This window comes from Coregonus lavaretus (genome assembly GCF_964263955.1).
Source record: "Coregonus lavaretus genome assembly, chromosome: 19".
Classification (NCBI taxonomy): Eukaryota; Metazoa; Chordata; class Actinopteri; order Salmoniformes; family Salmonidae; genus Coregonus; species Coregonus lavaretus.
In genome coordinates, this window is record NC_140006.1 from 35752551 (window position 1) to 35823568 (window position 71018).

The 71018-nt window shown below is 44.5% G+C and overlaps 4 protein-coding genes and 1 pseudogene across 6 annotated transcripts in view; 2 read left to right on the forward strand and 3 right to left on the reverse strand.

The window, feature by feature from the left end:
* Positions 1-15542: 15542 nt before the first annotated feature.
* On the reverse strand, positions 15543-23768 carry LOC311146191 (thioredoxin reductase-like selenoprotein T1a; annotated as a pseudogene). The gene is made up of 6 exons (XR_014615616.1): positions 23472-23768; positions 20325-20435; positions 19526-19652; positions 18035-18122; positions 17721-17889; positions 15543-17435 (listed from the first exon to the last, which is right to left on the reverse strand). The product of XR_014615616.1 is annotated as a thioredoxin reductase-like selenoprotein T1a (transcript).
* A 1405-nt stretch (positions 23769-25173) lies between these two features.
* LOC311146390 (stress-associated endoplasmic reticulum protein 1) lies at positions 25174-27987 on the forward strand. Its single transcript, XM_084182889.1, has 3 exons — positions 25174-25402; positions 25801-25876; positions 26635-27987. Exons 1-3 carry the CDS (start codon positions 25319-25321, stop codon positions 26673-26675), a joined length of 201 nt encoding a protein of 66 aa, XP_084039015.1. The 5' UTR covers positions 25174-25318; the 3' UTR covers positions 26676-27987.
* Positions 27988-28410: 423 nt separating this feature from the next.
* LOC311146843 (choline-phosphate cytidylyltransferase A-like) lies at positions 28411-35895 on the forward strand. The gene is made up of 9 exons (XM_084183445.1): positions 28411-28779; positions 31516-31635; positions 31885-31984; positions 32178-32294; positions 32499-32650; positions 32826-32904; positions 32995-33137; positions 33856-34044; positions 34253-35895. The coding sequence occupies exons 2-9, from the start codon at positions 31522-31524 to the stop codon at positions 34445-34447; spliced, it is 1089 nt and encodes a 362-aa protein (XP_084039571.1). The 5' UTR covers positions 28411-28779; positions 31516-31521; the 3' UTR covers positions 34448-35895.
* A 1193-nt stretch (positions 35896-37088) lies between these two features.
* Positions 37089-51084, reverse strand: LOC311146842 (AP-2 complex subunit mu-A). 2 transcript variants are annotated; one of them, XM_084183443.1, is made up of 12 exons: positions 50950-51084; positions 49776-49901; positions 41240-41505; positions 41056-41138; positions 40629-40764; positions 40199-40343; positions 39807-39827; positions 39141-39266; positions 38805-38940; positions 38487-38584; positions 38274-38385; positions 37089-38142 (listed from the first exon to the last, which is right to left on the reverse strand). In XM_084183443.1, exons 2-12 carry the CDS (start codon positions 49847-49849, stop codon positions 38008-38010), a joined length of 1332 nt encoding a protein of 443 aa, XP_084039569.1. In that variant the 5' UTR covers positions 49850-49901; positions 50950-51084; the 3' UTR covers positions 37089-38007. The 2 variants fall into 2 exon arrangements, with proteins under 2 accessions (XP_084039569.1, XP_084039570.1); XM_084183444.1 differs by lacking the exon at positions 39807-39827 and having other exon boundaries at positions 50950-51077.
* A 12482-nt stretch (positions 51085-63566) lies between these two features.
* LOC311147260 (segment polarity protein dishevelled homolog DVL-3-like) overlaps positions 63567-71018 on the reverse strand; it is a 13775-nt gene continuing 6323 nt past the window's right edge. The window contains exons 4-15 of the mRNA XM_084183930.1: positions 68863-68975; positions 68436-68568; positions 68230-68320; positions 68065-68134; positions 67737-67876; positions 67471-67547; positions 67116-67183; positions 66814-66963; positions 66384-66515; positions 65978-66145; positions 65646-65867; positions 63567-65148 (exon numbers count right to left, since the gene is read on the reverse strand). Of these exons, the coding sequence (XP_084040056.1) occupies positions 64778-65148; positions 65646-65867; positions 65978-66145; positions 66384-66515; positions 66814-66963; positions 67116-67183; positions 67471-67547; positions 67737-67876; positions 68065-68134; positions 68230-68320; positions 68436-68568; positions 68863-68975 (1735 nt within the window). The 3' untranslated portion in view covers positions 63567-64777. The remainder of the gene's footprint in view (positions 65149-65645; positions 65868-65977; positions 66146-66383; positions 66516-66813; positions 66964-67115; positions 67184-67470; positions 67548-67736; positions 67877-68064; positions 68135-68229; positions 68321-68435; positions 68569-68862; positions 68976-71018) is intronic.

Genomic DNA, 71018 nt, shown 5'->3' on the forward strand with positions numbered 1-71018 from the left:
AGGAAAGATTAAGAAACATGAGCTGTCAAAGACCCACATGGATAGCTGTTTGAGATTGTCTGCTTTGGGGAGAGTGAACATTCCCACTCAACTGGATGAGGGATACAGGCTAGCTGTCCGCCGCCACAACGATGAGGTTAGTGTTGATAATCACAAGTTTACTGGAGAACTGAAACTGACAAGGCTGACAAGATAGGACCCTTTTGTCCATTGTTATTGGATAGGAACAGAACTTATAACCAGCTCCTGACCTAAATAGATCTTAGCACAACATTTTACTCAACATATCATATTCCATATTCACTATAACAAATATATTTACTACGACATTAGCAAGAACCGCCACATCCTCAGCCGGCTAATCCAGTGTGTGAAGTTTTGCGGAGTGTTTGAGTTAGCTTTGCGAGGCAAAGATGAAACTGAGGGCTCCACCAACCCTGGTAAGCCAACACTTTTGAGATCAGTCAATAAATGCTTCTGGTATTGACTTATATGCTGCCTCTGTCTTCATGTTGTTGCTGGACATATCTTTTTTTAAATGTGTGTAGGTCACAGTGGCGGCTCCTGAAAAAATTCTCAGGGGGGGCAATTTTTCTGATGATTTAGGTGACCTACACACATTTTAAAAAATATATGTCCAGCAACAACATGAAGACAGGGGCAGCATATAAGTCAATACCAGAAGCATTTATTGACTGATCTCAAAAGTGTTGGCTTACCAGGGTTGGTGGAGCCCTCAGTTTCATCTTTGCCTCGCAAAGCTAACTCAAACACTCCGCAAAACTTCACACACTGGATTAGCCGGCTGAGGATGTGGCGGTTCTTGCTAATGTCGTAGTAAATATATTTGTTATAGTGAATATGGAATATGATATGTTGAGTAAAATGTTGTGCTAAGATCTATTTAGGTCAGGAGCTGGTTATAAGTTCTGTTCCTATCCAATAACAATGGACAAAAGGGTCCTATCTTGTCAGCCTTGTCAGTTTCAGTTCTCCAGTAAACTTGTGATTATCAACACTAACCTCATCGTTGTGGCGGCGGACAGCTAGCCTGTATCCCTCATCCAGTTGAGTGGGAATGTTCACTCTCCCCAAAGCAGACAATCTCAAACAGCTATCCATGTGGGTATTTGACAGCTCATGTTTCTTAATCTTTCCTGAAAGATGGTGCATGTCCGTTACACACCAGTCGCTGTCCAAGCGGTGCTGTCTGCCGTGCCGCCTTCAGGGTGAAAGAGTAAGCAGGGGGTAGCAGAAGACTGCATTAGCTACATCGTAGCCTGCTAGCCAGGTTTTTCGTTCGTACCAATTTTTGGAAAATCCTCGGGTGTAGGACTTCCCCCCTTTAGTAGAAACCTGTTGAATTATTACATTTGGTCTGGGAGGTCCTAATTGTTTCGTTGCCAATTTATCTTCATTTGTTCGCCGACAAAAAGGAACTTCTTTCAAAGACACAATCGAGTTGCACTGAAGCCTAGCCATTTTGATAGTAGTAGTGAATTGATTGACGCTCACGCTGCTACCCGCTCTTTTCTTAGTTACGTTCATGGTTATGTTACGTATGACGAAAGCGCGTAAGTGCAAGCCCTCAGAAACCCATAGAGATTGTATTGAAAGCTCTGATATTTGAAAAAAATAGATTTTACATGGGAGTCTATGACAGACTTCTGGGCGATTTTCAACCTGACTGAAATCGCCCCAAAAGGGGGGGGGGCCATTTGAAGCACGACTTTAGCCTGATTGGACATTTAGTGGCACTGTGGCAGATCAGACGTCTAGATTACAACACTGATAACTACTGTTGCCGTGATATAATTGATTAGAAAAAAAATCCCTTCCTTTTCCCGTTTGGCAGTGCGTCGCCCATATCGCCCTATTGAACACACCGCCCCTGGCTGTAAGACAACAATGTGGAAAAAGTCCAGGGGTGTGAATACTTCCTGAAGGCACTGTACTTGTACAAACTTCCATCCCATTATGACATCACACAACACCCCCATCATCCTTATTAAACGATCAGCTCATGATGACCTCACACAGCACCACTTGCATCATGCCACATGCAGTGAACACTCAGCTCATTGTGACATCATAGTGCCATATGACTGTGCCTACTGTGTAAAACTGAGGATTGACCTTTTTTTATTACAGTTGGGTCTGATACTTTTGAGGCCTCTGCAATGTGTAATTGTGAGAAGCTTGATTTAATTTTTAAACATGAAATTAATTATGTGAAACTACTCAAGTGTCACAATAACTTAACTTAATTTCAAACTTAATTTCTGACTTTCAATACATATCTATTTTATATGATTTTAATGTAATATTTTTTTCTAGATTCATCAGTGTGTATCAAATGTACTACATCAAATAATTGGAAATGTTATTATTTGTAGCAACATACAATAAACACTACTGGAGTTGGTAGCACGTTAATTGGGGAGGACGGGCTCGTGGTAATGGCAGCCATCATTATGAGCCGTCCTCCCCTCAGCAGCCTCCTGTAATAAACACCTATGAGCAGGGTCAATAGTAAAGTAGTCTTGAATTGTGCCATGTGTCAATCGTTGTAACAGTAATGGCTGGAACGGCGTAAATGGAATGGCATCAAACACATGGAAACCATGTGTTTGATGTATTTGATACCCTCCACCTATTCCGCTCCAGTCATTAACACAAGCCCCTCCTCCCCAATTAAGGTGCCACCAACCTCCTGTGGTTGTAACACTGATAGCGAGGCAAGTAGGTTGCACTATCTCTTTCACTGTGGATTAAAGAGTCTGGTGTAATCCAAGATGGGAGGGTCTCTGCATTAAGAGACTCAACCGGAACTGTTCCAGTCCAGATGAGACTCTGCTTAAGCTCATGATAAACCCCTTAATGATTTAACCTAATTGGAAGATATGCTCTTGTAGACATGCTTCTCTACACGAGTATAGGTAGCATTTTAGACAGTTATGATTGCGATATTCTTTAGGTAGCAATATACTCCTATTAAGTGGCATGTCAAGAAATGGCGGTACACTGAACAAAAATATAAATGCAACATGTAAAGTGTTGTTTCCATGTTTCATGAGCTGATATAAATGATCCCAGAAATTATCCATATGCATAAAAAGCTTATTTCTCTAAAATCTTGTACACAAATTTGTTTACAACCTGGTTAGTGAACATTTCTCTTTTGCCAAGATAATCCATCCACCTGACAGTGTGGCATATACTTTGCATTCGGAAAGTATTCAGACCCATTGACTTTTTCCACATTTTACGTTACGTTACAGCCTTATTCTAAAAATGGATTTAAAAATAAATAATCCCTCATCAATCTACACACAATACCCCATAATGTCACGAATTCCGCCGAGGCTGCTCCTCCTCCTTGTTCGGGCAGGCTTTGGCGTTCGTCGTCCCCGGAGTACTAGCTTCCACCGTTTGATGTTATCTATGTTTGTTTGGTTTTGTCTGTTTAGTGCACATGTTCCACATCACGTCTTAATTATGTCACCTATAAGTTTCCTCTGGTTTTTGTTTGTAGTTGTGTGTCGTTGTTCTCCTGTCGGGTTGGTTTAGTGTATGAGTTTACTATTTGTTAGTGCCGTGCGCACTTTACGCACTGTTTTGCGTATTCGCCTGATGTATTTTGAATTTTGCTCCGGTGACTATTAAAAGTTGGATCAACTAAGCTTCTGTGTCCTGCGCCTGATTCCAACACCGCATCCACATCAGCCTTGTGACAGAACGACACACCTTACATGGAGTCAGCAGGAGCAGCGGCGGCGACCGAGTCGCTGGAGGATCGGGTCAGCTGCCAGGACGCCATGATCCAGCAACTCGGCACCACCATGCAGGAGGTTATGGACACTCTGCGTCGATGGGAGAGGGGAGGCCTGCCCACACCCCCTCCTACATTACCACCACCATCGGTCAGCCCCACCAGACCAGCTCCGGAATCCAGCGGGATTCGGCTCTCGCTCCCGAGGTCGTATGACGGCACCGCAGCCGGGTGTCAGGGGTTCCTCCTTCAGGTGGAACTCTACTTGGCCACCATACACCCGGCGCCCTCGGGATACGAGAGCGTTTCCGCCCTCATCTCCTGTCTCTCCGGCAAGGCGTTGGAGTGGGCCAACGCCGAATGGAGGGGAATAGACGCCGCCACTATCAGCTACGCGGAGTTCCCCCGCCGCTTCAGGGCAGTTTTCGATCACCCTCCAGAGGGTAAAGCGGCGGGGGAGCGTCTGTTCCACCTCCGACGGGGTGGGGAGCGCACAGGAGTTCGCCCTGGATTTCCGGACGCTAGCGGCGGATGCGGGGTGGAATGAGAGGGCCCTCATCGATCACTATCGGTGTAGCCTGCGTGAGGACGTTCGTCGAGAGCTGGCCTGCAGGGACACCAATCTGTCCTTCGACCAGCTAGTGGACATGTCCATCCGTTTGGATACCCTGCTGGCCACCCGCGGACGTCCCGAGATGGAGCCGTTCATTCCATCCCCCAGCACCTCCGAGCCGAGCCCAATGGAGCTCGGGGGTGCTGGCGCCAGAGAGAGTAGGAGAGAGAACCCGAGGAGGGTCGTCCCCTGAACCAGCTGTGGCCGTGGAGGACACACTGCGGCTAGGTGCTGGGGAGGGTCTCAGAGGAATCGAGGCAACAGGTCGCACACTGGGGAGTCATTTCAGGTGAGTAGGCACTCCACTCACCCAGAGCTCTCTGTTGTTCACTTTTGTATACCTGTGGTATTTCCTCAGGTTGCATCTCATTCCCAGCATAAGGCGCTAGTCGATTCAGGCGCAGCTGGGAATTTTATTGACCAGCAATTTTGTTCTAAGTTAGGGATTCCCCTCCTGCCCGTTGATGCACCCTTTCCTATCCATGCCCTAGATAGCCGCCCGTTGGGATCTGGGTTGATTAGGGAGGTCACAGCGCCACTAAAGATGAAGACGCAGGGGGGTCATGAGGAGATTATCCAGTTGTACCTCATTGACTCTTCTGCGTATCCCGTGGTGCTGGGGCTTCCTTGGTTAGTCACCCATGACCCCACTATTTCGTGGCAACAGAGGGCTCTCAAGGAATGGTCTGGCCAGTGTGTTGGGCGATGTTTAGTTGTTTCCGTTGGGGCGACCACGGTGGAGAGTCCGAACCAAGTGCCCGCAATGCACATTCCCCCTGAGTATGAGGATTTGGCACTCGTGTTCAGTAAGACGAGGGTGACGCGATTGCCACCTCATAGACAGGGAGATTGTGCGATAAACCTCCAGACAGGTGCGGCACTTCCGCGGAGCCATGTGTATCCTCTGTCTCAAGAGGAGACGGCGGCTATGGAAACATACATAGCTGAGTCCCTGAGACAAGGATACATACGGCCTTCCACTTCCCCTGCGTCCTCAAGTTTCTTTTTTGTGAAGAAGAAGGACGGAGGTTTGCGCCCGTGTATTGATTATCGTAGTCTCAATCAGATTACGGTGAAGTACAGTTACCCTCTACCTCTGATTGCGAGTATGACTGAATCATTACGCGGAGCGCGTTTCTTCACAAAACTGGATCTCAGGAGCGCTTATAACTTGGTGCGCATTAGGGAGGGGGATGAATGGAAGACGGCATTTAGTACTACCTCAGGTCATTATGAGTATCTTGTCATGCCATACGGGTTAATGAATGCTCCTTCAGTCTTCCAATCATTTGTGGACGAGATCTTCCGGGACCTGCATGAGCAGGGAGTGGTAGTGTACATTGACGACATCCTAGTGTACTCTGCTACACGAGCCGAGCATGTAGCCCTAGTGCGTCGAGTGTTGGGTAGGCTGTTGGAGCATGACTTGTATGTCAAGGCAGAGAAATGTCTGTTTTTCCAGGAGTCCATCTCCTTTTTGGGTCATCGGTTGTCCGTGTCAGGGGTGAAGATGGAGATTGACCGTGTGTCCGCCGTACGTAACTGGCAAATCCCAACCACTGTGAAAGAGGTGCAGCAGTTTTTGGGTTTTGCCAATTACTACCGGAGGTTTATCCGGGGTTTTGGACAGGTAGCAGCTCCCATTACTTCCCTGCTGAAGGGGGGCCCGGTGCGTTTGCAGTGGTCGGCTGAGGCGGACAGGGCGTTTTGTAAACTGAAGGACCTGTTCACCTCGGCTCCGGTGCTGGCGCACCCGGACCCCGCTTTAGCGTTCCAGGTAGAGGTGGACGCGTCAGAGGCCGGTATTGGGGCAGTACTGTCGCAACGCTCAGGCACGCCACCTAAGCTCCGTCCCTGCGCTTTTTACTCTAAGAAGCTCAGCCCGGCGGAGCGTAATTATGACGTAGGGGACAGGGAGCTGTTAGCCGTGGTTCAAGCCCTAAAGGTGTGGAGGCATTGGCTTGAGGGGGCTCAACACCCTTTTCTCATTCTGACCGACCATCGTAACCTGGAGTACATCCGGGCAGCTAGGAGATTGAACCCTCGTCAGGCTAGGTGGAACATGTTCCTGACCCGGTTTGTTTTTAAGATCACGTACATCCCAGGGTCCCAGAACGGTAAGGCAGACGCCCTGTCCCGGCGGTATGACACAGAGGAGAGGTCCATTGAGCCCACTCCCATACTGCTGGAGTCTTGTCTGGTGGCACCGGTGGTGTGGGAGGTCGATGCGGAAATCGAGCGGGCGTTATGCACCGACCCTACTCCCCCAGAGTGTCCAGTGGGTCGGACGTACGTGCCGCTCGAGGTCCGTGATCGACTCATTTATTGGGCTCATATGTCACCCTCCTCTGGACATCCAGGTATTGGCCGGACAGTGCACTGCCTTAGTGTTAAATACTGGTGGCCAACATTGGCTAAGGACGTGAGGGTTTATGTCTCCTCCTGCTCAGTGTGCACCCAGTGTAAGGTGCCTAGACACCTGCCCAGAGGGAAGTTACAACCCCTGCCCGTTCCACAACGGCCGTGGTCTCACCTCTCGGTGGACTTTGTCACGGACCTTCCCCCCTCCCAGGGGAACACCACTATTCTGGTCGTTGTGGATCGGTTCTCTAAGGCCTGTCGTCTCATTCCTATGCCGGGTCTCCCTACTGCCCTATAGACCGCTGAGGCTTTGTTCACTCATGTCTTCCGGCACTACGGGGTTCCCGAGGATATAGTGTCTGATCGGGGTCCCCAGTTCACCTCTAGAGTCTGGAGGGCGTTCATGGAACGCTTGGGGGTCTCGGTTAGCCTTACCTCGGGTTACCACCCGGAGAGTAATGGGCAGGTGGAGAGAGTAAACCAGGATGTAGGTAGGTTTCTGAGATCCTATTGCCAGGGCCAGCCGGAGGAGTGGTCGGGGTATATCCCCTGGGCAGAGATGGCTCAGAACTCTCTCCGCCACTCCTCTACTAACCTGACCCCTTTTCAGTGTGTGTTAGGTTATCAGCCGGTTCTGGCACCATGGCATCAGAGCCAGATCGAGGCTCCTGCGGTGGATGAGTGGTTTCGGCGCTCGGAGGAGACGTGGAACGCTTCCCACGTCCATCTGCAGCGGGCCATCCGCAGGCAGAAGGCGAGCGCCGACCTCCACCGCAGTGAGGGCCCAGTCTACGCCCCGGGAGATCGAGTCTGGCTCTCGACTCGAAACCTGCCACTTCGCCTGCCCTGCCGGAAGCTTGGTCTGCGGTTTGTAGGGCCATTTAAAGTCCTGAGGAGATTGAATGAGGTGTGTTACAGGTTGCAACTGCCTAATGACTATCGCGTTAACCCCTCATTCCATGTGTCTCTCCTCAGGCCGGTGGTAGCTGGTCCACTCCAGGAGAGTGAGATAAGTGAGACCCCTCCGCCCGCACTGGACATCGAGGGGGCCCCGGCGTACTCAGTCCGGTCCATCATGGATTCGAGACGTCGGATGGGGGGTCTACAATATCTCGTGGAGTGGGAGGGGTACGGTCCGGAGGAATGGTGCTGGGTGCCTAGGAGGGACATTCTAGATCCATCCCTCCTGACGCAGTTCCATCGTAGTCATCCTACGCGCCCTGCTCCACGTCCTCCTGGCCGTCCCCGGGCCCCGGCGTACTCAGTCCAGTCCATCATGGATTCGAGACGTCGGATGGGGGGTCTACAATATCTCATGGAGTGGGAGGGGTACGGTCCGGAGGAATGGTGCTGGGTGCCTAGGAGGGACATTCTAGATCCATCCCTCCTGACGGAGTTCCGTCGTAGTCATCCTACGCGCCCTGCTCCACGTCCTCCTGGCCGTCCCCGAGGCCGGGGTCGGCGCACGGCTGGAGCCGCATGTCAAGGGGGGGGTACTGTCACGAATTCCGCCGAGGCTGCTCCTCCTCCTTGTTCGGGCAGGCTTCAGCGTTCGTCGTCCCCGGAGTACTAGCTTCCACCGTTTGATGTTATCTATGTTTGTTTGGTTTTGTCTGTTTAGTGCACCTGTTCCACATCACGTCTTAATTATGTCACCTATAAGTTTCCTCTGGTTTTTGTTTGTAGTTGTGTGTCGCTGTTCTCCTGTCGGGTTGGTTTAGTGTATGAGTTTACTATTTGTTAGTGCCGTGCGCACTTTACGCACTGTTTTGCGTGTTCGCCTGATGTATTTTGAATTTTGCTCCGGTGACTATTAAAAGTCGGATCAACTAAGCTTCTGTGTCCTGCGCCTGACTCCAACACCGCATCCACATCAGCCTTGTGACACATAATGACAAAGCGAAAACCGTTTTTTAGAAATTGTAACAGATGTATTAAAAATAAAAAACTGAAATACCTTATTTCCGTAAGTATTCAGACCCTTTGCTATGAGACTCGAAATTGAGCTCAGGTGCATCCTGTTTCCATTGATCATCCTTGAGATGTTTCTAAAACTTGATTGGAGGCCACCTGTGGTAAATTCAATTGATTGGACATTAATTTGAAAGGCACACACCTGTCTATATAAGGTCCCACAGTTGACAGTGCATGTCAGAGCAAAAACCAAGCCATGAGGTCAAAGGAATTGTCCGTAGAGCTCAGAGACAGGATTGTGTCGAGGCACAGATATGGGGAAGGGTATCAAAACATTTCTGCAGCATCGAAGGTCCACAAGAACACAGTGGCCTCCATCATTCTTAAATGGAAGAAGTTTGGAACCACCAAGACTCTTCCTAGAGCTTGTCCCCCGGCCAAACTGATCAATCGGGGAAGAAGGGCCTTGGTCAGGGAGGTGACCAAGAACCCGATGATCATTCTGACAGAGCTCCAGAGTTCCTCTGTGGAGATGGGAGAACCTTCCAGAAGGACTACCATCTCTGCAGCACTCCACCAATCAGGCCTTTATGGTAGAGTGGCCAGACGGAAGCCACTCCTCAGTAAAAGGCACATGACAGCCCGCTTGGAGTTTGCCAAAAGGCACCTAAACGACTCTCAGACCATGAGAAACAAGATTCTCTGGTCTGATGAAACCAAGATTGAACTCTTTGGCCTGAATGCCAAGCGTCACGTCTGGAGGAATCCTGGCACCATCCCTACGGTGAAGCATGGTGGTGGCAGCATAATGCTGTGGGGATGTTTTTCAGCGGCAGGGACTGGGAGACTAGTCAGGATCGAGGGAAAGACGAACAGAGTAAGTACAGAGAGATCCTTGATAAAAACCTGCTCCAGAGTGCTCAGGTCCTCAGACTGGGGCGAAGGTTCACTCTCCAACAGGACAACGACCCTAAGCACACAGCCAAGACATCGCATGAGTGGCTTCGGGACAAGTCTCTGAATGTCCTTGAGTAGCCCAGCCAGAGCCCGGTCTTGAACCCGATCGAACATCTCTAGAGAGACGAATGGGAGAAACTCCCCAAATACAGGTGTGCTAAGCTTGTAGCGTCATACCCAAGAACACTCAAGGCTGTAATCGCTGCCAAAGATGCTTCAACAAAGTACTGAGTAAAGGGTCTGAAGACTTATGTAAATGTGATATTTCAATTATTTTTTATTTTTTTATAAATTTGCAAACATTTCTACAAACAGGTTTTTGTTTTGTCATTATGGGGTATTGTATGTAGATTGATGAGGGGGGGGGGAAACCATTTTATCCATTTTAGAATAAGGCTGTAACGTAACAAAATGTGGAAAAAGTAAACGGGTCTGAATGCTTTCCGAATGCACTGTAAAGAAGCTGATTAAACAGCATTATCATTACACAGGTGCAACTTGTGCTGGGGATAATAAAAAACCACTCTAAAATGTGCAGTATTCGTACACAACACAACGCCACAAGTTTTGAGGGAGCGTGCAATTGGCATGCTGACTGCAGGAATGTCCACCAGAGCTGTAATGTTAATTTCTTTACCATAAGCCGTTTTAGATAATTTGGCAGTACGTCCAACCAGCCTCACGTTCATTTATTTTTCTTTATTTAACTAGGCAAGTCAGTTAAGAACAAATTCTTATTTACAATGACGGCCGACACTGGGCCAATTGTGCGCCGCCCTATGTGACTCCCAATCACGGCTGGTTGTGATACAGCCTGGAATCGAACCAGGGGGTCTGTAGTGACACCACAAGCAGTGTCTTAGACCACTGCGCCACTCGGGAGCCCAACATGTATGGCGTTGTGTGGGCGAACGGTTTGCTGATGTCAGCGTAGTGAACAGAGTGCCCCATGGTGGCGGTGGGTTATGGTATGGGCAGGCATAAGCTACGGACAATGAACACAATTGCATTTTATCGATGGCAATTTTAATGCACAGAGATAACATGACGAGATCCTGAGGCCCATTTTCGTGCCATTCATCTGCCGCCATCACCTCATGTTTCAGCATGATAATACACGGCCCCATGTCGCAAGGATCTGTACACAATTCCTGGAAGCTGAAAATGTCCCAGTTCTTCCATTGCCTGCATACTCACCAGACATGTCACCCATTAAGCATGTTTGGGATGCTCTGGATCGATGTGTATGACATCGTGTTCCAGTTCCCGTCAATATCCAGAAACTTCGCACAGCCATTGAAGAGGAGTGGGACAACATTCCACAGGCAGGGGACAACATTCCACAGACCGGGCCTCCCGAGTGGCACAGTGGTCTAAGGCACTGCACCGCAGTGCTAGCTGTGCCACTAGAGATCCTGGTTCGAGTCCAGGCTCTGTCGCAGCCGGCTGCGACCGGGAGTCCCATGGGGTGGTGCACAATCGGCCCAGCGCCGTCCAGGGTAGTGGAGGGTTTGGTCGGTAGTGCACGCTGACTCGGTCGCCAGGTGTATGGTGTTTTCTCCGGCACATTGGTGCGGCTGGCTTCCGGATTAAGAGGGCACTGTGTCAAGAAGCGGTCTGGCTCGGTTGGGTTGTGTTTCGGAGGACGCACGAGTCTCGACCTTAGCCTCTCCCGTGTCCGTACGGGAGTTGCAGCGATGGGACAAGACTGGAACTACCAATTGGATACCACGAAAAAGGGGGTAAAATACAACAACAAAACTTTCCACAGGCCACAATCAACAGCCTGATCAACTCTATGTGAAGGAGATTTGTCGCACTGCATGAGGTAAATGGTGGTCACATCAGATACTGACTGGTTTTCTGATCCTGATTTTTCTTTAAGGTATCTGTGACCAACAGATGCATATCTGTATTCTCAGTCATGTGAAATCTATAGATTAAGTCCTAATGAATTTATTTCAATTGACTAATTTCCTTATATGAACTGTAACTCAGTAAAATCTTTGAAATTGTTGCATGTTGCATTTATATTTTTGTTCAGCTTTTGGTGTGAAGAAGAATGATGGAAAGGGGCATCTTTCCAGGCAACACACTTAGTTATTTGGTTTTGACTATTTAAATGTGTTAATTGCTTAACAGTACAGAAGCTTCAGTTGTGGAACACTATCTCTAACGGAATTCTCTCAATAAATGGATTCGTTAAGTGTGGCTTTCCACTCATTTCTAGGAATTTACTATAAAGCCAGGTGTACATTACAGGACTTTGGCCTGGATTTAGCTGTCCCAGACAACTTTTTGAGATCTGAGACAAAATCCCCATGTCGTTGCCTACTCGGGGCGTGCAGCCGTCACCAACTCTCGTTTAATGTGAGCGGGTCAAAGACGCAATCTGAAAAACTCTAGGTCCTTGTGATAGAGTACAACTACTGCTGCCTAGAACCCAGAGTTTTCCTGGTCAAGACACATAGTCAGGAAGAATCCAGGGACCCTAACTGAAAGTATTATTGCAAAGATTATTCCAACCATTTCAACTGTCAGTGATTAGCTAGGAAATCATTTTATTAGATGGAATTGGAACATTGCCAATGGTGTCCTTTAAAACATGAAATGGGTGCTAATGGTAGGCTACTCCACAAACAGGCCTGGCCAAGCACTGCATTAGCTTTTTAGATTAAAAATCATTCATTTCACACTTTATTGTAAAATTAGAATCATTTTATTTGATATAGTGATACACTGCATGATCAAAAGTATGGGGACACCTGCTCATCGAATATCTCATTCCAAAAGCATGGGCATTAATATGGAGTTGGTCCCCCCTTTTCTGCTATAACAGCCTCCACTCTTCTGGGAAGGATTTCCACTAGATGTCTGATCATTTCTACACTCTAAAAAGAAAAGGTTCCTGGAGAATCCTTTAGGGGTTCTTCAAATTGAAACTGTGGGGGAACCCCTATAAGTTCTTTGAAGAACCCTTTAAAAGGGTTCTTCAAAGAACCCCTTTTAATGGATCCTCAAATAACCTTTTGAATAACCTTTTGGGGTTAGTTTTTTAACTATCCCCCTCCCCTATTTTATTATTAATAATAATAATAATACGCATAGCAATAACACAATATTTTAGTTGTCAGTGTTTATTAGGATTTTAGCAGCAAAGCAGAATAAAATATAAAAAAATATGAGGTAAACTCCCAGCAGAGCCCCAAGTCCAATGGGTATATCCTCTGGCGTGTTGATGTTAATGTGTTGATATTCTCTGTATCCATCGCCAGAATGATTTTGCAGTGCATGGTGATCGAACAGGTTTCCTGTTATATTCATCAGAGGTGTAGGGAGGGTGAAGTCTGTAAATCCAAAAATTTTTTATTATACAGATGTTTAACAAGGCATGCGCATGACAGTATTCATACCTTGGGTTTTGTGGTAAATGTGAATGAAAGAAACGTTTCGATAATGGTTTTCATTCACATACCTTGTCCATAATGTAGAGGCCTATGGGATTTTCCTTGAAGAGGTAAGGGAGGAGGATGGTAAATGTGATCTGCATAACATACCAATACCAATTGACATACCTTTGTATGCCTCCTCCTCTGTATACCTACAGACACAGAAACAAAAGTTCAGTCATCTGCCACCCAATACAGCTAGCCTTCAACATATTCTTATAGCAGACATATTCTTACCTCTTTGTTGATTGAAATCCATTGAATTGTGTCCATTTTCTGTTTTACAAAGATTTGCACAAATATGAAAAGATAGATGGTATCATCATAAAACAATACCAATTTGCACAAATATGAAAAGATAGATGGTATCATCATAAAACAATATCAATTTCGATCATATAAGGGACAAACCTTACCTTGAGGAGATCTTTATATTTTTCAGTAAAGTGTCTGCACCTGCTGTCTTTTCATATTCAAATCCAAATGTTTCAGTTGGGCAGTTAGGTTCCTGCAAGAACCCCCACCAACTAAGGAGGTTCCTCAATGAACTCCACATCCTATGGGGTTCTTGGAAGAACCTTTTGGGGGTAATTTTCAGTGCCAAGAATCCTAAGGTTCTTCAACAAACTTTGAAGATCTTAGAAGAACCCTTGTTGAAGCCCTAATTTTTAGAATGTACAGGGACTTGCTTCCATTCAGACACAAGAGCATTAGTGATGTTGGGCGATTAGGCCTGGCTCGCAGTCTGCGTTCCAATTAATCCCAAAGGTGTTCGATGGGGTTGAGGTCAGGGCTCTGTGCAGGCCAGTCAAGTTCTTCTACACCGATCTCGACAAACCATTTCTGTATGGACCTCGCTTTATGCACGGGGGCATTGTCGTGCTGAAACAGGAAAGTGTCTTCCCCAAACTGTTGCCACAAAGTTGGGAGCACAGAATCGTCTAGAATGTCATTGTATACTGTAGCGTTAAGATTTCCCTTCACTGGAACTAAGAGGCCTAGCCCAAACCATGAAAAACAGCACCAGACCATTATTCCTCCTCCACCAAACTGTACAGTTGGCACTATGCAAGGGAGCAAGGTAGCGTTCTCCTGGCATCCGCAAAACCCAGATTCATCCGTCGCAGACTGCCAGATGGTGAAGCGTGATTCATACATTTACATTTTAGCAGATGCTCTTATCCAGAGCGACTTACAGTTAGTGAATACATATATATTTTTTTATACTGGCCCCCCGTGGGAATCGCTCTGGCGTTGCAAACGCCATGCTCTATCAACTGAGCTACATCCCTGCCGGCCATTCCCTCCCCTTCCCTGGACGACGCTGGGCAAATTGTGCGCCGCCCATGAGTCTCCCGGTCGCGGCCGGCTGCGACAGAGCCTGGATTCGAACCAGGATCTCTAGTGGCACAGTTAGCACTGCGATGCAGTGCCTTAGACCACTGCGCCACTCAGGAGTTCATCACTCCAGAGAACGTGTTTCCACTGCTCCAGAGTCCAATGGCGGAGAGTTTTACACTACTCCAGCCGACGCTTGGCATTGTGCACGGTGATCTTAGGCTTGTGTGCGGCTGTTCGGCCATGGAAACCCATTTCATTAAGCTCCCGACAAACAGTTATTGTGCTGAGGTTGCTTCCAGAGGCAGTTTGGAACTTGGTAGTGAGTGTTGCAACCGAGGACAACCGAGGACAGAGGTTGTTGCAACCGAGGACAGAGGATTTTTACACCCTACGCGCTTCAGCACTTAGCGGTTCAGTTGTGTGAGCTTGTGTGGCCTACCACTTCGCAGCTGAGCCGTTGTTGCTGCTAGATGTTTCCACTTCACAATATCAGCACTTACAGTTGACCGGGGCATCTCTAGCAGGGCATAAATTTGACAAACTGACTTGTTGGAAAGTTGCCATCCTATGACGGTGCCATGTTGAAAGTCACTGAGCTCTTCAGTAAGGCCATTATACTGCCAATGTTTGTATATGGAGATTGCATGGCTGTGTGCTCTATTTTATACAGCTGTCAGCAACGGGTGTGGCTAAAATAGCCGAATCCACTAATTTGAAGGGGTGTCCACATACTTTTATATATATAGTGTACGTTCAATATAATTTGTATCTATTGTAGTCATCCATAACTACTGAAGGGTGCAAATTTCTAATCAATACATTTCCAATACGTTTCAATATACTTTACATCTGCTAAGCCATTGTTTTCTGACTGCATTTACATAGGTCTTTACGATGAAAATGTGAACCTGTTTCTTACAAAAATGTATCCCCTCCTGGAATTCTCTATACACCTAACCTTTGAAAAACAGCTGGTGTGGGTTTCTCTTAATCCTCATACTAACAACCAAAATCAGTTAACCTTGTCCTAGCTAAAGCAGACCGAGCTCACACAACTCTTTCACCATAACAGACATTTTATTAGTCTTCTTAGCTCAACTTCCAGCTATGCAAAGAAATATACAAATTACAATAATAACAATGTTATTTTTAATGTTAATAAAATGCTCATGATCAGACGACGTGAGATGTTTTACGTGTAGTACACTAACAATGGTTAAACATAATGGCTCAAAAGAAAAACGTCATGACGATATGTGGCGTGTGAGTTAAGTTTGGGGAAGCTAATTTTCACCCTAGAAATGCACTTTTATAATAAAGCATTCCATGCATCATCGCATTTGCTCTTAAGCAAAATAGACTACTATTTGTAATTGGATGAGTTGATTGGATAGTCATAATTTAGGACAATAATATAACTCAATCACCGTTCGCAAAAAAGACTTCAGTGCATGGCTGAGCGTGTATAGCGTACAGTAGGCCTAGGCCAGGCATGGGCAACTGGCGGCCCTCGGAATAGTAGAATACACAAGGAGCTATTTCTACATTTGGTTGTACATCAGCAGACTGTCTCTTGTTATGTTAGTCACTGATAGTCAGCCCATGTCAACTAAATTGTTTTTGATTGCTAAGTTAGTTTAGCAGCCAGCTATCTAGACTTCTTATGATGGTCAAATTACCGGCCGGGTGCCACCATTGATTTTGTTAGTCAGTCTCACTCATTTCATATTAAACTGCAAACATTTCTCTGCACCCTATGGCAAAAAAATTTGAATTGCAGGAAATTAGCTGTAAAACAGCTCATTTTCCTCAACGCCCCATGGCAAAATGAGTAGAATTGCATTTAATTAGTTCAATTGCTAAATCTTCTCTCTGCCCCATGGAAGAATTGCTTTAAAACTGCAACATTTTCTCTATAACTCATGGCAAAATGGGTAGAATTGCAGGAAATTAACTCAAAACCTTTTTTTTTTTACTCCGCTGTCAAGATGCAATTCTACTACACTTTATGTGAATGGAGACATTAGCAGAATCTGTTTTTAATACAACTAATTAACAAACAAGTTAGCCTACTCTGCTGACACTGACCAACAAACCAATAAAAACAACGTTGTCCATATAATAGGCCTACGAGAAGGAGAGACACAAGGATAAAAACGGTCCAAAAACAAACTTACCCAAGAATGATAAAGAGTGAATATGCACAGTGCACACGCTCTCCGCTGGCGCCAATAAGATAGCCTATACTGTTGTTCGCTCAATGAAGTTGAGAATTTTGATAGTAAAAGTCATTTCTCTTTTCGTTTTCTCTTTACAGAAATAACCATTTGCTTTCCAAACTATGTTTCCCGGGATTGTATTTTGAAATATTGCGATATGCCTGGCTGGGCCTTTGCTTTTCAACGACAGTCGCAACTAAACAATTCATGAATTTGGCATTTGCCGAGCGCTGCCTTTCCTTCCGACTGTAAGCAATGCTTATGACCCGCTGTGGCCAAATCATGCTTTATGCTTTAGTAGCCCATTTTAAATTAATGTTTTATTTCTGTATAGACAGGGGTAGGGTAATTAGGCTATATCATTTTGGCAATTTAATTCAATTTACTTTAGGGAAAGCTTGGCTTCCCTAGCCTTATGGACACGCCGCCTATGGTCATGCCTAGCTCACATGGATCGATTATGTGTGGCTAATTCAAGACCTGTGATCTGGAAGGGGGGAGAAAATAATCTATATTAATCTAATATCTGACCATCCACATCAATATTATTGCGCTTAAATTGATCCTTGTGAGCATAAGAGACAAAACTGAATGTTTATTGCAACAAGATTAATGATCTGCAGTAGTAATAGTACAACAAAATGGCCGTCGCGGTTGCCGTGGATCCCAGTCCAGCATCAGGGGCGGGGCGTCTAATGGGCGTGTTGAGGAGCGATGGGGACATCCAGTCTGAGCTAGCAGTCTTCCTGCTTTCAGCGCAGACCTTCATTAACATCACCTCACAGTCCATTGAGAAACCCACCTCAAACCTGCAGAGGAAAAAAAGAGACCGAAAAGTGAGTACATCAAGCGCATCCAAAACCTCCTAAAATGAAAGTCCTTGAAGTTCTGTCAAATAAATGACACCCAAACTTTTGATGCAAGGTTGAGTAGTTCTAAATTGACAACTATGGTCATGTGAATACAACATGAAAGTGCACAAACCCCATACCACACAGTAAATTAGTCTGAGGTAGTGTGTGTGTGAGAGATGGTGGTTCTTTCCACTGTGCAGACTGAGGTGGATAGAAGATGTGGCGAGGAGGGTTCCGTACGTGGAGGGGTCTTTGGCTCCATCCGAGGGGGAGCAGAGGCAGGGTTAGGAGCGGTGGTGGGGGAGTGTGTCCATGGGTACGTTCATCTTCATCTCGTTCTCCAGAATCTGGACCAGCTGCTGCATGGAGGGCAGGTGACCCGACTCCAGCTTGGACCACACTGGCACATCTGCCCAGGTAGGTACAAACAAATCAACTCTCCGCACTCTTTTCTGTGTGATGTTTTACAATGATGCACATCGTCGTCTATGCAGGGACCGTAAAGGATTTGTGCATACTCATGCAAACATGTAATGTGGCAAAGTGAGCCTTACCGTTTAATGTGATTTCAAAAGCTCCTGTTGACATACACTGGTTTTCAATCATGTTGCTGAAGAAGAACACCATCATGCAGGCATAAATCTGAAAGAGACACAGAAGTAGAAATTCAATATCATCACCAATCGATTATGAGTGTTTTGCCATGGATTCCATGCTCTCTGGGGCATGTCTAACATATCACATAGATAAATTATGTCTACACATCAGGATTTTAGATTAATGGGGCAAGGTTTGCTGGTTGTCAATTCAATACTTTGAGTTAGAAAGTCGGTATATAACATGTAAGCGTTAAGTGTAGATAACAATCTCAAATTGTTCCATAGCCCTACGTCTGTGTACCCAGCTCAAGGATAAAACGCCAACATGTTATAGCAATAGGCGGACGAACACACAAGAGTAATGTAGTGCCCCTGTGTTACTGCTTACATAACCCAGGCACATTCTTATTGGCCCACAGTGTTTAGCATATACAGTGAGCTCCAAAAGTATTGGGACAGTGACACATTTGTTGTTGTTTTGGCTCTGTACTCCAGCACTTTGGATTTGAAATCATATAATGACAATGAGGTTAAAGTGCAGACTGTCAGCTTTAATTTGAGGGTATTTTCATCCATCTCGGGTGAACCATATCGGGTGAACAATTTAGGGGACAAAAAGTATTGAGAAAAATTAACTTATGTGTATTAAAGTAGTCAAAAGTTTAGTATTTTGGTCCCATATTCCTAGCACGCAATGATTACATCAAGATTGTGATTCTACAAACTTGTTGGATGCATTTGCTGTTTGTTTTGGTTGTTTCAGATTATTTTGTGCCCAATAGAAATGAATGGAAAATAATGTATTGTGTCATTTTGGAGTCACTTTTATTGTAAATAAGAATAGAAAATGTTTTCTAAACACTTCTACATTAATGTGGATGCTACCATGATTACAGATAATCCTGAATGAATCGTGAACAATGATGAGTGAGAAAGTTAGTCCTAAATATCATACCCCCCCAAAAAATGCTAAGCTCCCCTTTTATTGTAATGGTGAGAGATTAGCATGTCTTGGGGGTATGACATTTGTGTGTGTGTAACTTTCTCGCTCTACTTTTGGAGCTCACTGTATATATGGAGGGGATTTTAATACTGCGTGCCCTCTACTTTAGCACCATTGACTCATGTTACCTTGGAGATCCAGGTTCATAGCCAGGGAAAACGACAAAAACAAACACTGCATCATTTTCTCACTCTCCCAAATGAGGCGTTAATGAACTCCCATGGGTAAGGTATGCGTGAGAGAGAGTGTGTCTCTCGGTAGTGACTATTCTTGTCCATGACTACTCTTACATGTTCAATGCATCTCTTAAGGACTGAGTTAAATAAACACAAATCAACATGGCTCTACTTAAACTGCAGAGTATTGTTATACAATAACATATGGTATGCCTGTGATGCTAACACCAAGTTTCATGTAGCATTTTTAACCTAAGAGAGTCTCACCTTATTCTCCTGTCCCCAGATCCAGATGCCTGGGGCTTGCATACCGCAGAGGGCAAAGGGGTCCTTGCCGATGACGATCAGTCCGATCAGTGCCAGCTTGAACATGGACAGGAAGGAAGCAACGTGTCTGAGGACAGCAAACAAGATGTCAACTTCCAAAGAGAGGGTAGAACATACAGTACGCACAACCAATGGCTTTGTACAAGTGGCAGATATCAAGGTGTAAATCGTCAACAAAGAAAATGGATTTTGCACCCGGCGGCCCAGAACAGATCAGGAACCTGAGGGTCAATTTGTTGTTAACAACCACATATGGGAGAATACATTGCAATACGCTTCCAATTTAAGTGTCAAGTGCTTCCATGGTGGCACACAGTGTTAACCAATTCTTTATATATACACTAGTAGTCTGATAGGGAGCGCTGTGTTGAAGCCACTGTGCCTCCATCTTGGCACTCCTATAGAAATTAATTTATTAATGTATACATTATTTTTTGCAATATTTATTCTATTACAGACACCTTAATGCATAATTGTAATTATATTATGTGAGCTAAAAATAAAAGGTAAAAACAAACATTTTCCTTAAAGTAGAATTTTTTTAGATTACTAATGTAACTGTCCCCACTACAACACAAATATTTAAATACATGTAATTTTGTCCTTGAAACATTTAATTGAAATACTGTAGAATTCCATTTATTCCTATGGAGGACTGCTCCTACTGGGGAGGGCCAATATGTCCGACCGGTGGCTTCAAAGCCTCTCAATGGCCAATACATAGCTGAGTGTAACTTACCGGTAGAGGGGTAGAGGAAGGTAGTTCTCTCCCTCAATGCGGATGTCTGGGTACCGCTGGTACAAGGCCTGCATGTACTCCTCAAACACCCTCTTGTACCCTCAGGAGATGCTGGGTGAGAGTTGGAGAGAGAGTCAAACAGGTCCAGAGTCAGGGGAACAGACAGTGATGCACACTCAGAAAAGCACACAGTCCTCAGAGGCTAGATACACTTGGCCACGGCCAAACTTTTTAATAAAAAAGTGGTCAGATGACACAGATGCTAAGCTACAGGACTGTTTTGCTAGCACAGACTGGAATATGTTCCGGGATTCTTCAGACAGCATTGAGGAGTACACCACATCAGTCACTGGCTTCATCAATAAGTGCATCGATGATGTCGTCCCCACAGTGACCGTACGTACATACCCCAACCAGAAGCCATGGATTACAGGAAACATCCGCACTGAGCTAAAGGGTAGAGCTGCCGCTTTCAAGGAACGGGACTCTAACCCGGACGCTTATAAGAAATCCAGCTATGCCCTCCGACGAACCATCAAACAGGCAAAGAGTCAATACAGGACTAAGATTGAATCGTATTACACTGGCTCTGACGCTCGTCGGATGTGGCAGGGCTTGAAAACTATTACAGACTACAAAGGGAAGCACAGCTGTGAGCTGCCCAGTGACACAAGCCTACCAGACGAGCTAAACCACTTCTATGCTCGCTTCGAGGCAAGCAACACTGAAGCATGCATGAGAGCACCAGCTGTTCCGGATGACTATGTGATCACGCTCTCCGTAGCCGATGTGAGTAAGACTTTTAAGCAGGTCAACATTCACAAGGCCGCAGGGCCAGACGGATTACCAGGACGTGTACTCCGAGCATGTGCTGACCAACTGGCAAGTGTCTTCACTGACATTTTCAACATGTCCCTGACTGAGTCTGTAATACCAACATGTTTCAAGCAGACCACCATAGTCCCCGTGCCCAAGGACTCTAAGATAACCTGCCTAAATGACTACCGACCCGTAGCACTCACGTCTGTAGCCATGAAGTGCTTTGAAAGGCTGGTCATGGCTCACATCAACACCATTATCCCAGAAACACTAGACCCACTCCAATTTGCATACCGCCCCAACAGATCCACAGATGATGCAATCTCTATTGCACTCCACACTGCCCTTTCCCACCTGGACAAGAGGAACACCTACGTGAGAATGATATTCATTGACTACAGCTCAGCATTCAACACCATAGTGCCCTCTAAGCTCATCACTAAGCTAAGGATCCTGGGACTAAACACCTCCCTCTGCAACTGGATCCTGGACTTCCTGACGGGCCGCCCCCAGGTGGTAAGGGTAGGTAACAACACATCTGCCACACTGATCCTCAACACGGGGGCCCCTCAGGGGTGCGTGCTCAGTCCCCTCCTGTACTCTCTGTTCACCCATGACTGCATGGCCAGGCACGACTCCAACACCATCATTAAGTTTGCCGACGACACAACAGTGGTAGGCCTGATCACCGACAACGATGAGACAGCCTATAGGGAGGAGGACAGAGACCTGGCCGTGTGGTGCCAGGACAACAACCTCTCCCTCAACGTGACCAAGACAAAGGAGATGATTGTGGACTACAGGAAAAAAAAGAGGACTGAGCACGCCCCCATTCTCATCGACGGGGCTGTAGTGGAACAGGTTGAGAGCTTCAAGTTCCTTGGTGTCCACATCACCAACGAACTATCATGGTCCAAACACACCAAGACAGTCGTGAAGAGGGCACGACAAAGCCTATTCCCGCTCAGGAGACTGAAAAGATTTGGCATGGGTCCTCAGATCCTCAAAAAATTATACAGCTGCACCATCGAGAGCATCCTGACTGGTTGCATCACCGCCTGGTATGGCAACTGATTGGCCTCCGACCGCAAGGCACTACAGAGGGTAGTGCGTACGGCCCAGTACATCACCGGAGTGCCAAGTCTAGGTCCAAAAGACTTCTCAACAGCTTCTACCCCCAAGCCATAAGACTCCTGAACAGCTAATCATGGCTACCCAGACTATTTGCACTGCCCCCCCACCCCATCATTTTTACGCTGCTGCTACTCTGTTAATTATTTATGCATAGTCACTTTAACTCTACCCACATGTACATATTACCTCAACTAGCCGGTGCCCCCGCACATTGACTCTGCAACGGTACCCCCCTGTATATATAGCCTCCCTACTGTTATTTTACTTCTGCTCTTTTTTTTCTCAACACTTTTTTTGTTGTTGTTTTATTTTTTTTGTAAAAAATAAATGCACTGTTGGTTAAGGGCTGTAAGTAAGCATTTCACTGTGATGTCTGCACCTGTTGTATTCGGCGCATGTGACCAATACAATTTGATTTGATTTGATTTAAACAGACAACCCTACACACTAGAGTCCAAAGTCATCATTGATTGGTTGTTGCAATTTCCATGCGTAATACTGGTATGTTGCCAGTAATGCATGAGTGGTGACATTTCATTGTATGGCACACGGTTAATCTACTGCACACATCCATCATTAAACTACTGAATATAGCCATTTCACATTCCAAACACAAATCTCCCTTGAACAGAGTTAATACCATGCTCTTGATATGGTAGAAATTAATCCAACCGTTATTGCCCACATGGGGACGCAAATCACAGGATTAACTATTACAGTGGAAGTAGAGTAGCTAACTATATGTTTTTTCAAACTCATCTACAGATGATTAATTAACAACAGACAAAACACGGTCGTCATTTAGTTACATAAACTTGTGGATGTTGTTAGTTAACCAAAAATACTGTGCTGATTAAGGTTATTTGACTGCACCCATCCAACTTCCTGAGCAGAATTAGCTCGCTAGCTACCTAATAGGATTTAACTAGTTAGCTTTGCACTGCCGTAGCTAGGTTCGTTAGCTCGTTACCCCCAAATAAATAATTAATTCAGGAAAGGTGGGTTAGATATTATTTTGAACAAAAATATGATATGGGACGCTACACCCGTTTGACAGTCAATTTGATTACATGGAAATTATAACGATTCTGGTTCCGAGACAGGAAATGTAATTTCGGTTTAGACATACACGGGCAAGTAGCTAATGCTAACTGAACAACAGAGGGCTACTCAAAATGTATTGTCCTCCCTTACCAGATTTGGAATTTAAGAAGTGGCCCTGTTGCAAATTGCATCTTCATCTTCTTAATGCCGCTGTTATCAGCCGACGCAGCACAGTACAGGGAGAGAACTCCTAGAAATATGAGCGAAAAGGGAAGCCACCTTTCCGCCATTCTGCTACGATTTCTTCACTACTGCATCAGTCCCGTCCCCCACTCTGCTGTGAAACTATTGTTGCGTTCACGTACTACTGGGAACTAGAAAATCCGTAAATGTCCGACTTTCTAACTGATTGAACTAGTTAGCAAGTCGGACATTTCAGAGTTTCCTAGTTCCGACTAGTATGTGAACACGGCATATTGCCCAAGAAGTGGAGTCAGTGAAACGTCACACTACAGTGAAAAAATAAGTACATGTATCATAAATTCTGTGATTTTTCTGAGTATGAATATACATTGCAGTTTTGTTCAATATAACTAGGTTTACCCAATCACATTTAAAGCCACTTACAAAAAAAACGTTTACTAGCCTATCTCGTTGCTCAACCAGAGAAAGTATATGATTTCACGCCTTCTTTAAAAAATCTAAGAAGAAAGAGACACATGCCTTTCTATGTTATCAGAATGTAATTTATTTCCCCATGTATCTAAAAAAAAAAAAGGTTTAGTCCATCCCATGTTGGTTGAAATTACTTTATTCCACAAGTGAAGTATGGCATACGCACAGATAGAGCAATGAGACAGATATTTCACCGGATGTATAAATGAGAAGCATCCGCTTGGCGTTTCCACTCACTACCACATATGGTAGTGAGAGGAAGCCCAGTGGCCGGCTGTGTGAGAAGATGAAACGAGATGGATTTTGGCCGATATTCTGCTAATTTTCTCATCGGTGAAACATTTGATCTCAATACAGTTTTCTGTTCCCTTTGCAAAAGTTTCAAAATATTGCGTTGTTTAGGAGTGCAAAGGCGAATTGAGTTATTGCACACGCGCACTCAGAGTAGGCGTTCCCTAACGGAAATATGCAAATATATGTTAGAACGCGCCAATGGGATCTCGCTAGCTCGTGCGTGCCTCTGCCGACCTCCTTGCTTGTTCTGCCCACTATGACTAATTTGTTCCCAATTTAAATTACAGGCTGTGGTCTATCTTGGTTTAGTTATAAAACTCTTTGGCATAGGTAAATACAGACACGTCATCATTTAAGACCGCTTCACAAGAGCGAACGCTTAAAAATTGATGCGCAACCAGCGTTCAATGAGTAGGTGACCGTTTACCTGTAAAGTCAATTATAAAATTGAATTATCTCACTGCACACAACCAACCAAGTGCAGTGCTTTGCCTGTCATCTAACTGTGGATTGGATATATTAGTACATTCTGATCATTGTTTGTTTGGGGACCATTAGCCTACCTTACATTTTCCCCTATACAAGAATGAAGACACTACTGAAAGGAATCGGAAATTAACAAGGCACTGTCAATGCAGCCATCCAAGTCAAGTGCATTAGGTTTGCATTTACTACATATATCAAAGTCGAAAGAGTTGAAGTACTAGAATTGTGAAACTACACTAGGAAATGCAATAATATGGTAAGCGCTAGTGTGTATTGATCAAAGTGGGAAGAACTATATCGCCACACAGTGGGCGGCGGAAAGATATAGCAAATATACGTTGCAAGTTCGAAATGCGGTCTTCCTGTGTGGGCGGGCTTAAGACTTTGTATACGTAGACATTTGCCCTGCTTTTATTCTCCCTTTTGAAAAAAATTGTACTGTAGAGTAGACGAGTGCCAACTGCACACCAGTGAGCCAGATTATCCATATTACTAAAATTCCACATTTTTGTAAAATAATTCATAACCTGCTTATTTGGAAGATGGTCGCCAAACAGAGGATTCGTATGGCCAACGAAAAACACAGCAAGAATATCACGCAAAGAGGCAACGTAGCCAAATCTACGGTAACATTTGAACCATTTTATTTTGGTTTGCAAACGGGTTAAGGAATACGTTACTTAAAATGAGTAACAAGCGAATGATTAATTGTCTGATTGTTTGCAATTATTTTGTATTTTTTTTGGCCAACATTTACTTATGCTGTGTCCATAGCATATGCCAAGTTGCCCAGCTCAAGCTTTCAATCTTTGGTCAGCTGTTGCTATTAGTATCCATGAAATGTAACATCATACAAAGTTGTTTACATTCTATTTAAACAGCTGGATGTTTCTGATTACATTTTTGAGACGTATACATGTTTGACCGTTGACATGTTAGCACAGTAGCATGACGTGTTTGCTGTTATGTATGCTTTTGACATGTTAGTACAGTAGCATGAGGTGTACTGTATTTGGATTCACAGAGAAACCCTCAGGATGATAAGGTGTCTGTGGGACCCTGGCTGTTGGCCCTCTTCATCTTTGTTGTGTGTGGATCAGGTGAGTTCTGTTGACTATTTTACTAATTTCCCAGTGAAAATGGATCCCTACTTTATCCATGCTCTAGCAACTGAGCTACAAAGGACCACTATATCTCCTGACAGCCATAGGGTTGTCAGCCTTTGTACACGTATCTTTTTGTCAATGTTTGCTTTTTAACAGGCAATATCAACGCGCTTGTTGCCCACCTCAGCTAATATTGGGGAAGGACAAGTTTTGATAAGTGTTCTAAGAACTCCGCCAGCTAACTGTTGGAGTCTGTTTTCGTATTTTATCCTGGGTCAGATAATCTGTTTTCGTATTTTATCCTGGGTCAGATAATATGTTTGTACTGTTTCTGTTATGTCTGGTTTGACATTTTGGCTTACTCCCTTGTCCTCCCCTCCCGTTGTTTGTCCCAGTCCAGGCTTTTAGTAGTCAGTGAGTTTGGCAACACTTTCAGAGATTCCAGCAGAACATAATAGAGCAATTACATTAGTTCCTTGGAAACATAAATTAATAGCTTGCAGGAAAGGAGGGATATAGTCACACTAGCGAATTAAAATAAAGGAGAAAAGGGTAGACTATTCCGACAGTACATTCTGGTCAGGTCCCAACAGTGTTCCGCGCTTCAATGACGACCACTGTCGTCAGAGAATAAAAACCTTCACTTTGGGTCAGGGTCTTCTAGTGTCATTTGAGGGACTCAGATAGATTAATTGTCAATGAACTCCAGTGTAGATTTGTTTTCTTAACATTTGAATTCTCGCTCTCCACAGCTATCTTCCAGATCATTCAGAGCATTCGGATGGGCATGTAGGATGACATGTCCCCCCCGTCCATTCCACTCAGTATCCGCCCAACCAAGTACCACCTCTCTCAGCTCGATGACGTCCCATTATCCTTCACTCAACATTCTCAGTCTTCTTAAGTTGCACACAGCTAGGCCAAGGACGATGAGCCACTGTCTTGCACTTTTAGTGACTTTCTGTTCTTAATTTGTTTTCTATGTTATTTGTCTTTCTGGTTACTTTTGGCAAGCTCTGTCAAGTCATTCCTACCTTGTGCCTTAAATGATAGAGGTTTACATTTTTCAGCACACAAAAAAAGCCATTCAAGCTGCATTCCAATAGTGGGGTTTCTGAAATAATAAGGTGATGTGTTCTGTCAATCTCAGGCAAGTTGGCCATTTTGTGGAATTGTGAGCTCTGTTTTCAGTGGTCCTTTCTGGAAGTCTTATTTGCCACCACTTTGTTGTAATTTCAGTGTAATATGAACTACAATTTTTTTCTTTAATTTAGTGTATTGAAAGAAATGTTCTGTTTGCTTTGAACATGTTTTTTCTGTTTGGTAGTATGACCAAATGCCTTGGTCAGACTGGAAAGAAATTCAGCAACACAAATCTTAGCACAAGATTTGAAGCTGGATATAATACTCATGCCAAAAGAACAACTCAATGGTAGAAACCAGAGCCATGTATTTAGAAATTTGGGACATTGAAGTTTTGGCATTATGATGCATTTACATGACACTGTATAATCAAATAATTCCATATAGCAGCCATGTTAGCTCCCCATGGGCAATATTGACCAATAGCAGTTCATGGAATTTTCTAAATTTTAAACAATGCTATGTAACTGAATGTCTAGAATTATAATAAAAATACTTGTCATATAAATGGAATGCTCAAAGTCGCTGTTCAAAAAGTTGGCTGAACTCTATATGGTTTTGGTAGAAATTAGTGGTACGTAATGATAAGCCGTCTTATTTTTTTGCATCTTAATTTTGCGGTCTAGTCCTCATCTACTTTTAAATATTTTGTATCTATTGATTGGCCCTGCCTATTCTTGAGGCTTTGGGATTGTCAACTGGTCCACGGAGTTGAAAATGGATCAGCAAAAGTAAGATGAGGTCATCTTCAAGCTTGGATAGTTGATCTGACATTGTCCTGTCCTCATGTTTACGGAAACGGTTCAAGGCTCACGGGATAAGCTTACGTGATAAAATATAATTATCTTCACTAGAAGTAAAAAATTAAGGGCTGGATGTAAATGACAACCTGGTTATTTTACTGTGCATAAAGTATGCTGGCAATGTAAGAGCGAAAATAATAAATGATAATTGGTACATTATTTTGTGTGCTTTTCTTATGTAAGATACCAATCATCACCCAGAATAAATACTAACATATTTGCATGTATGTACACACACACATCAGTGGAGGCTGCTGAGGGGAGGACGGATCATAATAATAGCTGGAATGGTATCAAACACATAGTTTTGATGTTTGATACCATTCCATTCACTCCATTCTAATCATAACACTTCGTTCCAGACATTTATGAGCCGTCCTCCCCTCAGCAGCCTCCACTGGCATACATACATATTATTGTAGTTTCCTGAAAATGAATTTGCCTGAACAGTTAGTTGCCACAAGGTGGCAGAATAATAACGTTCTCTGACTTCAGAGATTTTACCGGAAACATCAGGCAGGCCACGCATTAAAAATTACGTAATTTCCTGGAAAGATGTCCTGGTTGTTGTAGTTCCTATGTGGAGTAAATTACTGTACTGTCTTTGAGTAAACTGTCATTCCGAGGACTGCAGAAATACTGTGGTGATAATCCGTCTGCTCTACTCCCGACACCACACGCCTCCTCTTCCCATCGAGCTGCTGGCACAGTTCGTGACATTGGACTAACGTTACCTGAATGTTGGGAGTCGGTGCACTGTTCTACTAGCTAGTTATTGAATTTAGCGTTAACCAACAGCTAGCTAACGTAGTTAGCAGCAGAGAGCGCACCAATTTGACAGTCAGTAGGTAGCAAATACTTTCCTAGCACACTGCATATGATCTAGCTAGCTTGCAACAGTCACGTTAGCTACTTCTACACTGCAAACCCCAGGCCAAGCACAAAACAACGGTAAGTACGTTAATCATATTATAGCGAAGTCTTTTTAGCCAGCTAGCTATGGTGATCAGATTGGTTTCCCATAGGGTTGTATTTGGCACAACTGGCTAGCTACCTAGCTAGCTACGTACTTAGTTTATTGTCAAATCTGAGTCAGAGATAGTCAAGCTAAAATATGGACGACAGTTTAAGACTGGACTTATACACTTCGAGGTCACTCTCTCTTTGTCAGCTAAACGAAAGCTAGCTACGTGTGATAACCCCTACCTCCGCCTTTCTCTCTAGTATCAGATGACAATTAATGGCTGTAGATCGTAGCCAGCAGATCCGACCGTTTGCTTACAGCTGTACTAGGGTCGGACAGGCTTCCTGTGCATTTTTTTTTTAGGCAAGTCTATCCTCCTTCATTGGTGATTGGTCAACAGTAGGGATTCTTCAATGAAGTGTTTGTTGTCAATCAACAAGAGATTGCTAATTTTCATGGAAATGTTTCCACTTGAGAAATACTGAACCAAACATCCTAGTTTGATGTAAAATTGTGAGCCTAAGATCTCCTTGGCAGAAACGTCAAAATGAATGACAGATTTCTTGAGTATCTTTGAGTCATTCTGACTAGTTTGAGGAAGTGGCTACTGTGTCTCAAGATGGACAAACAGTACTATTGCTGCTTTTTTTCTTGTTATTCAAGTATAGGTCTTTTCAAGCGAAGGTCGAAGGTTCGCTTCAAGAAAAGATTTAGTGTGCAAGAACAACTGAAAAAATCCTTGCCGAAGACCAAAATGTAATCATAATATATGCACAAACTGTTCTGAACTGTTTCGGATGGTAAACATGCAGACACTTCTACTCTACACAGGAAGCCTTTCTGACCGTAGTGCAGACCGTAGTGCAGCTGTAGGCTAGACTTCCATGAGATCAGTTAGTAGCTAGTGATTAGTGACTTTACAAGCATTATTCTTTTCCAGTCTACAGACAATCATCTTCTAGCAAAGTTTGTGTGTGTGAGAGAGATATGGAGACAGAGGGAGTGAGTGACACCTTTGGTGACACATACACACCATACGTTTACAATCCGTGTGTACACTTAAAATTAAAATTCCTATTTTCCCTAACCATAACTCCTTAACCCCTAACCCTAATTGTAACCCTAAACTTAACCCCTAAGTATAAAATAGCCTTTGTCCTCGTGGGGAAGTGGGAAATGTCTCAATGAGGGAGGATTTTCCTTGTTTTTCTATCCTTGTGGGGACTTTTGGGGATTTCCGGTACCTATGAGAATATTAATACAAGCACACACACACAGTCACAATGCTAGATGATGTAGACTGGAATGGAATAATGTTTGTAGTCTAAAGTCGCAAACTGATCCTGTGGAACACACACGGGTAAATTGTTATGGGAACGTTGTTTTAATTGTTGCAGCTTGGCGCCAGTTTACATAACTTTTGCAAATCGCATGTATCGCCCTTGGTCTTCTCCTTATAGCAACCAATTTCAGACATGACATGTGAATGTAAATCTCTGAAACACTATGCTGTCCAAGAAAGGCCGAGCTTGTTGAGCAATCGCCCCCCAATGTACTTTCACCTCCCCAATGTACTTTCACATCCGCTACATAATCCAGTAATACCTTTTGACTAAAGAATATTACAGCCGTCAAACGGTCTTCAACACTCGACTACCCTAAAGTGGGGTGATATATTGTTTAACCTGTCAGTGCTTTTGTTAGTGCGAAGGCCCCTGTAGCTCAGTTGGTAGAACATGGCGCTTGCAACGCCAGGGTTGTGGGTTCGTATGAGTGTCGACTTGAAAGTTTGGATGATTTAAAGGCCAGTGAATGTGTTCACCGAGAACACGCCTGGGTTATTATGTAACCGCACCATTCGACCCTGCCGGCAGACGCAGAAACACCACCCGACCTTTCTGCCTCCTGGTAGTGCCTAGTGGATGGACGCCGCCCTGTGGTGGATAATGGAATTACTTGGTGTGAATTGCATTTCAATGTAGACTCACTGGGGAGTGACTAATCTATGACAGACAGGCAACTGCCAAAATAAAGGAAACACTTGAGTTAATGAAGGATACAAAGTAAATTGAAAGCAGGTGCCACCACACAGTCGTGGTTCCGGAGTTAATTAAGCAATTCACATCCCAACATGCTTAGGGTAATGTCTAAAAATGCCCAGTTGCCCATTATGTTGTCTACCATGGCTAGAAGAAGAGATCTCAGTGACTTTGAAACAGGGGTCTCCAAGGAGCATAGGGGGTTTAAAGGGTGTGTTTGTGTGTCTCAGTCACCAGATTTCAAACCAATTTAACACTTATGGGAGATTCTGGAGCGGCGCCTGAGACAGCATTTTCCACCACCATCAACAAAACATCAGATGATGAAATGTCTCATGGAAGAATGGTGTCACATCCGTCCAATAGAGTTCCCGACACTTGTAGAATCTATGCCAAGGTGCATTGAAGCTGATCTGGCGGCTCGTGGAGGTCCAAAGCCCTATTAAGACACTTTATGTTGGCGTTTCCTTTATTTTGACAGTTACCTTTACTTTGTAACAAATAGGCCTATGACCTTCAGTAGCCGCAATATGACTCCTTACAGGTGAATGTTGTTTTTGTCCATGCAGACAGAAAATTCTATTTTTTGGAGTAGCAAAACTGTGCATCTTATTGCTTTTGCTCTCTAAGCAAGATGATGGTGGTTACAGTGTGTGTGTCTGCTTGTGACCTTTGCCCTTTCAGCCCGGGATGGAGGCCCACAGCTCAAGCCGGTCAAGCCTGTCCAGGAAGAGGAGGAGAGATGGGTCCAACGGAGAGGCCGAGGAGGTAGAACGGCCAGGGAAAGTCCCAAGATCCACCGTGGTGAGTGAGGAAGAGAATGCGGCTGTGTGCGTGTGTGCAGACTTCGTTTACGGGGAGTTGATGTGTATTGGTTAAGATATAGGAAAGTGAGTCATATGATTGGTTAAGATAGGAAAGTGAGTCATATGATTGGTTAAGATAGGAAAGTGAGTCATATGATTGGTTAAGATAGGAAAGTGAGTCATTTGATTCTTATGAAGGAAACCCTTCTCATGGTTGTCATGGTAATAATGTGTATTTGTACACTAGGGTTTAAAAGATCCCGCCCCCTATGCTGATGAGCTAGAGTCGGCTGAGGACACTCCATACCTGCGAGTCAGTATGGAGGAGGCCAAGAGGGGAACTCCATGTGAGTCGCACACACACATCACACACTACACTCATGGTCTTACTCACTCAAAAACACAACCTCTCAATCACTCTCACTCGCACCCCAAATGTACCATTCCAAAGACATGAACAGTTCTGAAAATATATAGAATGTTGCTCTATTGAAGTGACCTGTGATTGGCTGTCATCACCATCATGTCCCTCTCCCACAGTTAATAGGCCAGTTCGGGTGTATGCAGATGGCATTTTTGATGTGTTCCACTCAGGCCATGCCCGGGCCCTCATGCAGGCCAAGGGCCTCTTTCCGAACACACACCTCATTGTGGGCGGTGAGTGTCTCATTCTGGCTGTGTCAACCTTTCCTCTCTCAACGTGCCCTCTTGCTGGTTTACTGTCTGTCCATTTATTTGGTTCTTCAGTGGAAATTGTTTTTCAGAGGCATAACTCCAAGCACCCTCTATGTAAAGTACTATAACTAATTCAAGTGTATTCAATTCCCCTGAACCTCCGTGCTTCTTTTCCTCTCGTCTCAGTGTGCAGTGACGACCTGACACACAAGTTCAAGGGGTTCACGGTGATGAACGAGGACGAGCGCTACGATGCAGTCAGCCACTGCCGCTACGTGGACGAGGTCGTCAGGAACGCGCCCTGGACGCTTACGCCCGAGTTCCTCTCCACGCACCGAGTGAGAGAGAGAGGAAAGATGGAGGGAGGGAGGGAGGGAGGGATGGGGGGGGAAATGGAACGCAATGGCATGCTGATTAATCTGACAGTAATGTAGTGTGTTCAGAGTGTGTTCAGTGTGTATATTTGTGTGTGTATAATGTAATCCATCTCTCGTTCACCCCCCACCCCACCAGATCGACTTTGTTGCCCATGACGACATCCCATATACATCAGCAGGCCAGGACGACGTTTACAAGCACATCAAGGAGGCGGGTGGGTACCATGACAACGAGCAGGAATGCCTATTATAAATGTCCTGGTACCGTGTGTCTATCACGATGACCTCTCACACTTTGCCTACAGGCATGTTTGCGCCTACCCAGCGGACGGAGGGAATCTCCACCTCGGACATCATCACGCGCATCGTCCGCGACTACGACGTGTACGTGAGACGCAACCTGCAACGCGGCTACACGGCCAAGGAGCTCAACGTCAGCTTCATCAATGTAACACTTCACATTACTATCATTTTTATTAGTAGTAATGATGGTATTTGGTTGTGATGATAATGTAATGACTTTTGAGTCATAAGGAGCAGTAGTTGTGAGAGGTAGCTATAGGTCTATTTGTAATGGGGGCGCCTCCCAAGTGGCACAGCGGTCTAAGGCACTGCATCGCAGTGCTTGAGGCGTCACTACAGACCCGGGTTCGATCCCAGGCTGTCACAGCCGGCCGTGACCGGGAGACCAATGAGGCGGCGCACAATTGGCCCAGCGTCGTCCGGGTTAGGGGAGGGTTTGGCCGGCCGGGATTTCCTTGTCCCAACGCGCTCTAGTGACTCCTTGTGGCGGGCTGGGCATCTGCAAGCTGACTTCGGTTGCCAGCTGTACGGTGTTTCCTCCGACACATTGGTGCGGCTGGCTTCCGGGTTAAGCAAGCAGTGTGTCAAGAAGCAGTGCGCCTTGGCAGGGTCGTGTTTCGGAAGACGCATGGCTCTTGACCTTCACCTCTCCCGAGTCCGTAGGGGAGTTGCAGCAATGGGAAAAGACTGTAACTACCAATTAGATATCACGAAAAGGGGGATAATTTTATTTATAAAAAAGGTTGTATTTGAATAAAAGCTGCTAGGAAACATGATTTGTTTACTAGTTTAGTGCAGCCTCGCATGCCAAGGTCTGGGTTTATGACACTGCACTGGTATGACATTGTGCCCCTGTCTTTCAGGAGAAGAAGTACCACCTGCAGGAGCGTGTGGACAAGGTGAAGAGGAAGGTGCGCGACGTAGAGGAGAAGAGTAAAGAGTTTGTGCAGAAGGTGGAGAACAAGAGCATCGACCTCATCCAGAAGTGGGAGGAGAAGTCCCGGGAGTTCATTGGCAACTTTCTGCAGATGTTCGGCCCTGAGGGAGCACTGGTGAGAACTTCTCTTTTGTTCTGTCTGTGTAATGTAGACTAGAATGGTGTATTTCGTGGCAATCCTAATTTCCTGCTCTGGGGAATAATATAGTGATAGTGTAGCATTCCATGGAAGATTTGTGTTGTAGATCAATGGGATTTGTTTTATAGCCTAAGAACAACAAATGAACTTGGAATCTTGACTGAGATGCCACCTCTCTCTGTAGAAGCACATGTTGAAGGAGGGCAGGGGCCGGATGCTGCAGGCCATCAGCCCCAGACAGAGCCCCAGCAGCAGCCCCACCCGCGAGCGCTCCCCCTCGCCCTTCTTAAACAAGGCCTCACCCTCCCCTCCACCCCACCACAGCGCAGCACGGGGATACCCCATCAGCGAGGATGATGACGAGTCTGACGAAAATTAGGGTTCCCGTTAATCCCGCCCCTCGGTCCATCAACAGCATCAGCGTTCAACCCCTCCAACCAATCATCAGTATGTCCACTTATATCTGTATAGCATTGTCCCTCAGTTCATTTGCTCAACCCGTTTAATTTCTTCAATTGCTGGTGTCCATTTCTTATGGACTGTACCACTTCATTAGTCATTCAGAGGGGGGTTAATGCGCACTTTGTTTTTGACATCTGATGTTGCATTTCTGAATGCACATTGTAGCTGTCACATCTTTTCATTTTATTAACGGTCAGTAACCACTAGTCACTGGAGGCATTGGGAGCGATGTGTTCATTACCCTTCATGTTACGTTTGTCACTTTCATTTTCATATTATCAATAATTTCTCACTTATAGGAACATTTTCCAGATATTATTTTTGATGCACGCTTCCTACTCAGGATGTTAATCTTAGCGAGGTGATTTTATTTTGTTAACCTTGAGTTTAGTAGGGAATTCAGTTGTGTCCCCCTATTGTGTTGAGGGGTGTTTGGTGCACTGTTGAATTCCTTCTCAGATCAGTCCTTTTTTTTTTTTTTTTTGCAATGTAGGAACCATCAGTCCCTTGACAACTCCCCCCCCCGAGTGTGTCTGAGTATGTGCATGTGTGTGTAAACTGCTAGTTTTTGTGTAGGCATGTCAATGTCCTCCATCCATGGACTGATCTGGACTCAGCTTGACCTTTTTGCACATTATAATAATACTTAGTTTGTTTCGATAGTCTGACTCGAGGTCAGTCTTTGGACAGCGGTTTTTAAAGTATTGTGCCCAGCGTTTGAACTACAAAACTGGATCTCGTTCAGTAGGGCTCAAAGGAGAGAACTTATTTTCAGGAGGTTATTCCAAATCCGAAAAAACAGATAATGTGCCCAATAACAAGACTTAATTTAAAAAACGACTGTACATGGAATACAACTTTATCCCGCTTACATCTCTCCCTCCTGTCGTTGGGCATCGCTTGATTTTGGCTGTTGACCCACCCCTTACTAGTCTTTAGGTGTGGTCTTTGTCTCCATGGTGGCAAACCAGGAGTGTTTATTTTATTTCCTATATACAGTAGGCTAGCTGAAATATGGGATTATTTTAGGTGTAGTATTGTAAGCATATTGAATCGTCTATCCATCAACTTACATTTTACTGGACTGATTCTTTGGGATCTTTAAAATCTATCAGTTAAAATTGCTTCTCATTAGGGGCATGGGCTATAGATCACTTGGTGGCAAGAGTTGTCTATGTGAAGCCAATACTACCCTTCCACTACCTGCCAGATACAAATGTACATGGATACAAGAACATTGTTTTAAGCATTATTTTACTGTTTGGGTTGAATTTGTTTAGCTCATGAATGTGCAGGGCTGACAGAAACCAGGGAACGAGTAGAACATGTAATAAAAAAAGTTAACCACAACCGTGTACAATTTCTAAACAAAAAAAAAAGCCATGGCTCTGAGTTTCATCCTCAATCCCTGGTCATGCTGTACTACAATGTGCTTGATAATAGCCGGGTGATCACACAGCCAAGACGCATTTACTACACTCCAGACCAGAGGTCTCAAACTCCAATGCAGCTGGTCAGCCTGGCTTTTGTTCCAGCCACACATTTCAAGTCGGAGAACCCTGCTCAGTGCATCAGCTGGACCTATCCTTTGGGTTTTGTAATCTATTGAGGGAGATAGATTAGGCTGAATCAGGGTAAACTGGGCTATGGTGACCCTTCTCAAATCAACAGTAATCTACACCAGGTCATATTGTCAACAAGGTGCATCATTCAGAAACATATTTTCCATAATGTATTTTCAAACTAGTTTTACTTGGCAAGGCAGACACAGCATGTATGCAATTTTTTTTATCAAGAGCAAACATTTATGCATGTGAAACCATGTATCCCAAGTCATTACTCTACGTCCTTGACATGCGTCACTTTGTTTTGAACCGACTTCACCATCAGCTTTGAACACATTTCTATTTCAAAATTAATGCAATCACTTCACACCCGGTACAAACTCAGCCCACCCGGGCCAGCTTAATCGAATCCCCTCATTGGCTGCGTTCCAGTATGACTACATTGCAGACGCATTCTAGATTTCACAACACCTAGATAGGTGTTGGTCATATCAGGTAACCACATGATATAGCAATCTGATGCCTGACTGCGCATTCGATGACATGTCACACAACCATTGGTTGATGCAATGCAAAGAATGTAGTCGGCCTGGAACACGACCTACCCTTTACTAGCACGTGTTCATGTAGATTGCAACCCAACGCAGAAAGTGTGTGTTAAGCAATAAGGCCCGAGGGGGTGTGGTATATGCCCAATATACCACGGCTAAGGGCTGTTCTTACGCACGACGCAATGCCGAGTGCCTAGATACAGCCCTTAGCCGTGGTATATTGGTCATATACCACAAACCTCTGAGGTGCCTTATTGCTATTATAAACTGGTTACCAATGTAATTAGAGCAGTAAAAATACATGTTTTGTCATACCCGTGGTATACGGTATAATATACCACGGCTGTTAGCTAATCAGCATTCAGGACTCGAACCACCCAGTTTATAAACACTTACAAATCCCCATGCTGCAAACAGTCAAGTGAAAACAAAGACGACGAGAGCTGGTTACATGATAGGATTTTACTGGACAGTCACCAGGTTTTACAAACAAGGAGAGCCAGACAAGGCAATGTGACCACCGGGGGGGGGGCGACCTCATCACAGGGGCTCTGAAAAGGCAGATCTGCGCCAAGCCACTAGTGCTCAGGATGCGTTCCACCCAATGAAACACAAACTGCCATTTCCAAACAGCCAATTATCAATAAGCTCACTAGATGCAGTTCAGAGGTGAGAAAGGAACTCGTTAGGTAAGAGAAGATTGTTGGACTCAAAAGGCCATTTAGAAAAAACAATGGATCTCAAGGGGACACTTCAAAGACATTCAAAGACCTTGAGCCTATAATAAAAACTGCAGACTGGACAGTAACACTGAACCTCCCGCTTTCCTCCAAAGACCCCATGGACCCTTTAATACCACCCCTGCCGGTTTTCACATTGTCTATTCTTTCTATACAGGAGCAGTTTGTTTGCCAGTTAAAAGGTCGACTCATCGAAGTGATGTTGCCATGAGCAGCACTGGCGATATTGAGATGAGCAAGATGCAACACTTCGCTCTCACACAGTGCAGGGGTTCACAGCGTGGTAGCCAGGGCACCAAAATAGCAGAAGTTGAGCCTTGCTCTTCAACGCTTAGTTGTTGCAGAAATTGACCCACTACTGTTTACTTTCTGCATCTACGTCATAATCGCTGAGTCTACCTTTAATCATAGTTAGAGATGCCATACTATGGTTCACATTTTGCATATACAGTATCTGTACGTTATGCCAGTTTTTCAAATTCATCCCCAACATTGAGGAATAAAGGGAAGAGATTGGGATGGAGGGAAAATAGAGATGAAGAGAAGAGAGGGACAGAAGAAAATATGTAAAGTGTGGAGGGAGAATGCTTGGTATGCCTCTCCTCGGCTCGATCTCTAACATTAGCAGCGAGTCTCGTAGATGCCGCTTCGACCGATGTAGCGCACCCATTTGACAACATCATGATCACTGTAGTTCAGCTTGGACTCAAACACCTTCAAGTAACGCACCTTCAGCCCAGAGGGGGCAAATGGAACCTGAGGAGAAGAGGGGGACAAAGATATCCAGGTTACGAGTTCCACACAACTGCATATTAATACGGTATGCTAAAATGCTACATTTGTCATTGCTGCCGAGAGGGTGTGTGTGTGTGTGACTGCAACCTTACCTCAAAGTTCATGGAGATAGGAGGACGCGCCCACTTCTTCTTATCATTGGTGGGCAGCAACTCGATTTCAGCACTGATCTGAGATTCCTTCATCCCAGCCATGCGCTTGATCCTACATGCAGGAAACACACATCAGATACAAAAGGGGATACAAAACAAGAGAGTGATCTTGGGTACTGTGATGGAGAAGCAGAGGGTTGAAATAACACTCACTTCCAGACGATGGCGTTCTCGCTGGCCTTGTACTTGGCCTTGCCCTTCATGCAGATCACCTGGACACCGCTGGTGTTGAGCGGCGTGGGAATGCGCACCTGGAGCAACGGAAAACAAGTTAACAGTTATAACATGATGAACAAATTCTCATACAGCAGACTAAACCCGACCTTGTTAGAATAGCAATAGGTGCAATTAACAGACCAAGCAAAAACTTCCAAGGTTTATGAGACAAAACATACTGTAACTTCAAAAGAGGAACAGGTTTACCCCAAGGTTACGATCCACAATCTAAAAAGACAAAGGCTGAATAGCTACCTCAATTTTCTGGGCCAGTAGCGAGGGTTTGAAGTTAGACTTGATGACCACTTTGACCTCCAGCTTGGTGCGGCCCACCTCCCTGACCAGCGGAATGACTCGGAAAGGTAGGATGATGTCTTTAGTGGTGCGGTACCTGGTAAAACAACACCAAAGTCATGTCAAACAGACACACACAGGGGGCAACAGGATACAAAGACGTCCAAAGATTGAGGGCGGCTCAAATCATTGGGCACATCTACATAAATGCACACAGAAAGCGAGATTACTTACAAATACAAACATGCGCGCACACAGGGTCAATACAGGTTGAAGTTTAGCCTGTGGCACACTTACCTCATGAGCTCATACTCTCCATCTGGGGGAATGAAGCTGATGCTGCGCTCTGAGTCAAACTTACTGAGACGCACACACTGGTTGAACGTACAGTCGTCGATGGCTATGGACTGCTTACCACTGGTACTACAGGGGCAGAGGGAGAAGGGTTGAACGTCTATGCACCCATACACACCTGTTCATACGGACACATTCAAACCAACACACAAACCAAACAGTCATTTAAAAACGCACTACTCTACGTGCCCCACTTCCTAACACGTCACCACCACACACAAACACACTCACAACACATATAGACACAGAAAAAAGGACACCATGGCAACACAGTAACCCAGTGGATGCTAACCATCACCATCCCTGTCAAAGACTGGGTCAGGGTTAAGGGTCAAGCAGGTGGGAATGTGGGTAATATTAAACCTAATACTCTCACTAATGACTAAGAAATAAACAACCATCGGGCAGTCCACTAAAGATTTGAGGAGGCTAGTCAGATTCTCATCAATTAGCAGTCACACTAGTCGACTGCTGAAGCACAAATTAATACAGTAACTCCAGTAAATATTGGGAGCCTCCTCAAATGCTTAGTAAAGCAGTCGCCATTCATGACACCATAGACAAGACAGCGGGGAGGTATGGGAGTAAGGCCAGATATCAATACAGTACCTTCCTCCTCCCCCTAAATCACTGAGGTACAGCACAGAACAAGAGGGAAAGAAAGGAGATGTATCAAAAGGAAATAAAATGGTACGTCTCAACCCAAGCTCTATATAGAAGTCTTAGTCCAGGGACTGAAATCATATTCCTATTTCCTACACAGAAGGTTAAGTCACAACACCACTGCCTATCAGTCTGAATAGTCCAAGTTGAAAATCTATTGAGACATACATTGAGACATACAAGCTCCAGACCTTTAATGACAAGCTCTGTCCAGAGTTGGGGTCAAATGCTCTTCAATTCAGGAACTAAACTGACATTTCAATTTCTGTTTACTTCCTGAACTGAACTGGAATAAACCCCAACCCTGGGTCCGTCCAAACACAGCCCCTCTTACTCACCTCTTTCCCACCTCATCAGTGACCCCGCCTTTACCCGCCTTATCAATGACAATTTTATCGTTCATGCCAAATTTGCACTCCGGCATTCCGCTGAGGTAGCTCTTCATTACCACACGGCCGGACACGTGGGCACTGAGGACCTGACCTGGAGGGGGTCAAATTGAAAGGGTCAATCATTAGGGCCTTTTCTCAATTGCATACTCCTTGTGTCCTCTCCTCAAAACCCATTGGAAGAGAAGGTCAGAGGGGAGGGACCTCTGGCTCTCTCATCCAATGGGTTTTGAGCAGGAGGCAAGATGACGTGAGGAGTATGCCATTGAGCTTCTCCAATTGAAACATGACTTCTACACTTCCCCTAGATATTTTAGCTCTTAGCATATTCAACCCCTGTTTAGGCCGTTTACTTTGTAGTTTTATGACCAACGTTCACCTTGAGGCGACATAAGCAGGTTGACACTCTCCAGCACATCCAAGAAGAGCTCATTGCGTCGATACTTGATGCCTTCGCGACGCCAACCAATCTGCCCCGTCACCTGACTAGTGATCTGAGACTGCTCTTCCTTTGTCTGGAAAAGGAGAGGGAGAGAGAGAACGAGGGAGATCAACAGGATATGAAGTGGAAAAAACTGCGTTCGGTTGAAACCAGGCCCAATGTCCCAAATAGAACTGAAATGAACAGCCCAAATGAGGCCCATCATTACCTGATGCTGCATCCGCCGTGTCCACAATTCCAGAGAAAGAAGAAACGATAGGAGAAACCGTTACAAAACAGTTGGAACACAGACAGCACACAGTTCTGCTACAGAGCCCATTGCAGGGCTTATCAGCAGTGACAAGGAGATACTCCTCATCCTCACCTGGCCCTTGATGCCCTGCTGGGTGATGAAGGTCTTTAGTGCTCCTGTCTCAGAGTTCTGGGGATACCCGAAGTCCAGGATCTCTGCACACAAAACAAAGAAACCAAACCATGAATAAATGATGAAGAGGGTAAGAGAGAGGAAAGAAGATCCAAATGGCATGAGTGTGTGAAGTTACAGTTACCGTCGAGCAGCTCGTAGATCAGCACAAAGTTGTTCTTGATGTTCTCTTCGCTGACCTTGCCAAAGTAGGCGGCCATGACGTCGCACATCTTGTAGAGGAACTCAAACACCATGGCAGCGTTGACATTCTGCTTGGTGACTGCCGCCAGCCAGATGTTGGAGCGCTTGACATGGAAGAAGCTGGTACGTGCAATGTTGGTCACTGGAGAGCGCACCTGCTGCCGGGCATGGATCACATTCACACGGAATGCGTCTACCGCGTTGCGCCTGTGAAAAGGAGGTAGAGAGAGACTTTCATGTTAGGAAGAGGGACGAGGAATGTACCTCCATCTGCAGTTGATCACAACAAAAGCAAACTCATAATAACACGCTCTTGATTTGATACGCACATATACCACCCAGCAGTTACCAGACCTGGTCTGCTAGGTGGTTGTTACTGTAGTCTGGTCTCCTTCACCACCCAGCAGTTACCAGACCTGGTCTGCTAGGTGGTTGTTACTGTAGTCTGGTCTCCTTCACCACCCAGCAGTTACCAGACCTGGTCTGCTAGGTGGTTGTTACTGTAGTCTGGTCTCCTTCACCACCAGCGGTTACCAGACCCGGTCTGCTAGGTGGTTGCTACTGTAGTCTGGTCTCCTTCACCACCAGCAGTTACCAGACCCGGTCTGCTAGGTGGTTGCTACTTAAAGTCCCCAGGACATTTACAGTATTAGGCAAGACTGCCTTCTCGTCTTGTGCACCAGAGGCATGGAATAGTCTACAATCCATGCTTCATCTAGATAGTGCCACTGAATGAATTTAAAATGTTGATGGGAGACTGTTACAGAGGAGTGTAAATGCTTTTTTTAGGCTGGATCATGTTGTTGAGTTGTATTGTTGTATGTTTTAATTCTATAATGTATTGATTGTTGCTGCCTTCTTGGCCAGGTCTCCCTTGAAAAAGAGACTCTGGGTCTCAATGGGCTTTTCCTGGTTAAATAAAGGTTAAATAAATAAAAAAGTAATGTGTATAAATTACCAGTCTCCTTGAGGCTTTCAAAAGGATAGTCACACACTGTCAACTACACTACCTACCATACATTCCCTTTTCAGACCGTCGACTTGACATCCAAGTTCCTGGTAGAACAGAAAAGACGGCTGCCAAAAAAAACGAGCAACACTCCGGACATGCTAATGGTACCCTTTGCCAAGGACAGCACATATTAAACTTGTATGAGAGCTGAAATATGACTGAATTGTCCCAAACTGACTTGACCATTTAGGCAGTGAGAGAGAAATCTTCTGTTTAGAGGGTGAAGATTAGTGGGGAGGTAGAGTGCTTTAGGGATCTGTTGGGGATGTATAAATATCTAGGCTTACTACAGAGGAGGCAGCATGTCCAGACAAAACTGCAGAGTCCCAGTCAGTGATATTTTGGAATAGTTCCTTAGGTGCCGGTTCCACAACTTCTGTGAGCTTGACAGTAAAAATGATATTGACCACAAAGCTACTGCCTAGTAGTGAATCATACCTTTATTTATTTGGAACCAGAGCCGATCCAGGGAAACGATTCCCAAAAATATGAATCTCTGGAACCAATTTTAGATTAGGCACTCTGCAGAGTCAGACTGCACTAGTTAAGACAGATGGAGGTAGAGATGGAAGGGGCACTGGTACCATACATGCTCATTTAACAGGGTCTGTCCTGCTGTTTTTTCAGAAGGCAATGTCCATTAAGGAGGTCATTATATATACACACACAAAAGTATGTGGACACCCCTTAAATTAGTGAATTTGTCTATTTCAGCCACACCCGTTGCTGACAGGTGTATAAAATCAGTAGGGCATTAGTTGGTTGCAATAATTAACTTTGTTCTTTGGTCACTGATATGTCAGGTGACATGCTGAAAGGGTCATCAGGTAGTTGCTGTGGGTCAGAGGTCATTCATTGCGAGTCAGTGACTGGTTGCCATGGGTCAGGGGACATGCTCGAAAGGCTGGTGCATTGCTTATCTATTCCTACAGTGGCAAAGACGGAGATATGGAGGGAAATGGCAAACGGATAAAGAGAGATGATGTAAAAGAGAGAATGAGACAAAATGCACACAGACATTTTTGTGCATGTACACAGAGCAAGTAAAATGGTGTTGAAACACCATCCATGGAAAAGGAATACTCTCGGCAACCAAATGCAGTGTTAAACTTGTCTTCAAATCTTAAGCAGCTTGAATGTGTTGAGTCTTATCTGGAAGATCTTGGCAGTAGAATGTATTGATTCTGCATAAATCCTAGCTGTACTGGTTCGGTTAGAGACTTGGCAGTAGAATGTATTGATTCTGCATAAATCCTAGCTGTACTGGTTCGGTTAGATAGCTGGGTGAGCATTTGCTAATGCAGAGAGCTTGCATTGTCTGAGACCTGATACAATAGCGATTATCCCCAAGATGATATAGTCGGGCTATTAGCTCAATTATTTTCTTTGGTGGGTGCTAAATAATTTACCTACCGTTCTACAGTCGACCCATCTGTTGAAATCTTCCTGTTGGATGAGTTATGTTTTGTTTATCAAAGAGTCAATTTAGAGTACGTTTTTCTAATATTTTCATCTGACAACCAAGGTTACGATAAAACATTCCCAACATTTCTCAGACGCAATATGAACTAAGAATACTTGTTCCATTTTGTTATTTGTGTATATTTTTACACACACTCCATCACCTATTGGAGGAAAATACCAATAACTTGAATGGCATTACATTTTACATTTTAGTCATTTAGCAGACGCTCTTATCCAGAGCGACTTCCAGTTAGTGATTGCATACATTTTCATACTGGCCCCCCGTGAGAAACGAACCCACAACCCTGGCGTTGCAAGCGCCATGCTCTACCAACTGAGCTACACGGGGCCGCATTACACTAGTCAATATATAATTTAACTAATAAAAATGATATATTTATTTATTTATCAGGGCTGACCCCATTTAGTCAACTGGTCGATTGCTTGGTCGATAGTCTGTTGGTCGACCGAGATTTTCTTTAGTCGAGCAGTAGCAAAAAATTAATACAAAATATCATGGTGTACAAGACACCGGTCTGAGTGGACTAATCCATTGTGGAGGCCGTGGGATGGCACAGTCCATCAGTCTAAGACATGTGCTACTGAAATTGTATATTGTTATATTACATAAGATCAATGGTGCAACACTAATAAAAACTATTTTATTTTATAACAAATGCGCTTTCTCCCGCGTTGGATAGTGGTCGCTGTCCGCAGTTCTGAAACACATCAATGCGCTGTTGAATTGGCTCCTTTTCCTAGACCATGTTGCTATGTGCATAATAGCAAAGTTAACCAGCATATTGGTGTTGAGAACTATGTGGTGGAGGCAGCAGCAGAATGTGGAGATGAGAAAACAGCCCTTGCCTTGTCTGAGAAAAGTGAGGAGACAGGAAACCAACTTTATGTCTATAATCAATAGCCTAACTGTTAAATGTGCCTGGCTTTATAAATCATCCATATACACTACCGGTCAAAAGTTTTAGAACACCTACTCATTCAAGGGTTTTTCTTTATTTTTTACTATTTTCTACAATTGTAGAATAATAGTGAAGACATCAACACTATTAAATAACACATACGGAATCATGTACTAACTAAAATAAGTGTTAAACAAATCAAAATATATTTTATATTTGAGATTCTTCAAATAGCCACCCTTTGCCTTGATGACAGCTTTGCACACTTGGCATTCTCTCAACCAGCTTCACCTGGAATGCTTTTCCAACAGTCTTGAAGGAGTTCCCACATATGCTGAGCAGTTGTTGGCTGCTTTTCCTTCACTCCGCGGACTGACTCATTGCAAACCATCTCAATTTGGTTGAGGTCGGGGGATTGTGGAGGTCAGGTCATCGGATGCAGCACTCCATCACTCTCCTTCTTGGTAAAATAGCCCTTACACAGCCTGGAGGTGTGTTGGGTCATTGTCCTGTTGAAAAACAAAACAAATGATACTCCCACTAAGCCCAAACCAGATGGGATGGCGTATCGCTGCAGAATGCTGTGGTACCCATGCTGGTTAAGTGAATTCTAAATAAATCACAGACATTGTCACCAGCAAAGCACCCCAACACCATAACACCTCCTCCTCCAAGCTTTACGGTGGGAAATACACATGCAGAGATCATCTGTTCACCAACACTGCGTCTCACAAAGACACGGCGGTTGGAACCAAAAATCTCCAATTTGGACTAATCAGACCAAAGGACAAATTTCCACTGGTCTAATGTCCATTGCTTGTGTTTCTTGGCCCAAGCAAGTCTCTTCTTATTATTATTGGTGTCCTTTAGTAGTGGTTTATTTCAGCAATTCGACCATGAAGGCCTGATTCACGCAGTCCCCTCTGAACAGGTGATGTTGAGATGTGTCTGTGACTTGAACTCTGAAGCATTTATTTGGGCTGCAATTTCTGATGCTGGTAACTCTAATGAACGTATCCTCTGCAGCAGAGGTAACTCTGGGTCTTCCATTCCTGTGGCGGTCCTCATGAGAGCCAGTTTCATCATAGTGCTTGATGGTTTTTGCGACTGCACTTGAAGAAACTTTTAAAGTTCTGTAAATGTTCCGTATTGACTGACCTTCATGTCTTAAAGTAATGATGGACTGTCATTTCTCTTTGCTTATTTGAGCTGTTCTTGCCATAATATGGATTTGGTATTTTTCCAAATAGGGCTATCTTCTGTATACCCCGCCCTACCTTGTCACACCACAACTGATTGGCTTCCACAAATTAACTTTTAAGAAGGCACACCTGTTAATTGAAATGCATTCCAGGTGACTACATCATGAAGCTGGTTGAGAGAATGCCAAGAGTGCGCAAAGCTGTCATCAAGGCAAAGGGTGGCTATTTGAAGAACCTCAAATATAAAATATATTTTGATTTGTTTAACACTTTTTTGGTTACTACATGATTCCATGTGTTATTTCATAGTTGTCTTCACTATTTCTCTACAAATGTAGAAAATCCTAAAAATAAAATAAAAATCCTTGAATGAGTAGGTGTTTACACTTTTGACCGGTAGTGTATATCTACAGAAATAAGACAGATTCTGCTTCTGTTGCCTGTTTGTTTAATAGCCTACTGATTCCGTGAGCACGAAGCCTCGCGCAACAACATGTCAAGTAAACAATTTCACAAATTCAGCTGTTTTTAATCTTTGCTTTGCTGTAATAAAGGCTTTACACTTTTTTTCTTCGTTAGAACAGCCTCTCTGGTATTACTTATAATTTAGTGTTGTTTACACTGTTCCAAAAAGTCGGAAAAATAACATTTATAGTAATAAAAAACGCTCCTTTTTCTTGATCTCATTATTATCATCATCATTATAATAATAAGTAATGCCATTATCATTAGTAGGTTTAGTATAGCAACCTTGTATAACCACCGTTGAGCTGTAGGCCTAAGAGCACATACTGTTTAGTCTTAATACCGTAACTTACTTAGGCCTATATTTCAATACTTATATAGGCTACAGTATCAATCATTAATTTGTTCATGTCATCACACAGCATACGGGTCATTCATGATTTGAAATGCAATCAAGCATTTTAGTTTCAAAATAAAATAAAGTGAGCCTTGAATAATTAGGTTAAACAATAAATAAACCGTTCCATTTTGGAAATTGCATTCACAAATGAATGTGACTGTTTTTGCTGTAATAAAGGCTCAACAAAAAAACGTTAGAACAGACTCTCTGGTACGCTTATAATGTATTATGTTGTTTACATTGTTCCAAACGGTTAGAAAAATTATATTGTAATCTATACAGCAGCTGTTTGGCACACATAATATGCACGCAGCGTTTGCTCCTTACCTTATTTTTCTTGATCTCCAGTATTTTCCACAACTAGTCAAATTTATTCCACATATCTGACTTCCCCTTTACCTCCTGAGCAACCAGTAAACATTCCCCTGTTTCAAGTTTATTTGTCACGTCCTCTGCATCCATTTTGCTGTTATGGTGTTCGGAGTTTGTTATAACCAATTTATTGATGTGATTATGATATGCTATAGGTAAGGCCCTATTGGTCACGTGCATGCGATGCATACATGCGTCACGTAAAGAGAGCACTGGTAGAGGGAATGTTTTTCCAAAACAAATTAGGGATTTCAGTAACAAAACTTTTCAGTCATAAATTGCTGTAATTATGTTGCAGCTTAAGCAACACAGACGGCTCAATAAACACTTTGATGTTCTGTGGTCACTGCAGCAGGAAGGAGAGAGAGACAACGGGTGCTAGTCACACAGTCACTCGCTGTCTGTCTTATTAATTTTTTACACAGCGCAGCAAGTCTGAGCCCAGCCCGGCAAAAACAAATCAATTGCTGGTCGGACTCCATCTAGTCATGTGTTTCTTAATTATTCAATAAAACATTGTGCTTAAAGCATCAGACAAGCTTAGTGAATTGTGCATTTGGAAAGTATTCAGACCCCTTCACTTTCTCCACATTTTGTTAAGTTACAGCCTTATTCTAAAATTGATTAAATTGTTATTTTATGTCATCAATCTACACATAATACCCCATAATGCCAAAGCAAAAACAGGTTCTTAGACATTTCTGCAAAGAATTCATAAATAAACACATTTACATATTCAGACCCTTCACTCAGCACCTTTGGCAGCGATTACAGCCTCGAGTCTTCTTGGGTATGACGCTACAAGCTTGGCACACCTGTATTTGGGGAGTTTCTCCCATTCTTCTCTGCAGATCCTCTCTAGCTCTGTCAGGTTGGATGGGGAGCGTCGCTGCACAGCTATTTTCAGGTCTCTCCAGAAATGCTAGATTGGGTTCAAGTCCGGGCTCTGGCTGGGCCACTTCAATGACATTCAGAGACTTGTCCCAAAGCCACTCCTGCGTTGTCTTGGCTGTGTGCCTAGTGTCATTGTCCTGTCGGAAGGTGAACCTTCGCCCCAGTCTGAGGTCCTGAGCGCTCTGGAGCAGGTTTTCATCAAGGATCTCTCTGTACCTTGCTCCGTTCATCTTTCCCTCAATCCTGACTAGTCTCCCAGTCCCTGCCACTGAAAAACATCCCCACAGCAGGATGCTGCCACCACGTTTTACCTTAGGGATGGTGCCAGGTTTCCTCCAGATGTGACACTTAGCATTCAGGCCAAAGAGTTCAATCTTGTTTCTCATGGTCTGAGTCTTTAGGTGCCTTTTGGCAAACTCCAAGCGGGCTGTCATGTGCCTTTTATACTGAGGAGTGGCTTCCGTCTGGCCACTCTACCATAAAGGCCTGATTGGTGGAGTACTGCAGAGATGGTTGTCCTTCTGGAAGGTTCTCCCATCTCCACAGAGGAACTCTAGAGCTCTGTCAGAGTGACCATCGGGTTCTTGGTCACTTCCCTGACCAAGGCCCTTCTCCCCCTATTGCTCAGTTTTGCCAGGCGGCCAGCTCTAGGAAGAGTCTTGGTGGTTCCAAACTTCTTTCATTTAAGAATGGAGGCCACTGTGTTCTTGGGGACCTTCGATGCTGCAGAATTATTTTGGTACCCTTCACCAGATCTGTGCCGACACAATCCTGTCTCGGAGCTCTACGGACAATTCCGTCGACCTCATGGCTTGGTTTTTCCTCTGACATGCACTGTCAACTGTGGGATGTTATATAGACAGGTGTGTGCCTTTCCAAATCATGTCCAATCAATTGAATTTACCACAGGTGGACTCCAATCAAGTTGTAGAAACATCTCAAGGATGATCAATGGAAACAGGATGCACCGGAGCTCAATTTCAAGACTCATAGCAAATGGTCTAAATACTTATGTAAATAAGGTATTTCTGTTTTTCTATTCTTAATACATTTGCTAACATTTCTAAAAACCTGTTTTCACTTTGTCATTATGGAGTATTGTGTGTAAATTAACGAGGAAAACAAATATTTAATCAATTTTAGAATAAGGTAGTAACGTAACAAAATGTGGAAAAGGTCAAGGGGTCTGAATACTTTCCAAATGCACTGTAGTTGACTTGATTGAAACACATAGGATGTGACTACATGGAAAAATACAAGGTTTAACATTTTGACCAATTTATTGCAAATACATCCTTCCCCGATCCCTCCCCTGAAGCAAACCTGATCTGACAGGGCTCGACAGGTAAAAGCTGTGTGATAACTTACACTGATCAGTTCATATTAGAACTTCAGTGATCACTTCAAGGCAGAGCTGGCGGGAAGTGAGCTGGCAAGCTAGGAGTTGTTGGTATCAAATCCTAGATGCCATTGCCAGCCGTCGTGCCCTTGAGCAAGACACCTAGCTTGCCAGCTCAACAACTGCTCCACGGGCGCCCAGTGTGTAGCCCACTGCTCCAACCTGTGTGTGTGTCTTTCAGAGGGGTTGGGATAAAGTGGAAGTCAAATTTCAGTTGGACCTTGAGTACAATTTACAAATAAAGTGATCTTAAATCTTATTAATCTCCCCAATTTACCTCAGGCCAACCAGATGGACACTATTTCCCATCTCCTTCTCCCCTCATCGTAACAATTACCACCTCACTTACCCTATGTCATCGCGGTAGACGCGAGAGATAAGGACCTCCCCTTTATGGTTGTAGATGAACAGTCCTCCGATCATCGTGGCTGGCTGCTCCTTAGTCCAAACTGGCCATGGTGAAAACAAACCCCACCTGATGAAAAGCAAGAGGGTGAAATGACATTTCATCAGGTCAAATTCCTGGTACATGCAAATGTTCTTTGCAAATAATGGTGATTCTGAACGACCCATATATATAGGATGTTTCCAGCAGAGTATCCTATATTAACTCCCACTTAGTGATGACTCAGTCACAATGGTGATGTGTGTACACACTCATTTGTCACCTCCCATCCAAAGTAGGATTAATGATTAGTAGCTTAGATATGATAATGAGAGCTATTGTAGTTACAGTCGGAATGTTTTGCACAATTCCCAGTAGCTAGCTATGACTAGTATGGGAGTGGTTTCAGGTTCATATGTACGGTTGATGGTATTGGCTTGAAGAACAGACAATTTCCTGATTATGCCCAGTGCCGTGGGGGACAAATAACGTATTATTCATTTGCTGTAGTTTATAATATGTTGAGGCGTATGAATACTATGCATGGAATTAAAGACAAGCCTGGAATTCTAGCTGTGCATGACTAGGTAACAGACGGCGAGACAGTTTCCCGTGCCAGCACAACATCGTTTTACTTAGCTGGACACACATATAGCTAGATTAGCAAGGTCATTTCCCTTCCAAGAAAAGAGGATGTTGTTTGACTTGGCGGACATTGTGTGCATGGCATGAAGCCACTAACGTTAAGCGGTTTACTCACGGTTTTATTGCCCCGCCAAGAAGATGTCTGCCTGACCGGAAAAGATAGCTCGCACTCTCGACAAGTTCATAAATTCTTTATATTCTCCCTTTACGTTTTCAGTTGTGCGTTACAGTGTACTCCACCATGTCTTGCTAACTACACTTAAAACTTTAGTGGATAGTTGACCTTCTGCTTGGGATAAACAGGATGGGAAATCAACAAAATAGACAGACAGATAGTTAGTTAGCTAACTAAGCTAGCTAGCTGCCTGCCTGCCAGCCAGCCTAACATTAACTAGCTAGCGCCTCTCTGGTATAAACGCCGGTAGCTAGCTAGACTGTTTTTACTGTTGAATATGTTAAGACTTGTTTGTCTTCAACGTAATTACAATCTTACCTCAGTCTTCTCTCACACACCTAGGTTCACGTCCCCTTTTTCTCCGCGATATTTCAGGGTTCGCTAGCTCTACAACACACTATCTAATTATGCTCCTAGTGCTTTCCCCTCCTCTTTAGAAGTCAGCTGACCTTCTTCTTCTTCTTTGGTATTGGGTTGGCGGATCGCATCCAACCTTTAAGGTGCATACATCGCCACCTACTGTACTGGAGTGTGAGGCCAGTCACGACCCACCTACATTAAATTATCTTATTTAGTCCTGGTCCACTAAGAAATTGAAATAGAGCCCTGAAGACCACTTCCCTTTCCTCCCCCCCACTACACCACCCAAACCCCGTCCAGCCTCTCGAACCCTTTCACACAATCTCTCCCTATCTACATCTTACAGTTCACAAAATATCAACACATACTCAACAGTTTCCTCCACTAAACACTCATCACACAGAACTGTTTCATGTCTCCCAATCATCCACAACATGGCATTCAACCCTGTGTGCCCAAACCGTAGTCTACTCCACACAACTTCCTTTCTCCTACATCCTATACTCCCTACCTCCTCCTTTACTGAACAGTGCACGAGATAAAATCCCCCCCCCCCCGACAACATGGATAACATACAGCTGGCGGGGTTTACGCTGCATCTGCAAGATAGAACAGCTGCCTCCGGTAAGGAGGTCTGTGTATATTTGTAAACAACAGCTGGTGCACGAAATCTAATATTAAGGAAGTCTCGAGGTTTTGCTCGCCTGAGGTAGAGTATCTCATGATAAGACGTAGATCACACTATTTACCAAGAGAGTTTTCATCTATATTTTTCGTAGCTGTCTATTTACCACCACAAACCGATGCTGGCATTAAGACCGCACTCAATGAGCTCTATAAGGCCATAAGCAAATAGGAAAACACTCATCCAGAGGCGGCGCTCCTAGTGGCCGGGGACTTTAATGCAGGGAAACTTAAATCTGTTTCAACTAATTTCTACCAGCATGTTAAATGTGCAACCAGAGAGAGAAAAAAACTCTAGACCTTTACTCCACATACAGAGTTGCGTACAAAGCTCTCCCTCACCCTCCATTTGGAAAATCTGACCATAATTATATCCTCCTGATTCCTGCTTACAAGCAAAAACTAAAGCAGGAAGCACCAGTGACTCAGTCAATAAAGAAGAGGTCAGATGACGCAGATGCTAAGCTACAGGACTGTTTTGCTAGCACAGACTGGAATATGTTCCGGGATTCTTCCGATGGCATTGAGGACTACACCACATCACTCATTGGCTTCATCAATAAGTGCATCGATAACGTCGTCCCAACAGTGACTGTACGTACATACCCCAAACAGAAGCCATGGATTACAGGCAACATCCACACTGAGCTAAAGGGTAGCACTGCCGGTTTCAAGGAGCAAGACTCTAACCCGGATGCTTATAAGAAATCCCGCTATGCCCTCCGACGAACCATCAAACATCAATACAGGACTAAGATTGAATCGTACTAAACCGGCTCCGACTCTCGTCGGATGGGGCAGTGCATGTAAACTATTACAGACTACAAAGGGAAGCACAGCCGCGAGCTGCCCAGTGACACGAGCCTCCCAGATGAGCTAAATTAGTTATACGCTCACTTCGAGGCAAGCAACACTGAAGCATGCATGAGAGCATCAGCTGTTCCGGACGACTGTGTGATCACACTCTCCGTAGCCGATGTGAGTAAGACCTTTAAACAGGTCCACATTCACAATGCCGCAGGGCCAGACGGATTACCAGGACGTGTGCTCAGAGCATGCACTGACCAACTTGCAAGTGTCTTCAGTGACATTTTCAACATGTCCCTGACTGAGTCTGTAACACCAACATGTTTCAAGCAGACCACCATAGTCCCTCTGCCCAAGAACACAATGGTAACCTGCCTAAATGACTACAGACCCGTAGCACTCACGTCTGTAGCCATGAAGTGCTTTGAAAGGCTGGTCATGGCTCACATCAACACCATTATACCAGAACCCAAGACCCACTCCAATTTGCATACCGCCCCAACAGATCCACAGATGATGCAATCTCTATTGCACTCCACACTGCCCTTTCCCACCTGGACAAAAGGAACACCTACGTGAGAATGCTATTAATTGACTACAGCTCAGCGTTCAACACCATAGTGCCCTCAAAGCTCATCACTAAGCTAAGGACCCTGGGACTAAACATCTCCCTCTGCAACTGGATCCTGGACTTCCTGACGGGCCACCCCCAGGTGGTAAGGGTAGGTAACAACACATCTGCCACACTGATCCTCAACACGGGGGCCCCTCAGAGGTGCGTGCTCAGTCCACTCCTGTACTCCCTGTTCACCCATGACTGCATGGCCAGGCACGACTCCAACACCATCATTACGTTTGCTGACGACACAACAGTGGTAGGCCTAATCACAGACAACGATGAGACAGCCTATAGGGAGGAGGTCAGAGACCTGGCCGTGTGGTGCCAGGATAACAATCTCTCCCTCAACGTGATCAAGACAAAGGAGATAAATGTGGACTATAGGAAAAGGAGGACTGAGCACGCCCCCATTCTCATCAACAGGGCTGTAGTGGAGCAGGTTGAGAGCTTCAAGTTCCTTGGTGTCCACATCACCAACAAACTATCATGGTCCAAACACACCAAGACAGTCGTGAAGAGGGTACGACAAAGCTTATTCCCCCTCAGGAGATTGAAAACATTTGGCATGGGTCCTCAGATCCTCAAAAAGTTCTACAGCTGCACCAGAGAGCATCCTGACTGGTTGTATCACTGCCTGGTATGGAAACTGCTCGGCCTCCGACCGCAAGGCACTACAGAGGCTAGTGCGTACGGCCCAGTACATCACTGGGGCCAAGCTTCCTGCCATCCAGGACCTCTATACCAGGCGGTGTCAGAGGAAGGCCCTAAAAATGGTCAAAGACTCCAGCCACCCTAGTCATAGACTGTTCTCTCTGCTACCGCACGGCAAGCGGTACCGGAGCGCCAAGTCTAGGTCCAAAAGGCTTCTTAACAGCTTCTACTCCCAAGCCATAAGACTCCTGAACAGCTAATCAAATGGCTACCCAGACTATTTGCATGGTCCCCCCCCCCCCCTTCTTTTACGCTGCTGCCACTCTCTGTTTATTATCTGTGCATAGTCACTTTAACTCTACGTACATATTACCTCGACAAACCTGTGCCCCCGCACATTGACTCTTTACCGGTACCCACTGTATATAGCCTCGCTACTGTTATTTTACTGCTGCTCTTTAATTATATGTAATTATTCGTTTTTTATTTTTTACTTAACACTTATTGTTTTAAAACTGCATTGTTGGTTAAGAGCTTGTAAGTAAGTATTTCACTGTAAGGACTACACCTGTTGTATTCGGCGCATGTGACATATAAAATGTGATTTGATTTTATCATTCCCTCCATCTTGCTCCAATATCAGTTATTTTAAAGTCTTGGTTCCAATAGTTTATATTTTTTTCTAAGAGATTGTCAGTTAGATAGGTAAGATATACAAAATCTTACAGAGAGCCTATCATATGAGTATCTTTTTCTGACTCAAATAGGATTCCCTCAACATTGTTCTGATGTCCTAAAGCTTCCAGGTCTAAATTTTGTGATATAAAACGTTTAAGTTGCATATATTTGAAAATGTCTACAATGGTCAATCCAAAATTGCTTTTTAATTCTATCATGGAAATAATAATATTTCCTATTACCACGTCATTTACGGTTGCTATGTGGGCCAATTTATTGGTGAAAGCTATCCAAGTATTGTTCCATAGGGGTGTGTTTTTAGGGAGTGATATTGGTTGTTTTGGAATCCATAACATTTTCTTCCATGTTGTTATAGTGTTCTTAACTATCAAGTTGTTAACGTTCTTAGCTACATCCTTTGAAAACAGATACGCAAAAAGATTCTGGGGATGAGCATCTTCAACATGTACCCATTGTCCCTCTTTAGTGTATTTATCAATATGTACCAAGTAAAAGCCTTGGTTAAAGGTTAAAACCACTGGTAAGACTTTTGGCATTCTGTTGCTTATGAGTTGTGTTATTATTTTATTATTGCAATTTATTAAACTTATGGGTCTGTAATGTGCAGGGAACTCTCCAGATTTTTCTGGTTTTAATATAACTTAAATAACTGTTTGATACATGGAACTCGGAAGCACTGAATTGAGAGACGTGTGTTGTCATTTGAGTAAATAGGGGCGCTACTTTGTCCCAGAATATCAAATAAAAGTCTATGGGAAAGCCGCTTTTCTCAGCACTAATGTTTTAACAGTGTCTTTAAAAATTATCTTTACAAATTATAACTGGTTTGGTGTGTATTCATTTTGTGTGGGCTGCGAGGTGTTAAGCAGGTTTATTTGGCATTAAATAGTATGCTTTATTTGAGTTTAACCTGTAGTTGTTGGCTCTCTTCAAAAGTAAAATATAATATTCTGTTTTAGGTTCAGAAATTGTATTTCCTTCTATACCTTGTAAAGATTTTTTATGGCCTTTTTCTAAGATATACATTAAAATGAACAAAATCACTAACTCAGATGTAACTTTAGCAGAGTATGAGATTATCATTCCCCTAATGTATGCCTTAAAAGCATACAAAATTATGTTGGGGGTCAGCTTCTCTCTGTCCTCTATGTCTACATTTGTAATGGTAAAGGTCTTTATTTTTTCGTTTGTAATACATTTCAGGTATTTTGTCACTAAGTGTATTTTATGTTGGTGTAATTAAGCAACATGATACATGAAAATGATCCAATATCCTTATATCATGGATTTTTTAACACAGTATATTGTTGAGTGCAATTTTAGAAATAGAAATGTTGTCAATTCTTGAATAGCTTCTTGGTCCGTTTGCTGGGATATAAGGGAAAAGGGTGCATTCTTATTTATGAGGATGCCTACACCTCTGCTGTTACTACAGTAGGTGGCAGCATAGGCCTCACCAACCCAGCTCCTCCTTAAATATTCAATTTCTCATTTTTGAAGTGTAGTAGCTCTTGCAAGAAAACCACATCTGCTGACAATCTCTTCAAATGTTCAAGAACCTTATGCTTTTTTTTGCCATCATGAACCCTGTGTACATTGCATGTAATTAATTGGATTTTGTTGGCCTTTATTTGTACAGAATCAAAGTTAACCTTGTCTGTTCTTTCTGTCATTGAAGAACCAGATAAAACATTTTAGCAGACATGTCATATGAGGGCAGTGGACATCCCATGGATATGGAAGAGTCATAGTATGAATACATAGTTATTGTATACATTACATATAAATTATAAAACGTGTGTACATGTAGGCTAAGCAAACATTTAACAGAGAACACACAAAAAACATGAAGCAAGTACTTCTTCATACTTTGAGGCGCTATGCCTTTTTAGAGCTTTTCAAGCTCCATATTTTCAGCACGCTTATAGGGAAGGTCATTCAACATCTACAGCACTTACACAAATGACTGATGATTGGATCTAACAGAACACAGAGGGCGGTCTTTAATGGAAGCCTCTCCAACAGAATCCAGGCAGAGTCAGGCATTCCCCAGGGCAGCTGTCTATACCCCTTACTTTTTAAAATCTTTACTAATGACCTGCCACTGGCTCTGAGTAAAGCCTGTGTGTCTATGTATGCTGATGACTCAACACTATACACGTCAGCTACCACAGCAAGTTAAATCACTGCAACACTTAAGAAAGAGCTGCAGTCAGTTTCAGAATGGGTGGCAAGAAATAAGTTAGGACTAAATATTTCAAAAACTAAAAGCATTGTATTTGGGACAAATCATTCACTAAACCCTAAACCTCAACTCAGGGGCGCAACTTTTGTTTTAGAAGTAGGGGGGACATGTTTATCCAGTCGGATAAACACTCTAAACAGCCTACCCGACCGCTTGGAGGCATCCGCATGGTCCTAAAGCACTCCGTTGCCTCGTTTCATATCACATTCCAATGATAAAACTGGGGGGGACAAAAATGCAATTTCAGAATGTGGTGGGGGACATGTCCCCCCCGTTCCAAGTGAAAGTTGCGCCCCTGCCTCAACTAAATCTGGTAATGAATAATGTGGAAATTGAGCAAGTTGAGGAGACTAAACTGCTTGGAGTAACCCTGGACTGTAAACTGTCATGGTCAAAACATATTGATGCAACAGTAGCTAAGATGGGGAGAGGTCTGTCCATAATAAAGCACTGTTCTGCCTTCTTAACAACGCTATCAACAAGGTAGGTTCTACAGGTCCTAGTTTTGTCACACCTGGACTACTGTCCAGTCATGTGGTCAGGTGCCACAAAGAGGGACTGAAAATTACAATTGGCCCAGAACAGGGCAGCATGGCTGGCCCTTAAATGTACACGAAGAGCAAACATTAATAATATGCATGTCAATCTCTCCTGGCTCAAAGTAGAGGAGAGATTTACTTTATCACTACTTGTATTTGTGAGAAATATGAACATGTTGAATGCACCGAGCTATCTGTTTGAACTACTAGCACACAGCTTGGACACCCATGCATACCCCACAAGACATGCCACCAGAGGTCTCTTCACAGTCCCCAAGTCCAGAACAGACTATGGGAGGCGCACAGTACTACATAGAGCCATGAGTACATGGAACTATTCCACATCAAGTAACTCATGCAAGCACTAAAATGTGATTTAAAAAACAGATACAAATACACAATTGCACACACTGTATATACACTGCTCAAAAAAATAAAGGGAACACTAAAATAACACATCCTATATCTGAATGAATGAAATAATCTTATTAAATACTTTTTTCTTTACATAGTTGAATGTGCTGACAAAATCACACAGAAATTATCAATGGAAATCAAATTTATCAACCCATGGAGGTCTGGATTTGGAGTCACACTCAAAATTAAAGTGGAAAACCACACTACAGGCTGATCCAACTTTGATGTAATGTCCTTAAAACAAGTCAAAATGAGGCTCAGTAGTGTGTGTGGCCTCCACGTGCCTGTATGACCTCCCTACAATGCCTGGGCATGCTCCTGATGAGGTGGCGGATGGTCTCCTGAGGGATCTCCTCCCAGACCTGGACTAAAGCATCCGCCAACTCCTGGACAGTCTGTGGTGCAACGTGGCGTTGGTGGATGGAGCGAGACATGATGTCCCAGATGTGCTCAATTGGATTCAGGTCTGGGGAACGGGCGGGCCAGTCCATAGCATCAATGCCTTCCTCTTGCAGGAACTGCTGACACACTCCAGCCACATGAGGTCTAGCATTGTGTTGCATTAGGAGGAACCCGGGGCCAACCGCACCAGCATATGGTCTCACAAGGGGTCTGAGGATCTCATCTCGGTACCTAATGGCAGTCAGCCTACCTCTGGCGAGCACATGGAGGGCTGTGCGGCCGCCCAAAGAAATGCCACCCCACACCATGACTGACCCACCGCCAAACCGGTCATGCTGGAGGATGTTGCAGGCAGCAGAACGTTCTCCACGGCGTCTCCAGACTCTGTCACGTCTGTCACATGTGCTCAGTGTGAACCTGCTTTCATCTGTGAAGAGCACAGGGCGCCAGTGGCGAATTTGCCAATCTTGGTGTTCTCTGGCAAATGCCAAACGTCCTGCACGGTGTTGGGCTGTAAGCACAACCCCCACGTCGGGCCCTCATACCACCCTCATGGAGTCTGTTTCTGACCGTTTGAGCAGACACATGCACATTTGTGGCCTGCTGGAGGTCATTTTGCAGGGCTCTGGCAGTGCTCCTCCTGCTCCTGCGGAGGTAGCGGTCCTGCTGCTGGATTGTTGCCCTCCTATGGCCTCCTCCACGTCTCCTGATGTACTGGCCTGTCTCCTGGTAGTGCCTCCATGCTCTGGACACTACGCTGACAGACACAGCAAACCTTCTTGCCACAGCTCGCATTGATGTGCCATCCTGGATGAGCTGCACTACCCTGAGCCACTTGTGTGGGTTGTAGACCCCGTCTCATGCTACCACTAGAGTGAAAGCACCGCCAGCATTCAAAAGTGACCAAAACATCAGCCAGGAAGCATAGGAACTGAGAAGTGGTCTGTGGTCACCACCTGCAGAACCACTCCTTTATTGGGGGTGTCTTGCTAATTGCCTATAATTTCCACCTGTTGTGTATTCCATTTGCACAACAGCATGTGAAATGTATTGTCAATCAGTGTTGCTTCCTAAGTGGACAGTTTGATTTCACAGAAGTGTGATTGACTTGGAGTTACATTGTGTTGTTTAAGTGTTCCCTTAATTTTTTTGAGCAGTGTATATTTTCTGTTGTATTTTTGACTTTATGTTTTGTTTTACCCCATATGTAACTCTGTGTTGTTGTTTTTAATCACACTGCTTTGCTTTATCTTGGCCAGGTCGCAGTTGTAAATGAGAACTTGTTCTCAACTGGCTTACCTGGTTAAATAAAGGTAAAATAATAATAAATAAATAAATAAAAACACCTAATGGAACAGCAGGGACTGACCAGGTGAATCCAGGTGAAAGCTATGAGCCTTTATTGATATCACTTGTTAAATCCACTTCAATCAGTGTAGATGAAGGGGAGGAGAAAGGTTAAAGAAGGATTGTTAAGCCTTGAGATAATTGAGGCATGGATTGCGTGAGTCTACCATCTTTTGTCAGAGGGTGAATGAGCAAGACAAACGTTTGAAGTGCCTTTGAACGGGGTACTGCAACGCTGCTGTGTTTTTCACGCTCAACAGTTTCCCGTGTGTATCAAGAATGGTCCACCACCCAAAGGACATCCAGCCAACTTGACACAACTGTGGGAAGCAGTGGAGTCAACATGGGCCAGCATCCCTGTGTAACACTCTTGTCACCTTGTAGAGTCCACGCCCCGACGGATTGAGGCTGTTCTGAGGGCAAAAAGGGGAGAGGGAAACTCAATATTAAGGTGTTCCTGATTTTGGTATACTCAGTGTACACTATATTTACAAAAGTATGTGGACACCCCTTCAAATTAGTGGATTCAGCTATTTCAGCCACACTCGTTGCTGACAGGTGTATAAAATCAAGCACACAGCCATCCAATCTCCATAGACAAACATTGGCAGTATAATGGCCTTACTGAAGAGCTCAGTGACTTTCAACATGGCACCGTCATAGGATGCCACCTTTCCAACAAGTTCATCAAATATCTGCCCTGCTAGAGCTGCCCCGGTCAACTGTAAGTGCTGTTATTGTGATGTGGAAACTTATAGGAGCAACAACAGCTCAGCCGCAAAGTGGTAGGCCACACAAGCTCACAGAACGGTAGCGCGTAATAATTGTCTGTCCTCGGTTGCAACACTCACTACCGAGTTCCAAACTGCCTCTGGAAGCAACGTCAGCACAATAACTGTTTGTCGTGAGCTTCATGAAATGGGTTTCCATGGCCGAGCAGCCGCACACAAGCCTAAGATCACCATGCGCAATGCCAAGCGTCGGCTGGTGTGGTGTAAAGCTTGCCGCCATTGGACTCTGGAGCAGTGGAAACACGTTCTCTGGAGTGATGAATCACGCTACACCATCTGGCAGTCCGACGGACGAATCTGGGTTTGGCAGATGCCAGGAGAACGCTACCTGCCCGAAAGCAGGTAAAGTTTGGTGGAGGAGGAATAATGGTCTGGGACTGTTCTTCATGGTTCGGGCTAGGCCCCTTAGTTCCAGTGAAGGGAAATCATAACACTACAGCATACAATTACATTCTGTGCTTCCAACAGACGATTCTGTGCTTCCAACTTTGTGGCAACAGTTTGGGGAAGGCCCTTTCCTGTTTCAGCATGACAATGTCCCTGTGCACAAAGCAAGGTCCATACATAAATGGATTGTCGAGATCGGTGTGGAAGAACTTGACTAGCCTGCACAGAGCCCTGACCTCAACCCCATCGAACACCTTTGGGATGAATTGGAACACAGACTGTGAGCCAGGCCTAATCGCCCAACATCAGTGCCCGACCTCACTAATGCTCTTGTGGCTGAATGGATGCAAGTCCCCGCAGCAATGTTCCAACATCTAGTGGAAAGGCTTCCCAGAAGAGTGGAGGCTGTTATAGCAGCAAAGGGAGGACCAACTCCATATTAACTCCCATGATTTTGGAATTAGATGTTCAACAAGCAGGTCATGTAGTGTATATTTAGTCTCCAATGTTTATTGAAAACATCAATACATTTGACAATGAGCACTTGACTCTCACATACATCGTTACCGTTGTTGGTTAGCTAGCTAGCACATTCTTTCCATATTATACTGAACAAAAATATAAACTCAACATGTAAAGTTTTGGTCCCAAGTTTCATGAGGTGAAATAAAAATCCCAGAAATGTTCCATACGCATAAAAAAATTCTCAAAGATGTTGTGCACACATTTGCTTACATCCTTTTTAGTGAGCATTTCTCATTTGCCAAGATAATCCATCCACCTGACAGGTGTGGTATATCAAGAAGCTGATTAAACAGCATGATCATTACACAGGGGCACCTTGTGCTGGGGACAATAAAAGGCCACAAGTTATGAGGGAGTATGCAATTGGTATGCTGACTGCTGGAATGTCCACCAGAGCTGTTGCCAGATATGAACGTTAATTTATCTGCCATAAGCCACCTCCAACGTCATTTTAGAGGATTTGGCACTACATCCAACCAGCCTCACAACCGCAGACCACGTCTAACCAAACCAGCCCAGGACCTCTGGCTTCTTCACCTGCGGGATTGTCTGAGACCAGCCACCCGGACAGCTGATGAAACTGCGGAGTATATCTGTATGTAATAAAGCCCTTTTGTGGGGAAGAACTAATTCTGATTGGCTGGGTCTGGCTCCCCAGTGGGTGGGCCTGGCTCCCAAGTGGTGGGCCTATGCCTTCCCAGGATCACCCATGGCTGCGCCCTTGATGTGAAATCCATAGATTAGGGCCAAATTAATTTAATTCATTAAATTGACTGATTTCCTTATGAACTGTAACTCAGTAAGATTGTTTAAATTGTTTTATGTTGGGTTTATATTTGTGTTCAATATAGCATGACATCAGTCAATAACATGGTATCAAGAACAAGATAAAACTAGCTGAAACGAGCCACCTACGATTCCCCACATGGCAGCTTCTTGTCATTGTTGCTAGCTATCTGGCCATCCAGAATCACAACAACACAGACTTCTGCCCCATTGAAGCGTGCGCATAGTTTTCGTGACGTTGTCAGCTATATACTGTAGATGGTCAAGCACTATTGTGGGGCAGGATACATGTTGGTGATATTTCAGAAAAATGTGTTTTAAACGGTTTAAATCACCCGCGACAATAAAGACTGCTTCCGGGTGAGAGGATTCTTGCTGGCTAATGATCTTGTTCAGTTCGCAGAGTGCCGCCTTGGTGTTTGCTTGTGGCAGTGTATACACATCTGTAATAATAACACACGTGAATTCCCTCAGTATATAGTGGGGTCGTTATTTTAGCATCAGAAACTCCAGGTCTGGTGAACAGGAACTCCAGATGTTTTCAACCACTGTACACCAGGAATTGTTAATGAGGAAACAACCCTCACCGCCTACTGTTTCCAGAAGCTGCCGTTCGATCCATTCGGGAAATGGAATAGCCATCTGGTTGAATAGCAGAGGAGAGTGTATCGTCCGTAAGCCATGTCTCTGTAAAAACAGACACAGCATTCCCTGATGTCCCGCTGCGATTGAAGCCTTTCTCTGAGTTCAAAGTTTATTTTCCAGTGACTGGACATTAGCCATCAGGATACCAAGAAGAGGAGGCTGTGTAGCTTGTCTTTTTAGCCAAGCTTGGAGTCCCCCTTTCATTTCTCTTCTTCAGTCATCTTGGTCAGCAGCAACAGGTAAGCACACTGTGCAGGGAACAAAGGGGCAAATGTAGTATTCCAGATCTGGGAGGCGTAGTGATAAGTGTGTAGCTTCCAATTCATGATCCAGAAATGTTTGTAGGTCGTAGGAAATTATTGCATGAACACTGAGCAAATAAAGTAAGAATTAACGCAAAAATAGCAATAAAAAAAAGCTAAGTTGAGCAGGAACCGGCGAGACATGCGCCCTCCTCAGCGCCGAGGAAGCTAGGAAAGGAGGAACGGAAAGGGAGAGAGGAAAGCAATCTAGGAAAGAAAAGGAGTTCACATGTGGTAGGAGTTCACACTAGGTCTCCCGAGTGGCGCAGTGGTCTAAGGCACTGCATCGCAGTGCTAGCTGTGCCACTAGAGATCCTGGTTCGAATCCAGGCTCTGTCGTAGCCGGCCGCGACTGGGAGACCCATGGGGCGGCGCAAAATTGGCCCAGCGTCGTCCAGGGTAGGGGAGGGAATGGCCGGCAGGGATGTAGCTCAGTTGGTAGAGCATGGCATTTGCAATGCCAGGGTTGTGGGTTAGATTCCCACGGGGGGCCAGTATGAAAAAATTAAATAAAAATGTACTCACTAACTGTAAGTCGCTCTGGATAAGAGCATCTGCTAAATGACTAAAATGTAAATGGTAGGGATTAACTACGGTCAGTAGATGGCGATAGTATTGGTTTTAGTGGCAGGCTAGTTTGTCACAGGCTACTGCGGTGCTGCAGCTGGATACCATTGGAAAAAGGCACGGTTGAATTGAACTGGGAACAGGCAAACCGCACCCTGAAGATAAACACATTGGTCATTTATTTTGTCTACTGCAGAAGGATATCAAAATCAATATTTTGTTTCCTGAACATTCAATTGTATCCCTACATAATATAAGGATTCCACATCAGTTCCATATATGAAGCTACAGCAGACCTACCAATTTCATCTCAAAATATGTATCCTGGAACTGCATCATCAAGTCATGCTCCCTTATCATTTTCCCTTTATAAAGTGTCATCATATCCAGACCTCTACATTTGGAAGCTCTTTAATGCAGTGGATCAACCAGTTAAAAGGAAGCTTAAACACACATTTTCTCTCTCTCGCTCTCACACACGGAATTCCTTGCTTGCTTTAAAGTGCAAATAATGTCCTTCCTCAGGTTTCTTGCGCGCGCACACACACACACACAAAACATTAAAGTCATAAAACTATATCTATAAATAAAAACCCATTTCTCAATAAAAGAGTAGAGTTGGTAAGAAACCGTTTTTTCTCCACTCCACATTATCGCAAGACAGAGACACAAATATATCTCTGGTTAACAGACAAATGTACTTTAACAATGAGTCTAAACTGGAAGCTCAGTGTTGAAAAATAAACTACATGTATCTGCAACCAGCTATGATAAACACAAGAGAACAGAAAGGGCATCAATTATCTTGCACTACATTTTCATAGTCATACAAAGTCATACAAACAAAAGTCAATGTAAGGTTAGTGTTAATTTTCTATTTCTTTCACTTTGCAAACATAATCTGTTGTTAAGGGGCCATTTTAGGTGAAAGAATGTATGGAGGGAGGAGGCTTTTAAAATGTCGTCTCTGGTGGACTGGGGTTGGGGAGGACGTGCAGATAAGGAGAGGAAAGACAGAAAAGAACAAATGAAAAACATCCACGTAGAAAAGCACAGAGTCATCCTCAGCTGTTTCCCCAGCCTCCCTCCCTGTCATGACCCAAACACAACTCACAGGGAGGAAACTGACAAAAGGCGCTTTGGTTCCATCTGGGGGGTGGGGGGTTCTTCACTGAAGAAAGTAGAGCAGAAGAGTAAGAGAGGTCATTTCCAGCAGGGTTGGGCTCAATTCCATTTTAATGCTGCCAATTCAAAAGGAAAAGGAATTGACCCCAACAATGCTTTTCTAGAGACTTCCTCCTCCTGTCCCTCTCAGCACTCAACAAAAAAATGACTATCCACCATTTTGTGGTGTGCCTATGACATGACCTGAGTCACATGACATCGACAAAGAACTCGCCAGGGTTGCCAACGGCCATGCGCAGGGACTGGCGGGAGCCGGTGAGCTCTGGGGGAGCGTTGGCCAGCTCTCGGCCTGGGGGGGCTCCGGGGGCAGCTGTGGCCAGGTGGAGGGGCTGAGGGGGCAGGCCTGGGGGGGCGTAGACCATGCCGGGGCCGTAGGACAGTGAGTGGGCGCTTCGATGGCTGTAGGAACTGCGGACACTGCGCTCGCTAGGGGCCACAGAGCGCTCGCTGGGGGCCCGATGGCTCCTGATCTCTGATTCGCTGCCACTACCGCCCGACTTGTTGGAGCCCCCGGCACCGCCTCTGCCCTCGGTCTTACTGCAGTTGGAGCCGCTGCTGCCTGGAGACAGGGGAGGAAAACAAACAGAAAGTGTGTTAATATCCAACTATTTGTCCTTCATACATGACTGCAAATGTTTTATATGATTGACTGTGTGTACGTTCTGGCTTTGCTGTGTGCGACTTCTAGATAAATTAATTTCAATATATCCATTAGGGCAACACTCCTGTATAATCTTAAAATCTCCTTTTCAAGTTTTTCTATATCATTTATTTTCAAGTCAGGCATGGTAGTGCTGATTCATGCCTGAGCCAACACATACTCATTGATATTGACTGGCCAATAAGTTCAAATGCAGCAGATAAATAGCTCAATAGCTTTTAAATCAACAGAAAATATTGTTACAATAGTATTATGATTATTTTTTACAATTCGTGTTAACTCAAAGTGTTGCATTGTCCTAGGCTGTAGTGTTGGTTAACTGAAACTAGTTCCCTCTCTCTCTCTCAGTGTCTGGGTTTGATTGAATTCTGCTGGTGAGTCCCAGATTTCCTCACCGTCGCTGTGCTGGCTGCCGGCGCTGCCCGCCCCTACTCCCGGGAAGCCCTGGGGCAGGTCGTGTTGGGGCTGGGGGTTGTAGGGGTGGGCGATGGGGAACTGGTAGGGTAGTGCCATGGGCCAGAGGGCTGCCCCAGGGTGTGGCAGAGGGGGCAGGGTGTCCTGGTCTGACGCCCCTCCGCTGGAGCCGTCGTGGTCTTGCAGAGATAGGTGCGTCATGTCTGAGAGAGAGAAAGAGTTGTCAAGAACATTAATGTTGCAGTTTTGGGCTAGGGACTAGGGGTTGTTTTCAAACTAGGAAATATAATGACAATATAGTGAAAGCACTCACTGCCACAGAGGTCTCCGAAGATGTAGTAGCACTGCTCGGAGAAGGTGATCTTGTTGACGGTGTGGCGGATGTAGCCGGCTTTGAGCAGGTTACTGGCATACTTCCTGGCTTCCCTGCGGTCTGAGAAGCCCTCCACGTGATGGAAGAGCCAGTCCACCACGTCTGAGCCTGGGGAGACAGACACACAACACGAGTCTAGACACAAACATACACATTCAATGGCAATTAACCTGCAAAAGAGACAAGGCTTATAAAAAGGGGAATATAGAAAGACATTTAGACAAAAAGGAGAAAGTGAAAGACCGGAGGACAGGAAGATAGACAGTGAGAGAGAGGTAGAGGGGTAGATGGAGAAAGAGGTAGATAAAGGGAGAGAGACAGAAAGAGGAAAAGAGAGCGAGCATACCTATGAAGGCGTTGGCGATGGTGATCTTTAGCCACATCCTGTCTCGGACCTCCAGGCCCGACTCCGGGGAAGCCATGGCCTTGGCAACGGTTGCCATGTCGCTGTGGATGGACAGGTGGAAATCGTCGAAGCCTGTGAGGAGCAAATGGGAGGTGTGGGTTACTGGGTTTAGCCAGGGTATGTATAATGGCTTACAGGTTTAGAATGGGACAGTGGGAACCTTTTGTTAGGATGCAGGTTTTCCACGGTATGACAGTTGTGGGTTCCTTTCACAGATTAGCAGAACTTGTTAAAAGGCATCACATTATGAGCTCGTTCGCATACTAGACTGTCCTCAACTGTAGATTGCTTCATGACGCAATAAAGCAAGAGTTATTTTAGAGTGTTTTAATGAGTTTTGACAGGACCCAGGTATAGGTGTGTGACTCACGTTCAGTCTCAGGGATGGAGCTGCTGATGGAGGAGCTGGTGGAGGTGACCGTGGTCATGGAGGGACTCATGCCATAGGCAGGGTACACCCCTGTCATCGCAGCAGTGTGGGAAACCCACGCAGCAGGGTCAATGGGCCGGATCGGCTCACCTGGTGGGAGAAAAGATGGGTTAGAGGGACATCGTACACAGACTTCACAAATCACACAAATCTATCCATAAAACAACCACAAATATTCACAAACATGAACATATTTTTAGTGGGCGTGTTGTGTGAGGAAGACACAGCAGGTGAATACTCACTTCTCGGCAGAGCAAAGCAGCTCCGGGGGTTGGGGTCCCAGCACTTAGCCACAGTCAGAGTGATAGGGCTGTAAACAGAGTTTACACACACACACACACACACACACACACACACACACACACAGTTAACACAGAGCTGGCAATGCACACACCACACACAGGGAGACGTTTATAAGGCAAAGCTGCTAAACTTACACCTGACTTTTTACAGATGGAATACAATCCCAAAGATAAAGTGAAATATAAAATACAACATTCTTTCTATGTCATAAGACTGATGTGGTAGCAACTTGTGTGTGTGTTTGTAAATGTGTGTGTGAAATAACACAGGTGTGTGTATGTGTGTGAGACTCACCCTGGCTTGTGTACGATGTCCCTCAGCACTCGAACCGCATCATCGTTGTTCATGTTCTCAAAGTTGATGTCGTTCACCTGTTAGGAGTGAGGAGAATCTCTGTCTGATCTGGTTCGTACTCATTAGGCTTCACCGTAGCAAATTGTTTTGCTCAGGAAAACAAAAACAAGCATTTCTTATTGGACATTTTCAGGTAGTTCCACCCTCATGAACTCAACCCTGATTTCAACTGCTTGATCACCCTGCTCTAATGTCCACACACACACCTGCAGTAGCATGTCTCCAGGCTCGATGCGCCCGTCTGCGGCCACCGCCCCTCCTTTCATGATGGAGCCGATGTAGATGCCTCCGTCGCCCCTCTCATTGCTCTGCCCCACGATGCTGATGCCCAGGAAGTTATACTTCTCTACAGAGGAGATAGACAGAGTGTAGGATTGTAGGATTTTTACTTCATATTTGTAGTTAATTAGTTCATATTCCAGTTCATATTCCAGTTTTCAACATTGCATTGAGAACTACAAACAGAGAGGACTATGCAAAGCTTTATTACAATTTATCAGGAAAAGTGAGAAATACATGACCAGAAATACTTACCCATGTTCAGAGTGACAGTGATGATGTTCAGTGACATGGTGGAGTCTGTGATGCTGCTGAATGATGACGACTACAAAGAAAGAAGAGCGGGAGAAAAAGAAGTGTGACGAGAGGGGTAAGGTCATTTACATATCAAAATACTGTGGGTGTGTCTGCCCAGCTCACCCTTTCCATGTTGGACGTTTTAGGTTTCCGCCGGCGCCGGCGGTGTCGCCTCATTAGGCGAGAGGAGCTCTGCTCTGTGGAACTGCTGAAGCTGGGGGGAGAAAGCCCAAAAGGGTCACAGTAGACATAAGGCAAATGTTCCCACTGGAAGGAGGCAGGAAAGTGGAGGTTAGGCAAACGTTGCGTGACGGTTAGGAGGGCCTCACCGGCTGGTGGCGTCGTCATCCTCAGAGTCGAAGCAGCTGGTGGACTCCAGCTCGCTGCTCATGAAGGACGAGCAGCTGTCGTATTGGCTCAGCTCCGCCCCTCGGCCCACCCGCGAGTAACCGTTCCTCCCACCTGCAGGGGGCAACACGGCACTCAGTGAAAGGGCCCACGCTACAGGCCAAGTCCCTAGGAACTTCATGTCGTTTGGATAAGTATAAAGCTGGATAGGTTTAAATGGTGCTAATAGCTCCCCATTGCCTCTTGATTGGCTTGGTGGAATACACACCTATCCAAAAACAGTCATTTGTCACATCTTCCACTAGGAACTGGACAGTATAGTTAAGAGAGAATGTCAAAGAGGAGCGAAAGAAAAATGCTGAGTGAGTGACTACAGAGAGGAGTGGAGGGGACAGACTGCTCTCTGACCGGGCTGGTGAGTGGGTTTCCGGCGCGGTCGCTCCCTCTCCCTCCTCTGGGACACCATCGAGCCCGTCTCAGTCTCGTTGTCCAACGAGTCTCGTCCACCTGTGGCCTTCCCACTGCAGTGCGACATGGAGAAACGGATGGAGAAAAGGATGAGGGCGGGGGGAGAAATTGAGAGCGGGAGAGAGAAAAGGAGGGAGGAAAGGAGTGAGGAAACAAAAGTAATAATTTTTCCATTGAGCAAGTAGTTGAGCTCACTGTTTTCATGGTTATTAGGCAGATGTTAGAAGCACAAAGGATATATTATTCTTTAAGGGTGCATTCGTACATTTCACCCTGTCAATCTACACCGATTTCAGAGCTGGTTTGAGAGTGCCAGAGGACAGAATAATTAAGGAATTTACGAACGCCATAAAATCGGTTGTTATGACAGGTGTAAGTAAACATTGGCTAAATAAATAAATAATAATAATAATTATATATACACACATATACATACACACTCTACTGGTAAACAGTTTTAGAACACCTACTCATTCAAGGGTTTATCTTTACAATTTTCTACATTGTAGAATAATAGTGAAGACATCAAAACTATGAAATAACACATATGGAATCATGTAGTAACCAAAAAAAAAGTGTTAAACAAATCAAAATATATTTTATATTTGAAATTCTTCAAAGTAGCCACCCTTTGCCTTGATGACAGCTTTGCACACTCTTGGCATTCTCTCAACCAGCTTCATGAGGTAGTCACCAGGAATGCATTTCAATTAACAGGTGTGCCTTCTTAAAAGTTAATTTGTGGAATTTATTTCCTTCTTAATGCATTTGAGCAAATCAGTTGTGTTGTGACAAGGTGTGGGGGGTATACAGAAGATAGCCCTATTTGGTAAATGACCAAGTCCATATTATGGCAAGAACAGCTCAAATAAGCAAAGAGAAATGACAGTCCATCATTACTTTAAGACATGAAGGTCAGTCAATACGGAACATTTCAAGAACTTTGAAAGTTTCTTCAAGTGCAGTCGCAAAAACCATCAAGCGCTATGATGAAACTTGCTCTCATGAGGACCGCCACAGGAAAGGAAGACCCAGAGTTACCTCTGCTGCAGAGGATAAGTTCATTAGAGATACCAGCCTCAGAAATTGCAGCCCAAATAAATGCTTCACAGAGTTCAAGTAACAGACATCTCAACATCAACTGTTCAGAGGAGACTGTGTGAATCAGACCTTCATGGTCGAATTGCTGCAAATAAACCACTACTAAAGGACCCTGGCATGAGTAGGTGTGTCCAAACTTTTGACTGGTACTGTATATATGGCCAGTAAGCACGTTTCCATCCACAGTTTAAAGTCATACCGTTTTTTAATTTTTTTATAATCACGACAGCTGTGATGGAAACAGGAAGTTCTGGTAAAAATGTTACATGCCGACAGGTAATTTGTTCTTTCGACATGGTGGGATGTTTTTGTGCCTGTAAAATTAATTATGCGGGAAATGGCGGTGGAAATGCCTTTATGCGCAAATATTGATAGAATAACCACCATATCGAAGTAAACTTGGAGTCAAGCGATGATATGGTGTGTGGTCCTCCCACTGCGACTCAGGAAATCATGCAGTTTATTAGGCTACAGATTAAATAAATTACGATGAACTTCGCAGGTTGGTGAAAGTGCACGTGATCTTGATGCTCCTTTCCAATCAATATTGAGGGTCTTATTCTGGTGACATGATGATCGATGCTTGACTGCCGTTTGACAAATAAAAATATTCTTGCTCTTATCCATAATAATCTCATCATGTAGACTATCCTACCCGCACAGTATCTGCAAACTGTTGGCTAGAGTGCACGTGCCAAGACTTTAGATTTTTATTCAGTTCATGAAAAGGAAAAAGTCCATTGTGTGCACTACGTCATCACGCATCGATTTTATCCGCAACACGTCCATTTAGTGGAAATACAGCACTGGTGGGAACATTTGCATATTTTCTTTAAGAGGATTCTATAATATTTGCATGAAAATATGTAGCTAATTGTATGGAAACCTAGCTAGTAACACCCTTTTGATAGCACTCTGAACGCTCCGAATTTCCAAACGGCCCAGAGTGCACTCTGATACTCTAGGGTGAATTTCCAAACACACCCTGAGACATA

What these genes read in the sequence shown, in the direction of transcription:
- LOC311146843 (XM_084183445.1), top strand. Translation starts at nt 31,522, where the DNA reads ATGGAGGCCCACAGCTCAAGCCGGTCAAGCCTGTCCAGGAAGAGGAGG. An exon ending in CAAGCACATCAAGGAGGCGG is followed by an intron (nt 32,905 to 32,994) that starts GTGGGTACCATG and finishes CTTTGCCTACAG; the next exon opens with GCATGTTTGCGCCTACCCAG. An exon ending in TCAACGTCAGCTTCATCAAT is followed by an intron (nt 33,138 to 33,855) that starts GTAACACTTCAC and finishes CCTGTCTTTCAG; the next exon opens with GAGAAGAAGTACCACCTGCA.
- LOC311146842 (XM_084183443.1), bottom strand. Translation starts at nt 49,849, where the DNA reads ATGATCGGAGGACTGTTCATCTACAACCATAAAGGGGAGGTCCTTATC. An exon ending in GTCTACCGCGATGACATAGG is followed by an intron (nt 41,506 to 49,775) that starts GTAAGTGAGGTG and finishes TCCTTTTCACAG; the next exon opens with GCGCAACGCGGTAGACGCAT. An exon ending in GGAGAGTATGAGCTCATGAG is followed by an intron (nt 38,941 to 39,140) that starts GTAAGTGTGCCA and finishes TTGTTTTACCAG; the next exon opens with GTACCGCACCACTAAAGACA.
- LOC311146390 (XM_084182889.1), top strand. Translation starts at nt 25,319, where the DNA reads ATGGTCGCCAAACAGAGGATTCGTATGGCCAACGAAAAACACAGCAAG. An exon ending in GCAACGTAGCCAAATCTACG is followed by an intron (nt 25,403 to 25,800) that starts GTAACATTTGAA and finishes TTGGATTCACAG; the next exon opens with AGAAACCCTCAGGATGATAA. An exon ending in CTTTGTTGTGTGTGGATCAG is followed by an intron (nt 25,877 to 26,634) that starts GTGAGTTCTGTT and finishes CGCTCTCCACAG; the next exon opens with CTATCTTCCAGATCATTCAG.